Source organism: Dreissena polymorpha, chromosome 12, assembly GCF_020536995.1.
Source record: "Dreissena polymorpha isolate Duluth1 chromosome 12, UMN_Dpol_1.0, whole genome shotgun sequence".
NCBI classification, from domain to species: Eukaryota; Metazoa; Mollusca; class Bivalvia; order Myida; family Dreissenidae; genus Dreissena; species Dreissena polymorpha.
Genome location: NC_068366.1, coordinates 30,968,757 through 31,040,845, shown reverse-complemented (window position 1 = coordinate 31,040,845; position 72,089 = coordinate 30,968,757). Strand labels below are relative to the sequence as shown.

The 72,089-nt window shown below is 36.3% G+C and overlaps 1 protein-coding gene and 1 long non-coding RNA gene across 18 annotated transcripts; one reads left to right on the top strand and one right to left on the bottom strand.

Annotated features, from left to right (window-relative positions):
• Positions 1 to 33,264: 33,264 nt before the first annotated feature.
• On the bottom strand, positions 33,265 to 54,632 carry LOC127853098 (uncharacterized). 17 transcript variants are annotated; one of them, XR_008036458.1, is made up of 8 exons: positions 54,512 to 54,632; positions 54,235 to 54,298; positions 51,923 to 53,067; positions 50,262 to 50,382; positions 48,839 to 48,959; positions 45,872 to 45,992; positions 44,387 to 44,507; positions 33,271 to 36,230 (listed from the first exon to the last, which is right to left on the bottom strand). It is a non-coding gene; the product is annotated as an uncharacterized LOC127853098 (long non-coding RNA). The 17 variants fall into 17 exon arrangements; XR_008036456.1 differs by having other exon boundaries at positions 33,272 to 36,230; positions 51,936 to 53,067; XR_008036459.1 differs by having other exon boundaries at positions 33,272 to 36,230; positions 51,947 to 53,067.
• A 6-nt stretch (positions 54,633 to 54,638) lies between these two features.
• Positions 54,639 to 65,505, top strand: LOC127853096 (uncharacterized). Its single transcript, XM_052387296.1, has 2 exons — positions 54,639 to 54,844; positions 62,242 to 65,505. The coding sequence occupies exons 1-2, from the start codon at positions 54,816 to 54,818 to the stop codon at positions 64,811 to 64,813; spliced, it is 2,601 nt and encodes an 866-aa protein (XP_052243256.1). The 5' UTR covers positions 54,639 to 54,815; the 3' UTR covers positions 64,814 to 65,505.
• The last annotated feature ends 6,584 nt before the right edge of the window (positions 65,506 to 72,089 follow it).

Sequence of the window (72,089 nt, the reverse complement as noted above, 5' to 3'; positions counted from 1 at the left end):
TCACTGAAAAACTGATCGATTTTAGGGACCACTTCAGATCAATTTTTTTTGCGTTTGTGACTTTTGGTATTCCCTCATTATTTTTAGCAATGAAAGTATCCATTAAGTCATCTTCTCTGGAACTAGAAAATATGGCTTTCAAATGACACACGGCCAGTCCATATCCCGCAATGTTTTCAGCTGTTGGTCGCTTTAGAGTTTCTCTATGCAACAGCACGTCTAACAATCTAATGTTCTTTGCCTTTAAGGCTTTTCATGACGTAAACAAACTGAATTATGGATTGCAGTAACAGTAAAGATGTGGGCAATATTGTCAGTAATTTTACATGTTTTAAGCAAAGATCCCAGTGCTTCAACATCATCAGGAGCACTGTGGGCGTTGCAGGTTTCCTGGAGGACACGTTCACTAGATCTTCCTGTTTGTGTGACTGTCCAGGGTACGATTTTTGAAAACCGGCAAAGAGTGAACAAAACTGCTTACACAATTACAAAACGTTTCAAAACAGTGTGTGTTCAGCAATGCACTAACCAAACCCGGAAAATCAAACCTGCGCCCATTATGAGCAACAAAAATGGCCCTGGGAAACTCTGCAAGCCACATCATACAATCATGTAAAGAAGTTTTAATTGATACACTATCAACACTTCCACCATTTTCACGCATTATGCCATGATCATCAACAGAGATGCCAATCACTTTCTGAGCTTCGGAAGAAAATGGCTCTGTTGTCTTCACATATGTCGAGAACTTAAAACCCGTCTTCAAATGCACAGCAGCAATCTGAGTCATATCAGGCATTTCTGTACCTCGAACTGAAATACAAAATTAAATTCACACAATGCTTATTTCATGTATTTTATAATTCCCCTTTAAGTTTCATTCTGACGCCTTATCTGATCTTTGGTAATGAGAAAAATCAATTTTCAGCACAACAAGCACATTACATATTGACAAGTCGTTGAACTCAAATTATCGCTTGTGAAAAGAATTCACCATTTATATGAATAGCTGAGAATTTTAATATACCTATGCTCCTTCATAAGATTTATTACTAAAAGTAATGAATTTATTTTAAAAACTGTAATGTTTGGAATAGCTTTTAATATTTATAATAACAATCACAAATATTTTTAATAATGTGCCTGCCCTGGGGTTCTAACCAAATATCTTTTAAAAAATGAAAATTTACCAAACTATGAACACAGTGGCTCTGGAATAGGAAATAAGAAGACAGTTGATATGAAAAAATACTGAAATTTGGCACCAGGATGGTCAATAACATTGTATTAAAAGTTAGTTTTTACACTTACTCCATTTCTTTCTCATAAGCATCAATGGCAGCCTTGTTAGACGACGCAGTTGAGATTTTCTTGATGGCCTCCCCAGCACGAGCCTCCATCTTCTTTAGATTTCTATTTGCAATAAGCGTTATGTTTGGAGTGGTTAGGAAGTTATTTACCTTCACCGGCCTGCCCAAACTGACTTTCATTGCTGAAAAGAGAATTGAAAATGATAAGAACATGAAATCGAAATAAGGCCGTAGTTACTTAATAATGACGTCACAATGTATTTTTATAGAATCCATTCGTATCATCATTACATTATTAAAAAACATGAATGAGCAATCAATTGGATTTAACAACACAAATGCGAAACTAAATTTGAAAACTGAATATGATTTACAACGGAACGTTTCCTTATATATTACACGATAAACAAATATTCACTGGGAATGACAATTGGAATGTTAAGGGGTCTGAAAATGTGTAAGAAGTCCAAAGATCAATGGCAATTGTACAATGATTAAACATTGATTGAAATGGCAGGTTGAAAAATGAAGACATGCATACCTGTTCCAAGCTTGGTGTTTACGTCAAAGCATGGCACTCACCTGAACTTGAGATGGTGCTGCATTCCATAATAGTCTCATTTATAAGACACGCAAAGAATTTAGATACTTTGTATATGGGCTAAATTCTTTGGAACGTCTCATCGGGGAAAAAACTCAAATGTGTTGGAAACCAGAAAGTTTAAATTTTCATCAATTTGCGTAAAATTGCAAAATAACTTTACCAACTCATTTAGTTTAAGTTCAGAAGTCAATTTTTACCTCAAATATCGTCGAATTGAAGTTAGAAAGGCATAAATTCTTCAGTTAAACTTCTGCTTAAATCGCAAAACAATCACTGACCTGTAGCCATGTCATGAAACTGATTTAAATATGAACCAATCAGAAGAAGGCATTACGGTGTAACGTGTACGGGTACTTTTATTTAACATGAGCTTTTAACCACAGTTGGAAGTAACGTACCCTGGATAGTATATATATATGTATATATATTTATCTATTTTTTTAGGAGCCCAATATATTAAAATAAATATATAAAATCATGTTTAATGAGAAAAAAATTGACAAAGAGCTATGAAAAAAAATCCACACCCTCTGATATTGGAATCATAACAAGGTCATTAACTAGACTTTATTATAGACCTGTCTTCGCGGGCCGCAAAAATGTCAAAAATAGCTTTAATCCAAAGCATCCCTTGATCCTCCTATGGGCAATTGGACAACCTTTCAAAAACAGTTAACTTCAAAAAATTCTGTCCAGCCGTTAACTCACAGTCGGTTGAAAACCGAGCAATATTTCGAGTCCGTTTGTCAACCCGAATAAATCTTGTACAGACTTTCAAACAATATTTTTGAGTTTTCTCCCCTTAATCGATAGCTCGCGTCCTATTCATTTAAAACAACGAGGCGTGTCACATAATGCATGCATATGCAACCACGGATATCAAAAAGCTCATTCAAATCGACTTCATTGCGATCAAATTTCGGTGTTTTTTGTTTGTCTCTCTCCGAGAAATATTAACAGACGCCATTCAGCTGCTGACAGAACCGTGAATACAACGAATGTTTTCATTGGCCAAGACTTTTACCTGACTGGTACCGTTGTTCGCTGGACTTTATATGGTAAGTTGGGGAAAAAGTCGTCCCGCAATATGACCCCAAGTAAACAAGTTTGAGAACTACAAGTATTTAATACGTCGATCAAGATCGCGATTTTGAAACACCAATACTTTCTGCTACACGAATTCAAACTTAAAGTATATCCCCACTACATGATTGTGTTACCTACACTTGTAATTACGAAGAAATACACACAAATCTCGATAGATTATAGACCAGTTGAATGTTATTGTTATACAAGTGTATTTGTTTATTTTTGGTTTTGTGCCCGGCATGGATTTCCCACGCTATCGTATAGCGTGAGGAAAAGTTAAACACTAGGATGAAGCCAGGAGCAAGTTAAATTCCTGTATGACTGACCAATCAGCGGTCTTGTTTCAGAATATTTCATACATACGGATCAAATCCAAGGTACTTCCGAATGTAAAACATATGGCGTCTGTTAATATTTCTCGGAGAGAAACAAACAAAAAACACCGAAATTTGATCGCAATGAAGTCGATTTGAATGAACTTTTTGGTATCCGTGGTTGCATATTCATGCATTATGTGACACGCCTCGTTGTTTTAAATGAATAGGACGCGAGCTATCGATTAAGGGGAGAAAACTCAAAAATATTGTTTGAAAGGCTGTACATGATTTATTCGGGTTGACAAACGGACTCGAAATATTGCTCGGTTTTTGACCGACTGTGAGTTGACGGCTGGACAGATTTTTTTGCAGTTAACTTTTTTTGAAAGGTTGTCCAATTGCCCATAGGAGGATCAAGGGATGCTTTGGATTAAAGCTATTTTTGACATTTTTGCGGCCCGCGAAGACAGGTCTATAATAAAGTCTAGTTAATGACCTCTTTATGATTCCAATATCAGAGGGTGTGGATTTTTTGTTCATGGCTCTTTGTAAAATTTTTTTCTCATTAAACAGGATTTTATATATTTATTTTAATATATTGGGCTCCTAATATATATATATATATATATATATATATATATATATATATATATATATATATATATATATATATATATATATATATATATACTATCCAGGGTACGTTACTTCCACTTGTGCTTTTAACACCGCCTTTTACCTAACTAGATCTAGTATGCTAATCTTTGTCGATTTAATAAGCATATGTTCAAAACAGATATGGTGCAGTTTCTATTCACTATTCTAAGTTTCAGCAAGTTATTTTGCATGTCTATTTCGCACCTGTCCTCTGTCTGTGTTGTTTTATGTACTTACATTCTACGTTACATAGGACGGTATACTGTACGATCTGTATCAATATAATTTAAGTGCAGTATAAAAATATAAGAAGTAATTATTTTCAGAAATTTTTAATTGTCACTTAAAAAAACAGAACAATACTAAATTAATCCAGAAAAGTATAATAACATCGGTTTACTATGTAACGCTCTGCACCACAACAGACGAACGCAAACAATCGTGATACATCGGCTATCTCGGATTCCTCCGTAAGATAGGCCTCGTGGCTAACGGTCGCCATATTGCCTTGTATTACTACTTTACTACCCAAAAGGTTGTCAGTCTATTGTTATGAGGCTGTATACATGCGCGTTGAACTAGCGCCAAACTTTTTACCGAAACTTTGATATTAAGAGCACTATTAACGTTCATTTGTGTTGCATTTTGACCTATTATCCAAGTGATTTTCTTTTCCAGTATTATTTAATCACCCTATCATCCAATTTTTAAGATGAAATTACGGTGTTTACAAAACCAACCAAACCGAAAGTGAAACTGGATGCATCACGTTTCGCGATGTAAACATTAAATATTTGTTCAGTTTGACGAAGCAAATCGATAATAGACGTTGGAATATGTATGCAATACAGACTATCATTGCCGATTGTAGTACTGGCTAAAAAATACCTTTTATGACAGGTCATGTATAGAACGTTAATCAAATAGTGACCATAAATCAATACAAATGTCTGGGTTGTTCATTAAGCCATTTATGCCCAGTGGACTCTCCCATCCTTCTAAATTGGATCAATTTATTTCCAAAAGTAGGGGTGTCTGGTATATTTATTTCTATATTTAGAATATTTCTTACAGAAATTTCTTTAAGCAAACAGCGCAGACCCAGATGAGACGCCGCATTATGCGGCGTCTCATCTGGGTCTACGCTCTTTGCAATGTCCTTTTTTTCAGGACGCTAGGCATGAATGGGTTAATATAATTAATGCACGTTTCGGATCTAATTGCCTGTATCTAGTTGTAATTACCATGATATTGATAAAATTACAACGTTTTTTTCATAAATTAACATTACATGTTTTATTTTTATCATTTAGGGAATATATAATTGTATCATTATCATCATTAAATATTCTGAAAATGATCTAAATTATCATGATTACTTTAAAGTAGAATTTTTAAATTTTACTCATTATTTTTAATGAATTTGCACATTTGCTCGATTCAAAATAAAATGTATTAATAAGGGTTTCAGTTGTTAGTTTTAACCCATTTTTAGTTCGATTAAATTTAAAGTACTAACTACGTACATGTATGTGAAATGCTCTTGAGTTCGTTTCCTGGGCCTAGAACCAGTACTTGGGTGTTTCTTGGAGATTTCTTAAGAATGCTCCCACACTGGGGATCAAACCAGTGACCTCCAGATCATTAGGTGGACACCACATCCATTACACATCAGCGACCTTTAATTAGTAAATTACTTTAGTATTGCAGCATTATATAATGTTATGTTGCTACATATTTTTGGAAAATGATTAATGTGCAGTACTAAATAAATCTAAATGCATACAATTTTAATTGTGAATATTGTGTGATTATTTGTTACAAATTCCCTTTTTACAGGTATACTGGATTATGAAAGACTGATAAACATAAAATTGACAACTCATCTCCCCAACGATACTTTGTGTGGCTCATTCTCAGAACAAACCCATAGTCAGTGAGAAAACTACAGTGTAAAAAGACCACTTGATTGTGACAATTATGGCTGACCATAAAAATGAATTGGATACTGTTTTAAGCTTCACTCTACTTTGTCTGAAAATAAAAGTCCTAAATGATGTAATAGAAAATACATATTTAATTTTTAGTTTGACAAGGATATATATATACATACATATATTATAATATCTTTTTATCGATGGTCAATCAATTTAAGTTTAACTAATATATACATACACATTTTATACATGTGTATGCTTTGATTTTTTCTATTGAAGCCAAATTAATATCCCATTAGATAGATAGATAATATCACAGCAGTATTCCTATCTTGTCTGCAAGTACTGCAGAAATCATGGATTATTATTTTACTGAGTCAGCCTTAATCTTTATATTATAATTGTTAAAACAGATTAAGATGTGCATTATACAATTGAGGATGCATCAATATTAAAAAATGGTACATGTATAAATTAATAAAGAATCAATAACAATCAGAAACTGTGCATTTTTTTCAGTATTGTGTGAAAGGATTTGAAGTAATGATGTGTTTCTGAAATATGATTTATGTGAATTTGAATAAATATATAAAATTTAGTGATTTTCTCAGACAAAAACTGTTTACATACTAAAGTATTCAGAATGTATTATTGTAATATTCATTCGAATTTTTTAGTACAAAAAGCACTTTTCCCTGGCATTTGTATTTATAGTAATTGCATATTTTATAATTCTGACAGCATTTATAAACTGTGTTCATGCAAGCATGAACACGGTTTCATTTTTTGAGTATTTAAACAAGAGGGCCATGATGGCCCTGTATCACTCCACTGCTGAAAAAAGGCTGAAACAAATTTCTCTGCATGTGCAAATACTTAAATATAGGCCCTATTTAAGCACATGTACACTTTTGTGACCTTCTGGGCTGGGTCAAATCTTACCCCAGGGGCATAATTTAAGAAAACTTTGTAGAGGACTACTATATCTCACTACATACAAAATGTGGTAGCCCTAGGTCCTAGAGTTAAGGACAAGAATATTTTTAAAGTTTTCACAAAATAAGCAAGATATAAGCGTATATAATGTTCAATTTTGTGACATGCGGGTCAGGATCAAATTTGACCCAAAGGGCATAATTTGAACAAACTTGGTAGAGGACTATAAGATGTTACTGCATACCAAATTTGGTAGCCATAGTCCAAATGGTTTTCGACAAGAAGATTTTTAAAGATTTCACAAAATAGGCGCTTTAAAAGCGTTTATTCAATTTTGTGACCCCCCGGGGCAGGGTCAAAGTTGACCCCAAAGGCATTATTTGAACAAATTTGGTAGAGGTTTAATAGATGTCACTACATACCAAATTTGGTAGCCTTAGGCCCAATGGTTATGGACAACAAGATTTTTAAAGTTTTCACAAAATAGGCCCCATATAAGCGTATGTTCAGTTTTGTGACCCCGGGCAGGGTCAAATTTAACCAAAGGGGCATAATTTGAACCAACTTGGTAGAGGACTATTAGATGTCACTATTTACCAAATTTGATAGCCCTAGGCCGGATTGTTATTGACAAGAAATTTTTTGAAGTTTTCACAAAATAGGCCTTATATAAGCATATGTTCAATTTTGTGACCCTCGGGGCAGGGTCAAACTTGACCCCAGGGGCATAATTTGAACAAACTTGGTAGAGGACTATAAGATGCCACTACATACCAAATTTGGTAGCCCAATGGTTATGGACGAGAAGATAGGTAAAGTTTTCACAAAATATACCCTATATAAGCATATGTTCAATTTTGTGACCCCCGGGGCAGGGTCAAATTCGACCCCAGGGGTATAATTTGAACAAATTTGGTAGAGGACTATTAGATGTCTCTACATACCAAATTTGATAGCCCTAGGCCCAATGGTTATGGACGGGAGATTTTGAAAGTTTTCACAAAATAGGCCTTACATTGTATTTAAGCAAATTTTCAATTTTGTGACCCCCAGGGCAGAGTCAAATTTGACCCCAGGGGCATAATTTGAACACATTTGAAAGAGGTACACCCCAGGAACATTCCTAAGAAATTTCATCAGAATTGGACCAGTAGTTTAGGAGAAGATGTTTAAAGGAAAAGTTTATGCATGGATGCACGATGGACTCAGGACCTTTGGCCAGTGGAGCTAAAAATCAAATTAAACATTTAGTTTTGATTTAAAATCAGTTTTTATATGCAAGTGTCTATTTCACTTATAAATTAAAACAGCATATTATTCATTATTGAAAAGATTATTCCAAGCTTGATGTCATATTTCAACTTCGCATAGTGTAGTTAATTGAACATTGTATTGAACTGTATGGGCAGCTATATTTTTTAATTTATGTATGTTGTATTATACAAAATGCATTATTTCTACCACAAGTAGACCATATAAAGCCTACTGCTACTAAATAGGCACTGGTATGAATTTGACACTGTTTTTGATGCTCATACAAAACTTTAATTATTACTACACTTTAGTATATTAAATATTTTCAAGTTTTTGTTCAACATTTTTTGCAAAAGAAAAGAGTGTCTTAATGCATTTGAAAATATACTTAAAACAAACTAAAAATGCATTTTAACATACCTTTTTCTTGGTAAAGTGTATTTGGGATGATAAAAAATACACTTGAAGAGTATTAATGCTGGAAAAATGCAGAAAAAATACATTTGTTTCTGTTAGAAGTGTGTCTTGTCTGCATTTTTAAGTGTATTAAATGCACATCAAATGCAGATAAATACAATGCCAATACTGTTACATGTATTGTAATGGACATAAAATGCACTTGTTCTTGTAATTAAATGCTTTAGTGAATTGAAATAACCTTTTATAACGTTTTAACAATTAATAATACCTTTTTATATAAATTTTCTTTTGAAATGTGACACTTAAATGATTTTTGCACCACTAGTAAGAGATATAATTTGTGCTCATAATGCTTTATCATTACACTACATAATATCATTTGTTGTATGAAAATTACCCGTAAAATTCATGTGAAAGCTCAAGAGATCAATAGCAGCGTGCTATACCCTGCTCCTTTTTACATGACTTGATGGTATTTAGTCCCCAATTCTACATGGCTAAGGGAAAATTAATGTGCAGATTTGACAAATAAGTCTTTACTGGGATCCAATAGGCAGACTTTCATATTACTTGTGTTTAATTTAAATCATGATCTGAATTGCTCTTTGGCAAATCTTTGTTGGTCAAAGTATTCAAATGAATTTTGTTCACTTTGTAGTGATTATATTTCCTATATTTATCAGAAAACATCTTTCTTCAAAAGTTTAACATGATTGGTTGGTTAATTTAGAAACAAGATCAATGCATCATAACATAAAATGAAAAAATGTGTAATAGTAAAAATGGCAGCAAAAAAGCACTAGATTATCTGCCTTAAATCTGAGACGATATGTTGATGTATTGGAATTTCTCATAAATAATGTGCTCCATAGTTGTATAATTGTATAGTCGCATGCATGAGTGGTGTCAATGTCACAATACCAATTAAAGCCTATAATTTACTAAAACAATTTGAAGTTTGATGTGAGTGTTTTTCAAGATCTGTTATATATAATTATATATACATGTATATATATATTGTTGAAAAGTTAACATGCAATAAGTTTACTGTAATTAAGTGACAAATAGTTTTACTGATTTGGTTGGATGCATATATGCAGATATATCATGGTTTGTGCAGAGGACAGTAGCAAAATCAAGAGCTGTCTCCGTAGGATGACATACGCCCCCGATAAACGCTTTAATAGAAGTTATGAGCATTTTTCAAAACCTAAAAGCCGACCCTAAGTTCAAGGTCAAAGGGGTCGAAATTTGTGTGTGTATGGGAAGGCCTTGTCCATATACACATGCATACCAAATATGAATGTTACATCTGAAGCGACATAGAAGTTATGAGCATTTTTTCGAAACCTAAATGCAAAGTGTGACGGATAGACAGACGGACAATGCGATCACTATATGCCCTCCTTTGGGTGCATAAAAATGTGTTTCACATTGTTTTGGTAAATTAGTAATGTAGTTAAAAGAACAGAATCATCAATTATAAAGTTATTGATTATAAAGTGTTGCTGGCATATTTTATGCATTCATCTAGCTATAAGAAGGTCCCTGTTTTATCCCCACTGGCACCGAGTGAGGGTTCTCAAAATCTTTAAACAATATGAATAACTACATATAGGGTCGAGAGCCTTGTTGATATGGGGGCTAAACACCTGAAATCAAAGCGACCCAGGTTAAAGACCGAGGCCAAATAAATAAACCAGGGCAGAGGCCGCATGAGCCTGCTATACTCTGAACAAGTATTGTTTCTTCTCAGAAAACTGGCTTAAGTGTCTTACTAAGCTTTAGACTTTGAGTTTCAGTGCATTTATCAATCTAAAATAAATTGGTCAAATTATAGCTAAAGAAACTTCAGCGTACAGTTTATATAGTATTGACAGACCTGTAAAGTCGCGCCAGTCAAAAATCATAAAAAGCGACATTTAAAGTTATGGTAGCCAGAACTAGTCAAATTAAATAATAATTTGTAAAAAATAAACATTCTGCACAAATTCAATTATTTACTTTACTTGTGTGCATGAATCATTTCAGTCTTGATGGTTAGTGAACTATGTCAAAAGCACCATATCCATGAAACACTTGTTTTTTGAATAGTGCAATGTTCCACAGAAATGATGCTGATGATTATTCTACACGATGATGAATTATTAGATATATTTCTAAATTCCATTTCCACCAACAATTCGGTTATTCAACTACCAGTTCACATGCTTCATACACAGTTGAAAATAACACTATTTCACTCAACAACCGTGACACATGTACTCAATTTTTCAACTTTTCGCAATTTAAATTGTCTTCTACTGTTATTGTTGTTGTTGTACTTTTGAAAGTAGTTCGAAACATGGCGACCATTAACCCAGAGATTGATTTATGAAATAAATCGTCTGCTGATCCAGAGTGGAACGCAAACTGTATTTTACGTCGTTTATTCTTCCACATTTAAACCAGATGCTTTACATCGAGGTCGTATTATCGATTTATATCTACACAGCGAGCGAATCAAGAGATATTGCAAAAATTGAATAGTGGTTGGATTTAAATTGCTCAGGCGTGCAAAATTCAAAGTGTCATTCCATAATTTTAATGGAACATTATCGAGAAATGAATTATCTACACAGGTATGTAAATATTATTGCAATCCGTTGATATTAAGTGTCTTATCTCGGGGCTTGAATGTTGCGCACAAAAATCTTTGCGCAACAATATAGACAAAGAAGGAAAAAATTCCACTATAAATCGAATGGTTCAACCGTTCGACGCTCCAAATATTACCAATATAAAAAGTAGCTTAATATTTGAGAGCGTCAACAAGTTGGACTACATTCCATAAGCAACACGTTTGACTTTTCTACAGTCAGGGTTTTCACAAACAACGTACAAATAACCACTGAAGCCATGTTGTAGTTCGCCAACAATGTTATATGTTGTCAAAGGAATGGGACACAGATTACAAAACTGACCATACTGTACTTTTTTAGCAAAACCTCCAGCTCAACGAGTCAATCAATCTTCTTCCATCCCCCCACCCTCTTCAGCTTACTCTTTTCACGCCATTTAGCAAATGCGAAAAGCTTTTACGTGAATCATTTTCACACAAATCGCCATCACAGAGCTCGGTAAATGAATAATTGTTATCGAACACAACGTTGTCGATCGGAGTTTGCTTCTTTTTCGATTTTGCAAATCGCTCGCTTTTATTTCGCACTTTCATTTTGCTAAGAAAATGTCAACAACCGTGACGTCATGAACACAAATATTTTATGAAACGAATAAATTTAACTTATATTGTATTGTATAGTTATTAAATCTTTAAGAGATAAGCAAATTTAACTCTTAAATAAAAAAAATACAAATTTATTTCGTGTATTTAGTATAATTTCCGAACTTTACCGAACTTATAGCCGAAACGCTTTCCGAATACGGCGATATCGACCGATTATTCCCGATCCCACTAGGCACATACTGTTTTAATAAGTGACTGTAGTGTAACGGTTATCAATGTTATAGACGTATTTCAATTGTCGTTGTTGTAAATATATTTATTTCATAAATATATTTATTCTGAATGATATTGAAGTAAATTATGTTTATAAGGAAACTTTGCTCTCATCGTTTAATGATTGGGCAGAGTAGATTTTAACTGTAAATAGGATTAGTAGCGTTCTTTTGTAATGTTTGATTAGTTTTCAGTATGAAGAGACTGAGTAGAAAGTAGAACTCTTTTTACTAACACTTTTTGGCTTGTCACGCATGAGTTTATTCACTCAACCGAATCCGTGTGCATGAATGACTAGTTCAATCGTCATTCTTTGCATACGATTCATGATATTAAGATATATATTTATGATTAACATCGTAAATATAATATATTTAGGTAAAAAAGCATTTTATATATCTTTTCTATTCATGTCTGTCAGTTGTATTATTGTATTTATTTTGTTTTAATAGTTGTATTTGTGTATTTGTGTATTAATTCAGTTGGTATCTTACCGTCGGAACACATCATTTTACATATAATTGAAATGTATACTTATTATAAGAGAGTCATTCTTTGCATACGAGTCATGATATTAAGATGTATATTTATGATTAACATCGTAAATATAATACATTTAGAAACCCAAACGTGTTGGTTGAAGAAAGAACCCTAGACGCCCATACGGCAACATCCTTCAAGCAATAAACCGTGTAATCGCTGTCGTCTTGTAAAATTGAAGAAAATACGCGTTAACCAAAACTCGAAAAGCAAAAGTCTGCGCTATTGTTAGAAAAACCACAAAATAAATATATTTTGATTATGTTTTGTTTTTATACAAAACCAGAAAGTTTCGCGTATTTGCCCATTCCCTATTATTTAAAACAATTAGCTTTGCATTATTGGCAATAAATGTTTTAATAAATGTAATAGGCACAAATGCAGTACTTATTTACACTAATTTACACAAAAAATCACCACTATGCAAGATATTCTTAAACAAATATATACATTGATCCGTAAAATAACTTCTCCTGCCATTAGCGAAAAAAACGCATTACATACTAATCGCCGCAATCCAGTGCGAAGCCAATAATTATAATATTTTATTTAAAACTATTTAAAACTACATTGATTTATTAAAAATAAAAATGTTATTAACCTGCAGAAATAATGTCTTGCCCTCCATATATGATGTTACAACTTAGAACTCATAATTACACATGTCCAGAAATGTCCCGAAAATTCCATTATATTTCATTAATTATTGTGCTAACAAATAAGACATTATTTTGTCTTACCTTGCTCGATATATATTTTTCTCTATGAAAATGACACTAAAATATTGACACAACGTTTATAAATGTTATTTTCTTATATGTGTCAATAATCCCGTTTGTATACTCATGGGAACATTGTATATAATATTACTCAATACGCTCAATTTAATATCTACAAAAGTTAAGAAAGCAAAGTAAAACGGATGTGCACAATATCGTGTTCATACGGTGGCATAGTGCTGACAATCACTCCTCTTTTTAAAAATTACACTCCTCGTTATTTCTACCTCGTTCCAACAACACATTAACGACTTATTTACGCTTGGGAACGACAAAGAAAAAGGAGGATTGCAAAACTAAATAAAACAGGAGTGCAATGAAAAAAGAGCGGTCCAGTAAATAAAGGAGGGCGGCATTACAAAACAGGAGATTATTTTAGCTCACTTGATGACACGATTTACTAAGTCGAAGGAACGAGACAGAAACAAGACGAGTGCAAAAATAAATTAAAAAGCCGAAGTGTAAATTATTTCGTTTTCTCGACTTTAATATTTTGTTTTCTATACTTAAATATTTTGTTTTCTATACTTAAATATTTTTTGTTTTCTCGACTTTTATATTGTGCTTTCTCCTCTTTTATAATTCAGATGAACGGAGAATGCAAATATTCAAGTATTTGGAGAAAAAATCTTCAAATCCCATAGGTCGACCAATCAGATTCTTGGTAGTTTTGCCATTCTCTTTTATTCTATCTCGTTCGCTCGACTTCATAAGTCGCTCCCGCAACATAGCTAAATCGTTCTCTCCTCTTTTGTTTAATGAAGTCCTCCTTTATTAACTGCGCCTCTATTTATTTCATTGCACTCGTATTTGTTTAAGTTGTGCACAGCTCTTGTTCCACCTGCTTCCTCAACTGAGTAAGTCGTTCCTACCATAAGCTAACTCGTTCCCACGAATAGGTAAGTCGTTCCCTCGATTCTGTATGTCGTGTAATCAAGATAGAAATAAGAGGAGTGAATGTCACCTCTATGCCACCGTATGTTTATATCCCAACAGCACTTTCATATTTTTTTATAAAATATATAACTTTCGATTATTATGTAAATATTCTTCCGTTCTTAGAAGCTGTGAAAAGGAACAACTGAAGCGGTAAAGATAATTTATAACATACAATGACATTTAGCGACACTCAACACAATCTATCCGCATTCATAACATTGCTTTAGGTTTTCAGATAACACATCATTTTTTGCAGCAATTGTTCACAATATTTCATGACAGGTTAAGTTAAATATTAGGAAAAGAAAAAAGAAAAAGTACCGTTCTCGAGGACATCCTATTCACTGATTATAATGTTGTTTATATAAACGTTTTCACGCCATGTTGTATTTACCGTACTTGACTCTAGATAAATATGAGATGCAATATTTTATTTTATGCTTTCCGATGGTTTATAGAGAAATATCAGTGAAATAAAATTGGTTTTCCACTGTTTTAAACAATGAAAAATAACAGTGAAAAATATCGATATTTTTCACTGTTTTACTGTGAAATGACGTCATTTTTTCGACGAAATGACGTCATTAATCCAGCGAAAAAAGCCTAAAATAAAAGGAAAATTTGTTGGATTCGATGGAATATCGATGGAATATCGATTTTATTTCACTCGTGATCATAGAAATTTTATAAGAAGCGGCATGATTCGGCGGATCGATGCCGAGGCAGAAACAGACGCGGCGTCACTCCGTGAATTATGGCCAAGTGCCTCGGCAATATGTCAAGTGAATACTCCTGGCAGAAACATTGAACACAAAAGAATCTTTGTTGGTATCGCATAAGTAGTTAAATGTAACTGGGTAGATATATAATAATCTTTGTTGTTATCGCGTGAGCAGTTAACTCTGTAACTGGGTATATATATTAATCTTGATTTGCCAGAGTGTCACACCTAAATTTGTCTATGTCACAGCTCAGTCTTTGGAAAGGCTTTCTTTATTTACTATCTCTTTCAGTTTACAAACTATACATACTACAAAATGTTTTGAATGGTTATGTTGAGAGTAAATAAATATCCTGCAAATCATGTTGTTTTAAAGGAATTTATTGACGTGTTGTTACACTGAACATCTGTTGGTATTGAATAATGAATATTCTTTACTGTAATATATTTATATGATGTTAAGCGTTTAAAGCCACACACCTTAAAATGAAATACATGGCATAGTAAATTTAAGTATAAATAAGAAACATATTGTATCTATGCCAATTAGAATGTATCTGGTGGTTGCAAGGTAGAAATCCGTCTTTGTTTGCGCTTTAAAACTTAAAAATAATTGCGTTTGTCGAAATTGACGTATACGTCTAGAAATCTTACTTTCGGTTTTAAAAGCGGTAAAGTTTGAAAAATAACAAATAACTTGCTAAGTAGGCTATAGATTTAATTTCATCGATGCCAATTAGAATATATCTGGTGGTTGCATGATAGAAATTCATCTTTTTTGAGCTTTGAAACTTAAAAATATTCGCGTTTGTTGAAATCGACGTAAATGTATAGAAATCCTATTTTCGGTTTTAAAATTAAAAATTAAATAAATTACTTGCTAACTAGGCTATACATTTAATGACAATTTTGCACACTTTCAAATTGCATCTATATGTATTGATTAGCATGTATTTCATTTCAAGGTGTGTGGCTTTAAAGGGGCCTTTTCACAGATTTTGGCATTTTTTGAAGTTTGTCATTAAATACTTTATATTGATAAATGTAAACATTGGATCTTAAAAGCTCCAGTAAAAAATCAAGAATAAAGTTAAAAAAAGGGAAAAAAAGTAGCCGGTACCAGGGCTCGAACCAGTGACCCCCGGAGTCCTGGACATAGTCTGAAGAAAAAACGCATTAGCCCTCTCGGCTGTTCCGCCGGTTATACACAGTGTAAGTATTTTATACCTTATATAAGCAATCTTCGTAGTTTCGTAAATTTAAACGACAACAACAGAACTCTCCAAATTATTCAATCGTTTCGCGTTGCAACGCTTTATAATTTTTAGGTTTTCAAATCGTCAAAAGATACATATAATGGCTATATTGGACTATGGTAAATGGTCAGTAATACTGTTTCACAAATATCATAACTAAAACGAAAATTTGAGAATCTGAAACAACGTTTTTCAATTTTGTCAATTTACCAAACCGTGAAAAGATCCCTTTAATAGATGAAAACAACATATTTAAAAAACAGGTTATTTATCATACAAAGTAAACGGATATTCCCATGGTAAGTTGACAATCTGAACGCATCGGACAGTGGGCTACACCACACCGTCTCTCTGATGTATGTAGGCGGCCGTCATATTGGATTTGGAACTACTTTAGAAAACAAGATGGCGGCCCCCTCTTAAAGAGGAAAAATTTAAACATGTGTTTTAGCTCGTCTTTTTCAAGATAACATTCTTTAAGTAATAATTTAATGTAGATCTGTGAATTCCCACAACGTACTTAAAAACTTGTTAAAATTTAAAGATGCCATTACTGACATACGTGTAACTGATAGGGAGTACACAATTTTAAATTTACTCGATGTCAATACTATAAGTTATAGTATTGACATCGAGTAAATATAAAAATTAAATCGACTGTTTTCGTTATATTTTGTGAGATACGAGGATTGCTTACATAAACTTGATAAAGTATGAAACACATCACTCATTGTATTAGCATGGATGGCCGAGTGTAGTTGCAATAATCCAACTCCCAGCTATTGACCCTCCGGGTACGTATGTACTCATAAAAAGCTCAGATCATTTAAGAAGAACTAGGCCGAGTGGTCCAAACGGTAGACTTTTACTCCACGGGGTCAATGGTTCGAGCCCATTTGAGGGTTACTTTTGCTCGATTGGTCATTGTCGGCTCGGGTACTACTTACATGTACCCCGGGTACTCTTAAGTATACTTACATGTACCCCAGGTACGGTTAATATACTTAATCGTACCCGGTCGATTTTAGACTGAACCCGAGTTATATTTCGCCCTAAATCCGATGTCGTAAAACGCGCTACCGATTATCTTAAACAAATTTCTCTTTTAACAAAACTGCACTAACATGCTTTTTGAATATGAGTTTCGATAATAATTTTAATATAGAGGCCATCTTACAAAGACCGATTTAGCGTTACATTTCCCGGGTACGTTTTAGTATATTTACCATACCCGGGGTACATGTAAGTATACTTAAGAGTACCCGGGGTACATGTAAGTAGTACCCGAGCCAACAATTACCAATCAAGCGTTACTTTTTTTTTTTTATTCAATTTTATTCTTTTATTCTTTTTTTTTTATTGCAGCTTTTTAGATCCAATGTTTGCATTTATCAATATAGCATAGAGTCTATAATGAAAAAGATAATTTTGGGAGTTCTTATGTTATTGTTAGATTTTGTGACATTTAAAGGATTGCTTATATAAAGTATAAAATAAACCACTTACTATATGGGAGCACTGATGGCCCATAAGTTTAAGCTTTTACTCCAAGGGTCAGTGGATCGAGCCCAGTTAAGGAAGACTTCCTTTCTTTTGTTTTCTTTTTTATTATTTTTTATTGGAGTATTTTGCTCAAATGTTTACTTATCAATTTAAAGTATTTTATAACAAACTTCAATACATGTCTAATCTGTGAGTGTGAAAACATCCCTTTGATATTGCTAGTTTTCCTCTTACATGCCCTTGTATTTTAAGATAGAATACTTTCCTCTCCAAAGGAAAGAGGTATGGGTTTGAATCCCATCGGGGGCTTCAGAGGATGATTCATTTTGAGACAAATGTTAATATTTGCTTTAGTGTATCCCAGAATTAGCCTTATATTAAATATATAACTGTGAAAGATAATTCAAAATAATGTTTGTTTCCATATACATTGTGATCCATGGACATGAACATTCAATTATGCACGAAACATGTATGATTTGAGGGAAGAATACGACAGCAAACTTAGAATGGACATTCATTTAAGATTGTTAAGTAACCAAAACTATAAATGTTGTAAAGCTTAAAATTGTGTATGACGTCCTTGCTTCTGGACAGCAAAACAGTTTAGGCATAAATGATTACTCTTTTTCTTTAGAATCAACATTGATGCATTATTACTTAAGCAAAGTTGAACTTTTTAAAAACTCGATGAATTGGGAACTGAATTTTTCATGTTCGTTACCAGTACTGAACATAATGTTACTGGTGAACAAATGCCTTCTCTCTTTACACTCTACAGGGAGATGGTGTTTTTCATAAATATCCAGGTTAATTTGTATAAATACCGGGTAAGACCTCGTATCATATTTATATACATGTAAGCTATACATTTATGATGACATTTTGTGTTTCGCTGTAAATTTACAGAGAAAATATACGACAGCTGCATGTCCAGGGTTTTTTTGGCCCGATTTTATAGCCGAAATTCGGCTATGTTCCCAATCCCAAAAAGTATACTTTTTTCCAAAAATGTGGCAAAAAATTCCCAATTTCCCCCCCAAAAAAAAATAAATTTGTTTTTGTTTTTAGAAAGAAGTCTCATGCGTATTTTATCTCAATTTCAATTCAATTACATCTAACAAAGTATTATATGATTTTATTCTTTTAATTTGAATAATTATAAAGAGTTATATCAAATTTAGTATTTCCCTAATCAGTGGACTTTTCATGTGGAAAAAAAGGCTAATGAATTTATTTTCCCAATTTCATGAAAATGCCGATAAAATTCCCAATTCCAAAGCCATGGGCTATCTTCCCAAAAAGTGGAAAAAAAAACCTGATGTCACCAGAGTTGTAAAAAGAGCATTTAGACAGTATTGTCCCTGACTTTTGCCCATTTTGACATATTCTTATAAACAAGAGGGCCACGATGGCCCTGTATCGCTCCACTGCTGAAAAAAAGGCTGAAACAAATATTCTTGGCATGTGCAAATACTTAAGTATAGGCCCTATTTAAGAACATGTACACTTTTGTGACCCCCTGGGCTGGGTCAAAAAACCCAGGAGCATAATTTGAGCAAACTTTGTAAAGGACTTCTATACATCACTACATACAAAATGTGGTAGACCTAGGTCCTAGAGTTAAGGATAAGAATATGTTAACAGTTTTCATAAAATAAGCAAGATATAAGCGTATAATATAATGTTAAATTTTGTGACCCGCGGGTCAGGGTCAATTTGACCCAAAGGGCATAATTTGAACAAACTTGGTAGAGGACTTTAAGATGTTACTGCATACCAAATTTGGTAGCCGTAGTCCGAATGGTTTTCAACAAGAAGATGTTTAAAGATTTCACAAAATAGGCGCTTTATAAGCGTTTATTCAATTTTGTGACCCCCGGGGCAGGGTCAAACTTGACCCCAGAGGCATTATTTGTACAAATTTGGTAGAGGTTTATTAGATGCCACTACATACAAAATTTGGTAGCCCTAGGCCCAATGGTTATGAACAAAAAGATTTTTAAAGTTTTCACAAAATAGGCCCCATATAAGCGTATCTTCAGTTTTGTGAACCCCTGGGCAGGGTCAAACTTGACCCCAGAGGCATTATTTGTACAAATTTGGTAGAGGTTTATTAGATGCCACTACATACACAATTTTGTAGCCCTAGGCCCAAGGGTTATGAACAAAAAGATTTAAAAAGTTTTCACAAAATAGGCCCCATATAAGCGTATGTTCAGTTTTGTGAACCCCTGGGCAGGGTCAAACTTGACCCCAGAGGCATTATTTGTACAAATTTGGTAGAGGTTTATTAGATGCCACTACATACACAATTTTGTAGCCCTAGGCCCAAGGGTTATGAACAAAAAGATTTTAAAAGTTTTCACAAAATAGGCCCCATATAAGTGTATGTTCAGTTTTGTGAACCCCCTGGCAGGATCAAATTTGACCAAAGGGGCATAATTTGAACAAACTTGGTAGAAAACTATTAGATGTCACTACATACCAAATTTGGTAGCCCTATGCCTTATGGTTAAGGACAAGAAGATATTTAAAGTTTTCACAAAATAGGCACTATATTAGCATATAATCGATTTTGTGGCCCCCAGAGCAGGGTCAAATTTGACCCCAGGGATAAAATCTGAACAAATTTGGTAGAGGACTATTAGATGTCACTACATACCAAATTTGATAGCCCTAGGCCGGATGGTTATGGACAAGAATATATTTGAAGTTTTCACAAAATAGGCCTTATATAAGCAGATGTTCAATTTTGTGACCCCCCCGGGGCAGGGTCAAATTTGACCCCAGGGATAAAATTTGAACATATTAGGTAGAGAACTATAAGATGTCACTACATACCAAATTTGGTAGCCCTAGGCCCAATGTTTATGGACAAGAAGTTTTTTAAGTTTTCACAAAAAAGGCTCCATATAAGCGTATTTTCAATTTTGTGACCTCCAGGGCAGGGTCAAATTTGACCCCAGGGGCATAATTTGAACAAACTTGGTAGAGAACTATAAGATGTCACTACATACCAAATTTGGTAGCCTTAGGCCCAATGGTTATGGACAAGAAGGTTTTAAAATTTCACAAAAAATTAGCCCTTTATAAGCATACATTCAATTTTGTGACCCCCGGGGCAGTTTCAAATTTGACCCCAGGGGCATAATGTGCACAAACTAAACTATTACATGTCACTACATACCAAATGGTAGCCCTATGCCATACAGTTATGGACAAGAAGTTTTCACAAAATAGGCCTTATATAAGCATATGTTCAATGTTGTGACCCTCGGCGCAGGGTCAAACTTGACTCAAGGGGCATAATTTGAACAAATTTGGTAGAGGATTATAAGATGTCATTACATACCAAATTTGGTAGCCCTAGGTCCAATGGCTATGGACAAGAATATATTTGAAGTTTTCACAAAATAAGCACTTTATAAGCATATATTCAATTTTGTGGCCCCCGGGGCAGTTTCAAATTTGACCCAGGGGAATTCTTTGAACAAATTAAGAAGAGAACTATTACATGTCACTTCATACTAAATTTGGTAGCCCTGTGCCATACAGTTATGGACAAGAAGTTTTAAAGTTTTCACAAAATAGGCCTTATATAAGCATATGTTCAATTTTGTGAAACTCGGGACAGAGTCAAACTTGACCCCAGGGGCATAATTTGAACAAACTTTGTAGAGGACTATAAGATGTCACTACATACCAAATTTGGTAGCCGTAGGCCCAATGGATATGGACAAAAGATTTTTAAAGTTTTCACAAAATAAGCACTTTATAATCATACAGTGTATATTCAATTTTGTGAACCCCGGAACAGGGTCAAACTTGACCCCAGGGGCATAATTTAAACAAACTTGGTAGAGGACTTTATATGCCACTACATACCAAATTTGGTAGCCCTAGGCCCAATGGATATGGACAAGAAATTTTTTAAGTTTTTACAAAATAGGCCTTATATAAGCATATGTGCAATGTTGTGACCCTCGGGGCAGGGTCAAACTTGACCCTAGGGGCATAATTTGGACAAACTTGGTAGAGGACTATAAGATGCCACTACATACCAAATTTGGTAGCCCTAGGCCCAATGGTTATGGACAAGAAGTTTTTAAAGTTTTCAGAAAATAGGCCTTATATACGCATATGTTCAATTTTGTGACCCCGGGGCAGGGTTAAATTTTACCCAGGGGCATAATTTGAACAAATTTGGCCAGTGGAGCTAAAAACTGATTCTTTGTTTAGCGTGCAAAGGGGATGGAGGAACATTTGTTGGTGCCTTTTTAAAAAGTTGTTTCATTGTGTGGAAAATTGAGTTTAAAAATGTATACACAATGCCTAATATGTGGCAAATTCCAACAATGTCTGTGGTTTTTCATGTAAAAATAAGAGATGTGTTTGTCAGAAACATAATGCCCCCTATTGCGCTGCTTTGAAGCCATATATTTGACCTTTAAGGATGACCTTGACCTTTCAGAACTCAAAATGTGCAGCTCCATGAGATACACATGTATACCAAATACGAAGTTGCTACTTTCAATATTGCAAAAGTTATAGGAAATGTTTAAGTTTTCGGACAGACAGTTCGCACATATAAGTTGGTTTTACAAATTCACTGAGTGTTAACATTGGGCACTTATATTGCTCAAAGTGACCGGGAAACAAATTCTTGTGTTCTGATTTACATACATGTATTTACACTTGAAAAATTCAAAGTTAAGAATGGTAATTGTTTTCTTATTGCCAACAACTGCATAAATCTTAACATTGTAAACTGGTTGTTTTGTCTTTATTACTACTTTTGTACTTTTTTTTCGTATTGCCCTCTTTATATTAACTTTCAACATATATATATTATATCCAGTAATTGTAGATATCAGATGTTTTGTTATGTAAATGTGTAGGGTTCTTGTTACTTGTCACACCCATTTCCATTTCATAATGCCTTAACACTGATATAGCATATTAGTGATTTTTGATTATTGTATTTATGTAAACTTATTCTATATGCTGATAAAAGTGTCATCCTTTATTTTTACAAAGATCCTAGTATCATCAGTAGTGATTTTTGTAAAGAACTTGAAAATTGTATTAAATGGTTAGTTGATAACAACACTGTCTTTACACCTTGGAAAAACTGAATGTATAGTGTTTGGTTCCAAAAGGAAATTATCTAAACTTCATAATTTTACTGTAAAATGTAATGATCACACTATTGTTTCTCAATCATCTGTTGAACACCTTGGTTCAATATTCGACACTGATCTTTCTGCTACATCCATTGTTAATAATATTATTAAAAAGGTGAACTCAAGAATAAGATTCTTCAGGGGCATAGCTAGCATTTTTTGAGCTGTAGGCCCGAATATGTTACATGAAAACATACATCTAAATGTGATAACAAGATAATAGTATAACCAGTGCTCTCTAATAATATATGCTATTTACTATTTGATCTCAAATTTAAATGAATGATATGTTTATGTGTAATAATGCCACCATTTGTGTACATTTGCCACCCATATATAGGACCCTATTGGAAATAAGTTGCAAAACTTTCATGGGACATCCTGTGGTATATATATATCATGTCTTGATTTCAACATCTTGTAACTACTTGTTATTTCAGATCTCTGCTAAATACACTGACTAGTTACTTGTAACTGAATTTAACTGATTAACTTTGACTGTGATATTCAAAATGTGATCTATCACTGCATTGTGATCCAAAACCTGTGATAATTGTTTTCCAATTGTTAAATGTTGTAAATTGACTGTATTGTATGATCTGTACTTGTATGACATATATATACATATGTATGAATAAATCAATATTTAGAAAAGTGTGACTGACACTGTTTCCAGACATATTACAGTTAAATTACTTCATGTCAGTAATGGCAGTCAGGGATGGAAAATATCTTTTTACAATTGTTGCCTGCACTGTCGACCATATTTAGTGTTTTTGTTTCCCATCTTAAGAGTACCGACCCAAAACCATGGGCATGCCTGTGATATGTTTCTTAAAGTTTCTTAAAAGATAAATAATATAAATTTTAACAACACCACTGCTCAGTTTTAACATTTCCAATACAGTATGTCTTATTTTGAGGGGCCATTCTGAATTGAATTCATTTTCAAGGGCAAAGTTATGCTTTAATATATTAATATTACCAAACTGAACATTGTTACACTGTCCCTAATTTTAATGGCACTGGATTATTTAAGGCTTTGAAAAGCTAGTTGCCTGGCCGGGATAACAACATCTGGAATTAAAATGCCTAGGATAAAATATAAACAATATCTGCAAGAAGTACTGTAGGGTTACCATCATCAAATGCACAGAAAGAATCGTTTTTCAAATTCAATCAAGCCCCAGACATTCCATTCCATGAAATCTTTCAGGTTTTTAAATACTGATAATAGCCCCACTGAGGGCTGTATGGCTATGGTCCATATACAGTTTGTGACTGCCTGGCTGGTCACTATAATGCCATTGGGACCAATGTGGAGTTTACTATTTCTCTTATTACACCGAAGAGTTTTCTCTGTAACACTGTCCAGTGTTGTACGATTGTTAATGGTATAGAACATAAACATATTGATTAAATCTCAAAGTTTGTCGCCTGCAGCCGAACATCAGCAATGTTGCAATGAATATAATTTAAGAAATACTGATTCTTTTAAGTTTGAATAATGTTGTTGTTTTCACTTCAATAAACAACTAATTGGCTTTCTTAAAATTTATTAAAATTTGAATATTTTGCATGCAATAATATCTAATTTTAAACAATAACATTAATAAATTTACTATTATATTACTCCTTAAAGATATTAGTCCTTATATATCTATATTATCGGTTGATTTAGTGCAAATTTGTTTGTGTGTAACCCGAACTATATTTTCGGTGTAATATCTTCCGCCTAGAGGCGTTAGACATATCCTTCCACCAAATACACCCGAGAGACGATCGCCGTTATGGCGGAATTGTCCGAGGAGTCCCGATTGGGTAAGTTGATTCACATTAATTATGATGATAATAGCAACCTTTTTAATATCAGTAATTATAAAACAGCGGATTTTTTAAAGTATTTACCAGTTCATGCATAATTTTATCAAATAGAAAACCATTCGGAACATGATACTTTAACCAGGAGTGGTTATACAGTTTATATGGCTCAAACCAACTGAAGCATGGTTATGCTGATGCTTCTTATTAATGGATTTTTTTAGGTGGAATATATTATTGATGATTGCTTTTTATGATTGAGTTGAGGTGTTCAGTAGCCAAGTAGACGCCATGCATATAATTAAAGTTACGAAACCACCTTAAAATGTCTCATTTTAAATATCCATTATACTTAACCACAACTTACATCTTCTATAAATGCCCTAGGTTGGTTTGACTTTATTAATCGGATATATCAGGGCATTAATCATCCAACGGGTTAGCTCTTGGCTGCTGGTGAGAAAAGATCAAAACATTTTATAATTCCCATCTCCCTTTATCTTGTATTATGTATTTATTTGGTATGCTAATTTCTCTACGTGAAACTTCCAAAGACTTATAAAGCATTAACTTATTGGTATCCGTAGAAAATGACTTAAAAATCAGTTGGCTGACAGAAGCTGTAAATAAAGGACTCGCACTAAATAACAATGTTTGTTTAACAAGAGACTTGGGATACATTATAATCAGTTGTTATACAGGCCTTTTCCGCCCTATGCCACGGGTCTGGATATAGGCCCCATTCCCAATACAAATCTGGGTGGTTTTTTTCCCAATTGAAAAAAAAATGCCCAATTCCAACTTCCAACGATTGCAAAGTATTATACATAATTAAATTGAAATGCCTCTATGTGAAAGCCTTGTGAATTGTACTGAAATTTCTGTAATTACAATGTATCAAATGACTGCGTGACTAGCAATTCCCTTTTCTCCAAATTTTTTCTTAATCATTTGGCGACGCTGTAAATACAGTTTCCTTATTAAAGGGGTAAACCGAGGTTAATAAAATGTTGGAACAAATATCTTACAGCTCAGGAACAGTTGGTGACATTTTCAATATTTTTAAACCTATTTAACAAAACATAAGTGTTTTTTGTATTTACAATTTTATTTGTTTGTACATAATACAGAGAAAAGACTCCATAAAACTCCTAAACAACAAACACAAGCACACAGTGCTCTAAAAATGTTTAACAAGGAATTATTGCCCTGTAGAGACGGCGTCCTTCTGTGTGTCAGTCAGTTGGTTTGTCTGTAGAATATGTTCTATGTCTTTGAAGCGAACTATTAAGTGAAGATGTAAATGACACAATTTTCAATCGCAGTAATATAAATGTTCCTGAATTATGTGCACATGAACTTAGCCATGGCAGGTTTGCAAAGCCTTGACAAAGCATTGAATGGTATACATGGGTAATGTTTTTGACAAATCTATCTTTTTTTTATTTGAGACAGCTTTAGAAACAATGATATAGCTGTCGAAATGGTTGAGTGTATGAATGTGTATTTGTGTGCCTGTTATTGTATGTGTGTGTGTTCTGGTTTGTACATACAGTTAATCATTCAGCATGTAATTTTAAAATAAATAATTACAAAAGACCATCATTACGAGATGGTGTTTAACATGTAACACCTGTCTACCTTACTTAAAGGTCAAGGACACACAGGTTGAAGGTCAAATTTGTCCAAATTGTTACTTTGTCATTAATGGAGCAATAACTGGCAATAGATGTTCACCATTTTACATGTAAGACCCATGTCCTGGGCTCAAAGTCAGACTTAGAGGTCAACGGTTAATCCAAACTGATACTTCAATATAAATCATGAACTTCTTAATAAAAATTCCAAATATGTTTAACTTGTAGAAACCTCTTTAATGTTCGCTCAAAGGTAAAGGTAACACATAGATGTCAGTTGTCATTTTTGAGCATAATACAGATTGGTGAAACTTAAAAATGGTCACGCATAAGGCATGTTCCCCTAATATTAATTACAGTGTATTGTTTTCAGGTTTGCAGAAATGATCTATTTAGATGTCAGATAGATCTGTCTTATTGTGACTATATGTTGATGTCCGAAAGATCTTGGTTATTAAGACTTTAAACAAGTCCTTTCAACATGCAGTTACAGCTAAGTAACTAGTTTATGTGATTTGCATTTTAAAAATAATAACGTGTTCATGTCAACTTGTTGTTATAGCCATCAGCGTTATAATTTATTGTACATGTATAGCATATTCCCTTTTATTAACTTGCTTGAGAAATGGCTGAAAAAAGAAAAGCAAAGTTGTCCACCATAAATGGACTTAATAAACTTGGCAGTAATAAAAAGCTTGATGGGCCAATTTGTCTTCAAACAAAGATGGTGGTACTGTCAAATCACAAAGATGGCTTGGTACAGCTCTGGTTTGTTTACTTTCCTTTTAAGTAGGGATGGGACCGAATATCTAAATATTCGAATATTTGAAAATCGGCCGAATATTCGAATCTAAAATTCGTATTTGAATATTCTACTTTTATGCAAAGATACTTCCAAAAAATTGTTAAGTACATGTACAAAGTCGCAGTAATGGTTTTTATTATAAGTCATGTATAAGTCATTGCTTTAATAACAGCTTCCATCAATGAATGATATGATAATTGGCAGAGGGGATGGTATAAGGAGAGGGACAAGTTGTCGATTTACTATAAATTCATAGTTATGCAATACGTACAAATTATTTTCTGAACATCAGTCGAAAATGAAATTAAAATTATATAAAACATTTACGTATATTGATAAACATTAAACAATTGTGTTTTGACAGGTTTGTTTTACCTCATCGGTCAATTGTATAAACAGTGGTTAATATTAACTTTAGTAACTTGATTAACGCAGTTTTTTACATGGTTATGTTACCTCAAGATAATTGCATTTGTATAAACGATGGTTACTTTGTTGTAACCTAACCATTGAAATTTGTTAACTTACCGCAGTAAAATTACCAACAATGCAACCCTGAAAATCACGTCTGTTTTTCGCAATTTGTCAGACGAACATTGTCCAATAATATTATGGCCTCTGACTCTGTCTCAAAAGAAATAAGCGAAAACGGGCCGAACACTTTAGTGAAAGAGAGGTGGACGTTTTTAAGAACTTAATGAAAGAAAATCTTCATAATCTCAAATCAAACCAAAGCGGCCACTCGTTACCTAATAAGTAATATACACCATTTTTGCTGTAGTTATAAACTATAGTAGTTATAAACTATTGGTATTCTACCATGGTTCATGGTACAATGTATTATTTAAAGCCCCATTAACACTCAAAATCAAAGAATATTTCGTAAAATATTTCATAAAATAAAGTTAACACATACACAGTCATTGTTCCTTAAAGCAATAGCCGAAAATGTTAACGCTAGATGTGGTCTGGTAACATAGATTTAAAATTAAAAGATACATTGTTACCAGGCCACATCTAGCGCTGAAATTATGGATATTATATACGGAACACTGATTGTGTATGGGTTAACTTAATTTTTACAAAATAATTAGCGAAATATTCGTTTATTTTGAGTATTAATTGTGCTTTAAATGGATCTGTCTGGTTATGATGTCAATGCATTGAATCGCAAAACTCATTAAAATATCGTGATGATATAACTAGTGTGGTTCGTCTAAATTAGCAATACAGTAATTCACATGGATCGAGGTAGGGTGCAACGAAGCAATACAGCAAAACAAACACATAATTTTTAAAATATGTTGTCAAAAGATGTATATCGAATCCCGGGTGAATACAGTTTCATGCTTTTGTACATAATTTCACGAAACTTATGATCGAATCATGCCTGTATAAAGTTTGAAGCAATAAAAGTGTGCGTTTTGCAACACTGCGTTTTGCAAGATAGAATCTATATTTGAAAAATGAAATCAGTAAAAAAGACATAAAATCATTCTTTGGAACAAAATCACTTGCATTGAGTATCAATTTAATTGAAGTTTGTATTTAAATAGGATATATATATTTAATGTTCATGCCATTAAGCATTATATATGGGGGACTTGAAATGATATCTTCTCTCGTTTCATGTTACCGAATTAATATATGTAACATCACTAAAATTATGTTTCAAGTAAGCTTTATTTAATTTAATTTTTACATAGTTGATACGTCTACTTATTGCTTTGATCACTTAGCTTACTGTATCTTATACGTATTGAAGAGTACAGAAAATAGATCATTGTTTAAGCTTTGAAAATGTTGATTTTTTTTTTGCCATTGGTTAACCTTAAATATTAAATGCAGTCTAACAGAGCTGTCTACGCCTTATATACCGGTAATATTGCACTCGAAAAGTAGAAGTTGGTTGTCAATAGGGGAAATAAAGGGATTAGCGATGGTAATGTTTAGCCAGACAGAGATTGAATAGTGAATTTTATTGTGAATTTATGGAACTTATTAATGAATATCTGAACAAATTGTCTCATATCGGGACGCCGGAACAATCACCAAACTGGCGGCACTGTCCCGTCGAGATCTGGCATGTATGTTTTAATTCCGTTATCCATATATCGAATCAATGATTATCTAATCAGAATTTAGTTTCTCAAATCTAAACAAATTAAATCGTTCTTAAATGGTTCTTTATTCTAGAAAAAATTAGCGAAACCTAAAGCATAAATATTATCGATGGAAAGTATTCCAGATCACTTATAAGTATTGAAATAAATTAAAATTAAGGTAAGGTGTTTCCCTAAAATAGCTTACATCTAATAAAACTAAACCGCATTTATTTAAAAAAAGAGTATAAACATCAATGATCATAAACAAAAAATACTCTAACCTGTTTTTCAAAGCCGCACATAAGATACGATTTATAGTTGCATTTGTGGCAATCAGGAATAGTAATTTGCTCTGGACGGTCATAAATTTGGACATTTTAATATAAGGTTGATAATTCGAATATGGTTTCCAGTATTAGTTCCCATTCGTACTTGTAAGGGTTCAAGTCCTGTATGCAAAGTAATAATTACTCTATCTTATTATTGAACATATCTTTATAAAGGAATTTAGGGGTTTTATCCTTTATATAACACTTGTTTTTTATGTCCCCTTTCGAAGAAAAGGGGGCATATAGTGATCGGACTGTCCGTCTGTCTGTCCGTCTTTCCGTCACACTTTGCGTTTAGGTTTCGAAAAATGCTCATAACTTCTATGTCCCTTGAGATATAACCTTCATATTTGGTATGCATGTGTATATGGACAAGGCCTTTCCAAATGCACACACATTTTACCCCTGTGACCTTGACCTTAGGGTCCGCGTTAAGGTTTGAAACTCTGCGTTTAGTTTTCAAAAAATGCTCAAAACTTCTAAGTCCCTTGAGATATAACCTTCATATTTGGTATGCATGTGTATATGGACAAGGCCTTTCCATACGCAAAAAAATCTTAACCCCTTTGACCTTGACCTTAGGGTCCGCGTTTAGGTTTCGAAATCTGCGTTTAGGTTTCGAAAAATGCTCATAACTTCTATGTCCCTTGAGATATAACCTTCATATTTGGTATGCATGTGTATATGGACAAGGCCTTTCCATACGCACAAAAATTTTTACCCCTGTTACTTTGACCTTGAAGTAAGGGTTCGCGTTTAGGTTTCGAAATCTGCGTTTAGGTTTCAAAAAATGCTCATAACTTCTATGTCCCTTTAGATATAACCTTCATATTTGGTAAGCATGTGTATATGGACAAGGCCTTTCCATACACACACAAATTTTGACCCCTGTGACCTTGAACTTAGGGTCCGCGTTTAGGTTTTGAAATCTGCGTATAGGTTTCGAAAAAAGCTCATAACTTCTATCAAGCGTTTATAGGGGGCATAAGTCATCCTATGGTGACAGCTCTTGTTTTGTTCTTAATATTGTCTTATGCATTTCATTTTCATTCTATGCGATTCAATTGATAGATGGAATTTACAAATTGCAAAGCAGGGTATCTATCATACAAAGAAACATGATAATCCCGTGGTAACTTAATTTACATTTATAATAATATACACATTTAACATTGTGTAACCATATATAATCTCTTTTCAGCCGAATATAAACTTAACTGCCATGTCATGTGGTGCATTAAAAATATGTTATAGCATTTGTTGGTGTTAATATGATATAATTTGCAACGTCTGTAATATAACTTTTATATCACATACCTCATTAATTATGTTAATTTGTTTTGGATAGGTGGGTTTATTTCAGAGAGATAGCATATTTTATGTTTGCGTTTTATTGCTCTCAGGTGTTCAGTAGCCAGGTAGGCGCCTTGCATATCATTAAAAACAGGTGGCATCTTAAAATGTCACATACAAATGAAATATCAAATTTCACATAGTTTATTATCACCATGAACATGTTTGTCTATATTCGTGTATTTGGTATTGCAGGGTATGTTTGTATCACATGTACATAGTGATAGCTCTATTATGTTTACTTTGTATTACACAAAACGATCTTTAGTGAGAAAAGACAGCATAGATATGTATTATTTCTGTAATACCGTTCTATAATGGACAAAACAATATTGATAATACTCTTAATTATGCCCCCTTTCGAGGAAAAGGGGGCATATAGTGATAGGACTGTCCGTCTGTCTGTCTGTATTTCCGTCACACTTTGCGTTTAGGATTCGAAAAAATGCTCATAACTTCTAAGTCCCTTGAGATATAACCTTCATATTTGGCTATGGTGACAGCTCTTGTTTATATTAAATCAATCAAGTAATGATATGGATATTTTTCGAGTTCCATGAGGTTAGCGAGGCCTATGCTAAGGTGGGTGTCTCAGCTGGCCTATATTATGTATGTTATACAAACTATATAACAACCCACGAGTCTCATTCTATGTGTTGCTTTTGAACATACTTCAATGTACACACTCCAGGTGACACCTGAGGCGAGAGCGTCAGAGGGGGTGGCTGGGGGCGCACCCACGACTACTACTGCAGCCACTCCTGCCGCCACTAGTGCCCAACTCCTGGGATGGTGTTAAACAGACTGCCCAGAGTTAGGAGACGGCCACTGCCACTACTGCTGCCACTACTGTCAGCCCCAGCAGCCTCACTACCGACTCTCCCATCGAGCAGAAGGTAACCTCAACACTTAAGAATACATCTTCTGCAATGCATATATTTTTCTATATCGATACTTATACATTTTATATTTCATTACACATGTTCTGTTCTATTTCTGCAAGGAGTGCAACCCAGAGCCGGTAATTCCTGGGCACCTAGGAGTAACCCTGGGCTGTCATTGCAACTCCGCCGATCCGTTGACTATAGACCAGCAGTGGGAGGAGATGGAGGCTATTGAACTATTCAACTATTGAACGACTGACCGCACAACTGACTGACTTGTTGGAGGCGGGTCTCGCACCGATATGATTTTCCACAGAATTGTATATCCCCTATCGGGTCAGTTACTAACCAAGTAATGATTATATCACACCAACTACTTTCCATCTCATCTAATTAACAAGGACAAACATTGTTTTTTAATAACCAGTATTATTGAAAAAAAAATACATTCAAAAATATTATATAACAATAACAAAACTTAAGGAAAAAGATTTGAATGTTTCTACTGCCCAATATATGCCCAAAATAGTCTACTGACACCATATAGTCTGCTGACACCATATAGAATATCTACTGACACCATATAGAATATATGGGGTAAGCATATAGTCTAATGTCAACATATAGAATATCAACTGACAACACAAAGAATATATGGGGTCGGCATGTGATGTCAAACAGCCAATGAGAGGAGAGTATTTTGTAGATGGCGTGATATTATTAGTTACACCGTTAGTTACTGACGGTGTACGGGATATACGCCCTCAGTAATGTCATACCATACGAGAGCTTTGCTGTATATCCCATACACCGTCAGTGACTAACATTGTAACGATTATACCTCAACCGACTACTCGATCACTCGGGTAGTATGAAAATTACTCCTGGGCGTATGGAAAATACTCCATGGGCACGTGACCGCTCCAAGCCAATCGGATTAGGTCATAACACCCGAGTAATTGAGTAGTCGGTTGAGATATACAAGAGTCTTTTATGTTTGTAAACTTTGATACATCAATATAACACATATTGTAAAAGCCATTTATGCAAAAATATTCGAGAGGATTAAAAAAATGTTTTTAAAATAGTGTTGATTTAAGTGCAAAACAAATAAGTTTTGTTCTGCTTGTGATGATGTATGCACAGATAAAAATGTACACATAAAATATATTTCTTTGGACTTAGTAAAATGCCAAAATTTATCAGATCATTCCAGAAGAGTGAAATAGTTGCCCTTTCTTTTTATACTGACTAATAATATTATGATTAAATTAGACTTTCAGTATCTGTTCTTAAAAAAACTGGGTCTAAAGAGTTGTCAAGACACAACACTGTGTAATATCATATAAAATATGCATATGTTCATGTACATAAAGTTAAAAAGATATTAACATACTTTTCAGACAAAGACAGTTAGCAGTGAGCAACATTCATATGCTGAAAAGAAAACACGGCATGCAGTGCAGCCCTAAAAAATGACAGTTGTGTAATATTGTGACATTTTATTGTGTAAGAGTTTTGTTTTAAAGATGCTGAATCTTTTAGGTCTTGTTAAGATTTTTTTTATATCTCTCAATCATTTTAAAATATGTTGGTGTTGTTTCACAATCCACTAAATATGAATAAATCCATATTGACAATATTGACATGATGAATGAATGTTGAAGAATAAGCTTGAAGGAAAAAAGACACCTGCATTTTTGGTGTTGTTTATTATCCCCTGCCAAATGCGGATGGGTTTAGAATTGGCTTTTTCTGTCTGTTACAAACGTTTCAGGGCTATATCTATGACACCATATATGATATAAACGACACCATATAAGATAATGATATAAACATGAAACTTCATGTTTGTATAGATATTGATTGGGAAAAGTTCCATGTACAAGAACCATAACCCTTCACTTTCTTAAATAAGAGTCATTGCCCTGTGTTTTTGTAAGATGTTACCTTTTTAAAGCTATATCTCAGATGTCATACAGGATTTCAACATGAAACGTCATGGGTGTATAGTTATTAATGAGGAGCATTGCCTTGCAGAAGAACGATAACCCTACAATTTCTCAAATCAGTTATTGCCCTTCGTTGTTTTTGTATCAGTATACTTTAAAGGGCTATATCTCAGATACATGTAGCTGCAAGATCATAAAAAAATACCATACACTTACCGGGTAATTATTTGTGTTGGAATATTTCTGTATATCAAGTGATTTGAATCCATCCAAAATCAAACATTTCTTGGGGTGTGGGATATCAACATGAAAATATTATAATATATGTGTTGCGGGTTACTGTTTTAAAGGGTTTATGTTAGTCTTAACTTAAAAAATAAAGACACTTTTAGTCAGATTAAATATTTGCGGTGAACACTATGCATTGGGAAATGCCATTTAAATACATAAAATAAGGACGGTTGGGATTATTTGTAAATTTGTTTGTTAATATGCATTTTGGTGTTCCAATTCAGTCCGTGTATAGGTAAATATTTATCACAGCAGTCATGACTATTTTTGCAATTTTAATACATTATTAAACAACAATGAATCATGAATTTAGCACTCCCTTGCAGAATCCAAGATGTTTATCAACGGAATCGTTTTAAATCGATAGCATTCACGATTAATTTCAGGGCGTTTTTAGATGTTGATGTTGGATAGCTTTCTCATGCATTAATACTTTTATTTTAATTAAACACATTTTAACACATTTTATAGTTTATACATGCAAAAATATATGAATCTTATTTATACTGTGTTAGAATGTAAAACACAAATATCTACATTTATGTGTCGCGTCAAAAGAAAATGGGACTTATGCCATATTCGGCCAAGGTAGCTCCAGTCCAGCCAGCGTATCCGTACAGTGTGGTCTGGAACCACCGGTTCTCTGTCCGCGTATGAGACAATGAAACCTTGTGCAAATTTGAAGCAGATAGCGTAACTCCTGACCAATCTGTGCGATTCTGCATGCATGTCTGGAGCTTGTGGCATATGGCATGAGATCCATTTTCGCATGACGCCAGTCGTATAGTCTAAAGAACACAGAAACAATCACCTACACTGAAGACTATCTTTGGGGTGGCAGGTTAGGCCCTTTCGGAGGCACTAGGAATCCCTTACCAGGTTTTTTATAATTAAAAATCTGACTATGACGTACCATTTGGGTCAACAAGACCTACTAGGTAAAATGAGAAATGTACGTCGACGTGCAATATGTACGTCAACGTACATTTTTTTGTACGTCGACGTACAAAATTGTACGTCAACGTACAATTTTTACTGACCCTTGAGTGTTGGCCAATCAGAAGACGCCTTACATCTGTTGCTTTGATCCGCAAGTTAAAGGTTACAATAAACTAAATACTATTTGAAGACACAATTCTGTTTACGGGCACTTGCTATGACTTTATTTTTGAATATTTCTGTGTCCATGTGGTAGGAAAAACATTGTTGTATACTACAAATTCACTGTTTGGCTTTTAGGTTGGAGACTGCATGAGACTTTGACAGTTGGTGGGAAAGGGGGCAGGGGATATATTTTTGACCAAATTTCGAGTTCCGAAAGGCCGCAAACAGTCAAATCCATTTCATCTAAACAGAAAGTGACACAAGAAAGCCTTTTTGTGTCAGTGTCATAACATAGGCAATATACATTGAAAATACAACCAAAGACAAGGCTGGCTTCTTCACTTGTGAAACTATGGCCCTTGATATTTCCCCACACCCACCTCATTTTTAATGAAAAATTGAGAAATTTGACCCATTTCATGGCATGCACAGAACATTCAAACAATGCAATCCTAGTTTTGGCTACATCACTCATTAATTTCATCCCTGTGCTTTGTTTATTTACCTAGAAAAGTGTCTCCCATACGTTTAGATTTTTCACAATTTACCTTCAAAGTTTTGTTCCGTTTCTGCAGCGTGAAATATTAACTTCCGCCAAAAGTGAAAACCTCCTTTTTGAAGATTCAAAATTGTCTCGCAAGGGAGCTGTGGCTAGTTTTAATGTTTTTTCCCAAAAAATTGAGACATTCTTTCTACAACCTAACACAAGAAATACATCTTATAAATACCTAATTGATTTTTAAAGACCATAGGTAACCCCTACCCTAAAGATATCTAATTTTCATGGACCCCCCGTTCACTGATATATCCCCTGCCACAGTCATGTGCCCTGTGTAGAGAAACAAGTTCAAGATTCTATTCCGTTGAATTCAGACCCTGACCTGGAAAGTGTCGTGCGCTTGGATGATTCTGTGGCTAACGATGTCTTGAATGCGTGTAACCGTTCTCGGGGTCCACTCGTTCTCCCTTTTGAACTGCGACCACGTCAAACAGTACCACAGTCTGAAAATCAAAGTGCTACAATTGGAAACAGTGGGCAAATATATCTGACTATGGGAACATCATTGTAAACAAGACACAGCTTGGAAACATTTTTAAGTGCATAGGGAACCTTCATGAGCACATGTTTTTCTGTTGTTAATGCTTTGAAGCTCATAACTTAAGTGCTTGATGTTGACACATGCATTTTTGATGACATGGCATGTTTATTTTCAAGATAATATAGTGCACGGTGAGCTTTAAGCCTTAGCCTTTTGCAGCGGAAACTACACCGCAGAACACCATAGCCACTTGGAGTGCACGCCTCCTTCAAGATGTGGCATTCATTTATTATTTTGTATTTATTATCAAATAAATGCGTCAATCTAAGTCTTTCTTCATCTGTTAGGTGTCACTTGAAGAAATATGTTGCCATAATGACTTCAAATAAGAAAAATGAATTTATATTTGCGGCATGTTACAAACCACTTTTTTGCATAATTTTCCTATTTTTACCAACTTTTTCTACAAAACTGCAGACGTATCTTGTTTATTTTAGTATTCAAGCTCAGAAAATGTGCAAATGTAGATGCTAGTACACAAATATGAGTTTAAACATTGTTGTCCAGTGCGAAACCAGCACACGTGAAATTTTCCTAAAATTAGCAATGGTTTTAACATTATTACCTTCCTTTGTTTTCCATAATCTAAACCATAGCAGTTAAAGGATATATGCAAATTTATGTTTGATTTGTTACCGCAACACATTTGTGGAATACATGTATCAATTTTTGTATGATATACACAATTTTAAAATTTTGCGTTTTGCTATTAAGTTTTTTAATATATGCATAATAAAACAAACAAGAGCACCGCCTTGCGGGTGCAGACCGCTCATCTATTTTCTTTTTAAAGGTGAAGGGACTCTCATTTTCAATCACAAAGGAGGGAGGGGTGGAGTGAAGAGCGGTGCATTGTGTGGGGGTGTGGACATTTATTACATTTTCTTCCAAAAATGCGAAAAAAAGGAAAGAAAAAAATCGGGGGTGGGGGGGTGGGGGGGGGTGGGGGGAGGTGGGGGGGATTCTTGGGTGTGATGGTTGGACGGTATTTCAAACATAAAATAATAAAAATAAATATTTGTGTTTTTTAACCGTTTCATAAAAAAAAATTGGGGGGGGGTGAGGTGGGGGGGTATAGTGTGAGGGTGTGGTGGTAATTTGTGAGATGATCTTAAAAAAAAAAAAAAAAAAAAATGGGGGGGGGGGGATTCGGGTGGGGGGAGGGGGGGTGGGGGGGGGATTCTTGGGTGCGATGGTTGGACGGTATTTCAAACATAAAATAATCAAAATAAATCGTTTTGTTTTTTAACCGTTTAAAAAAAAAATTGGGGAGGGGGTGGGTTGGGGGGGGGGGGGTATAGTGTGAGGGTGTGGTGGTCATTTGTGAGATGATCTTAAAAAAAAAAAAAAAAAAAAAAAAAAAAAAAAAAATAGGGGGGGGGGGGGTTGGGGGGGGGGGGGCACGGGCGATGGTTTGGGTGGAGTCTATTGTGGTATGTCAGGTAAGAGTAGTTTTGTCAAAGTATCAATCAAATCTAATCATAAATAAAGAAGTTATGGCAATTTTAGAGAAATTTAATAATTTGACCTTGAGAGTCAAGGTCATTCAAAGGTCAAGGTAAAATTCAACTTGCCAGGTACAGTAACCTCATGATAGCATGAAAGTATTTGAAGTTTGAAAGCAATAGCCTTGATACTTAAGAAGTAAAGTGGATCGAAACACAAAATTTAACCATATATTCAAAGTAACTAAGTCAAAAAAGGGCCATAATTCCGTAAAAATGACATCCAGAGTTATGCAACTTGTCCTTTTACTGTACCCTTATGATAGTTTGCGAGTGTTCCAAGTATGAAAGCAATATCTATGATACTTTAGGGGTAAAGTGGACCAAAACACAAAACTTAACCAAACTTTCAATTTTCTAAGTATAAAGGGCCCATAATTCCGTCCAAATGCCAGTCAGAGTTACATAACTTTGCCTGCACAGTCCCCTTACGGTAGTTAGTAAGTGATGCAAGTATGAAAGCAATAGCTTTGATACTTAAGGAATAAAATGGACCTTAACACAAAACTTAACCAAAATTTTCAATTTTCTAAGTATAAAAAGGGCACATAATTCTGTCAAAATGCACGCCAGAGTTATCTAACTTTGCCTGCCCAGTCCCCTCATGATAGTAAGTAAGTGTACCAAGTTTGAATGCAATAGCATTGATACTTTCTGAAAAAAGTGGACCTAAACGCAAAACTTAACCAAAATTTTCAATTTTCTAAGTATAAAAAGGGCACATAATTCAGTCAAAATGCACGCCAGAGTTATCTAACTTTGCCTGCCCAGTCCCCTCATGATAGTAAGTAAGTGTACCAAGTTTGAATGCAATAGCATTGATACTTTCTGAGAAAAGTGGACCTAAACGCAAAACTTAACCGGACGCCAACGCCAAGGTGATGACAATAGCTCATATTTTTTTTTCAAAAAATAGATGAGCTAAAAAGCTTTTGTTATATTGAAATATAATGTTTAATGAATTAAATGCAACATTTCTGAACTGTATCCTGTGTTTTGTTTGAATTTTATGGTACTTCCAAAATTTCACACAATTCAAGGGGAACAACCAGAACAGAAATAATAAAAAAAATAGTGTTCCTATTCAAAACATTGGACTCTATTTGGTAGAGAAGCACAAGTTATATGTCAAATGTTTAAAATGATTATTGACAATATCAATCAGTCTTACAGATGTATATTCCCAAATGATAACATAATACATGCACCAAATATTGATATTCATTCATTAAAATACCATTCAAAATGAGATCACTCCATAAGAAATCACAGCACAGTTATAAAAACAATCGCGCTATGAAAAACAAAGGTTCACTTTTCAAAAAAGGAGTATTTCCAAACTATAAAGTTTCTGCAGTCATGTGCCCTGTGTAGAGAAACAAGTTCAAGATTCTATTCCGTTGAATTCAGACCCTGACCTGGAAAGTGTCATGCGCTTGGATGATTCTGTGGCTAACGATGTCTTGAATGCGTGTAACCGTTCTCGGGGTCCACTCGTTCTCCCTTTTGAACTGCGACCACGTCAAACAGTACCACAGTCTGAAAATCAAAGTGCTACAATTGGAAACAGTGGGCAAATATATCTGACTATGAGAACATCATTGTAAACAAGACACAGCTTGTAAACATTTTCAAGTGCATAGGAACCTTCATGAGCACGTGTTTTTCTGTTGTTAATGCTTTGAAGCTCATAACTTAAGTGCTTGATGTTGACACAAAGTTTACTGTGGCATAAATGCGACACAGGCATTTTTAATGACATGGCATGTTTATTTTCAAGATAATATAGTGCACGGTGAGCTTTAATCCTTAGCCTTTTGCCGCTGAAACTACACCGCAGAACACCATAGCCACTTGGAGTGCACGCCCCCTTCAAGATGTGGCATTCATTTATTATTTTGTATTTATTATCAAATGAATGCTTCAATCTAAGTCTTTCCTTTTCTTTAGGTATCACTTGAAGAAATATTTTGCCATAATGACTTCAAATAAGAAGAAAAATGAATTTATGTTTGCGGCATGTTACAAACCACTTTTTTGCATAATTTTCCTATTTTTACCAACTTTTTCTACAAAACTGCAGACTTATCTTGTTTATTTTAGTATTCAAGCTCAGAAAATGTGCAAATGTAGATGCTAGTACACAAATATGAGTTTAAACATTGCTGTCCAGTGCGAAACCAGCACACGTGAAATTTTCCTAAAATTAGCAATGGTTTTAACATTATTACCTCCCTTTGTTTTCCATAATCTAAACCATAGCGGTTAAAGGATATATGCAAAATTATGTTGGATTTGTTACCGCAACACATTTGTGGAATACATGTATCAATTTTTGTATGATATACACAATTTAAAAATTTTGCGTTTTGCTATTAAGTTTTTTAATATATGCATAATAAAACAAAAAAGCTTTTGTTATATTGAAATATAATGTTTAATGAATTAAATGCAACATTTCTGAACTGTATCCTGTGCTTTGTTTGAATTTTATAGTATTTCCAAAATTTCACACAATTCAAGGGGAACAACCAGAACAGAAATAATAAAAAAAATAGTGTTCCTATTCACAACATTGGACTCTATTTGGTAGAGAAGCACAAGTTATATGTCAAATGTTTAAAATGATTATTGACAATATCAATCAGTCTTACAGATGTATATACCCATATGATAACATAATACATGCACCAAATATTGATATTCATTCATTAAAATACCATTCAAAATGAGATCACTCCATAAGAAATCACAGCACAGTTATAAAAACAATCGCGCTATGAAAAACAAAGGTTCACTTTTTAAAAAAGGAGTATTTCCAAACTATAAAGTTTCTGCAGTCATGTGCCCTGTGTAGAGAAACAAGTTCAAGATTCTATTCCGTTGAATTCAGACCCTGACCTGGAAAGTGTCGTGGGCTTGGATGATTCTGTGGCTAACGATGTCTTGAATGCGTGTAACCGTTCTCGGGGTCCACTCGTTCTCCCTTTTGAACTGCGACCACGTCAAACAGTTGCAAAGTCTGAAAATCAAAGTGCTACAATTGGAAACAGTGGGCAAATATATCTGACTATGAGAACATCATTGTAAACAAGATACAGCTTGGAAACATTTTCAAGTGCATAGGGAACCTTCATGAGCACATGTTTTTCTGTTGTTAATGCTTTGAAGCTCATAACTTAAGTGCTTGGTGTTGACACAAAGTTTACTGTGGCATAAACGCGACACATGCATTTTTAATGACATGGCATGTTTATTTTCAAGATAATATAGTGCACAGTGAGCTTTAAGCCTTAGCCTTTTGCCGCTGAAACTACACCGCAGAACACCATAGCCACTTGGAGTGCACGCCTCCTTCAAGATGTGGCATTCATTTATTATTTTGTATTTATTATCAAATAAATGCTTCAATCTAAGTCTTTCTTCATCTGTTAGGTGTCACTTGAAGAAATATGTTGCCATAATGACTTCAAATAAGAAGAAAAATGAATTTATGTTAGCGGCATGTTACAAACCACTTTTTTGCATAATTTTCCTATTTTACCAACTTTTTCTACAAAACTGCAGACTTATCTTGTTTATTTTAGTATTCAAGCTCAGAAAATGTGCAAATGCACTGGGGGCTGACGAGGTCAAAGCGTAGTCCGTTTCGCTACGACGTCGGGTATATGTTTTACTACGAAAACATGGTGTAAATACACTACTTTCATAGGCGAGTTTCATATTTTCTGGTGTTTATGGATTAGAGAACGGAACATCCAGTAATGGTAGGTACTTATTTTCAATAACAAACTAATAACAAATGCGCGTAGTTGCAACCTTTAAGTTTATTTTGAGCTAAAATCAAATTATTTTGATTTGAAGCAATGCATAAGATGGTTATTCTGTTAAAATAGCCAATTACGGTAACTTAAATTAAATAAAACTACATTTTACTTTGATTCAGTGTACATTACACATTTTAAAGTACAAAACAGGTTACGAACATATATTTTATTTATTCAAATGCTTTGTTTCGAAGGAAATTACAAGTCGCTTTATGTAAAGGTTTCGCACTGAGTATGTATTGGTTGCGCAACGAAGTACAAATATAATGCATAGGTTGCTCAACGAAGTTTCTGTATCCATTTCAGGACATATCACATGCAGTTTGCAGTTACTGCAGACTGCCATTTCCCAGTGCAAAAGATGCCGTGCTTCACTGTGCGCATGAACATCCAAACGAAAAGGTTGAACCCGGTGAAAGCCTGCAGAGTCCCGGCAGAGCCCCGGTAAACCGTCACTACGCCGGCACTCACCGGGGTTATACCGGCATCAGACCCCGGCAGAGCTGCGGCAACGCCCCGGTTTAACCGGGGACAACCGGTTCATCCCGGAGGTATTAAACATTTTAATACTTTCCCGGTGGAGCCCCGGTCGTCCACGGTTCATCCCGGTGGAGCACCGGTTCATCCCGGTAGGGCCCCGGCTCATCCCGGTAGATGCCTGATCACGCACTGGGGCTCCGCCGGCATCATAGTGAGACTGGGCCTTAACCGCATTGTAACACGAGGTAAATTTACCGGCCGTCTCATGTACGCAGTTAACAATAACCTGTGACAGAAACCCACTGCCACACCTTTACAACAGTATATTGATTATGCAATTGCGGATTTGTGCCATTGGGGTCCTACTTTCCACACCTTACGGCTGTTACAGGTGTGGATTTTACAGGTACAATCATGTATACAAACATGAAATTCACCTCAAAATTAGTTACGATAACCGATTTTCAAGAAAATCGCTTTGATATATACAATGTAAAAATCAAAATCCGTATGAGATAAATAATGATCGAAGTTGGGACATGGGATTTACTTTGACATAAGCAGAGTTTCGAGATAAGCGAGTTGGGGATAACGAGAATCGAATGTTATTTGATAAAGAGTACCGTATGCTGAAAACCTATCGTCGGTCTCTATCAAAATAAACGTATAAGGGATTGTCACGAGGAGAAGACGAGTCATTTTTATTGAGACCGACGACATTAGGTACTCGACTCTCAACTGTCATCTTATATATGGATTTTCGATTTTAATCGTTTCCTTTGGCCTAGACGTGAATGTAATTATATCATAATAATGTGCATTACCATGTCGACTGTGCGCTTCGGATCATGATGTGCCGTTGTTACTACCTCTGTCTCAAAGGAAATATCCAGCCACTCCATGACTCTATTAAAATTTTTTTTTCTTTATTTTGCCTTTGAGAGATAACCAATACGTCTTCTGTGAGAAACGCATGCACGCTAAAGCGTTGTCGTAGCGAGGCATATACGTATACTGTCAGAGACATGATCATGCCTTATAATAATATTTAGCCTTTATTTATGATAACTGGGTCACCCTACACATTTCTAAACACACCAGTGGCTTAACAATACATAGATCAATATGGAAATTGTAAAATTGTGTCAATTATGCACAGTTGTAAACCTTAATTGCATTTTTTAAAGTGAAACTTGACTTCGGTTTGATAAATCAGCGGTATATTTCATGTTTAACCGCATAAACCAGACACATCTTGGATTATAATTTGATGTAACCGACCTATGAAATGACATTGTGCTTAAATTCAGAGTTTTGTTATTACAAAATCATAATCTTACATGTTTTAAACATAATGTTCGACTAATCCGTTCTCGATGTCATGTGTATTTAAACAATGTTTTCGTAGTAAAACATATACTCGACGTCGTAGCGAAACGGACTACGCTTTGACCTCGTCAGCCCCCAGTGAAATGTAGATGCAAGTACACAAATATGAGTTTAAACATTGCTGTCCAGTGCGAAACCAGCACACGTGAAATTTTCCTAAAATTAGCAATGGTTTTAACATTATTACCTCCCTTTGTTTTCCATAATCTAAACCATAGCGGTTAAAGGATAAATGCAAAATTATGTTGGATTTGTTACCGCAACACATTTGTGGAATACATGTATCAATTTTTGTATGATATACACAATTTAAAAATTTTGCGTTTTGCTATTAAGTTTTTTAATATATGCATAATAAAACAAAAAAGCTTTTGTTATATTGAAATATAATGTTTAATGAATTAAATGCAACATTTCTGAACTGTATCCTGTGTTTTGTTTGAATTTTATAGTAATTCCAAAATTTCACACAATTCAAGGGGAACAACCAGAACAGAAATAATCAAAAAAATAGTGTTCCTATTCACAACATTGGACTCTATTTGGTAGAGAAGCACAAGTTATATGTCAAATGTTTAAAATGATTATTGACAATATCAATCAGTCTTACAGATGTATATTCCCATATGATAACATAATACATGCACCAAATATTGATATTCATTCATTAAAATACCATTCAAAATGAGATCACTAAATAAGAAATCACAGCACAGTTATAAAAACAATCGCGCTATGAAAAACAAAGGTTCACTTTTCAAAAAAGGAGTATTTCCAAACTATAAAGTTTCTGCAGTCATGTGCCCTGTGTAGAGAAACAAGTTCAAGATTCTATTCCGTTGAATTCAGACCCTGACCTGGAAAGTGTCGTGCGCTTGGATGATTCTGTGGCTAACGATGTCTTGAATGCGTGTAACCGTTCTCGGGGTCCACTCGTCCTCCCTTTTGAACTGCGACCACGTCAAACAGTACCACAGTCTGAAAATCAAAGTGCTACAATTGGAAACAGTGGGCAAATATATCTGACTATGAGAACATCATTGTAAACAAGATACAGCTTGGAAACATTTTCAAGTGCAAAGGAAACCTTCATGAGCACATGTTTTTCTGTTGTTAATGCTTTGAAGCTCATAACTTAAGTGCTTGGTGTTGACACAAAGTTTACTGTGGCATAAATGCGACACATGCATTTTTAATGACATGGCATGTTTATTTTCAAGATAATATAGTGCACAGTGAGCTTTAAGCCTTAGCCTTTTGCCGCTGAAACTACACCGCAGAACACCATAGCCACTTGGAGTGCACGCCTCCTTCAAGATGTGGCATTCATTTATTATTTTGTATTTATTATCAAATAAATGCTTCAATCTAAGTCTTTCTTCATCTGTTAGGTGTCACTTGAAGAAATATGTTGCCATAATGACTTCAAATAAGAAGAAAAATGAATTTATGTTAGCGGCATGTTACAAACCACTTTTTTGCATAATTTTCCTATTTTTACCAACTTTTTCTACAAAACTGCAGACTTATCTTGTTTATTTTAGTATTCAAGCTCAGAAAATGTGCAAATGTAGATGCTAGTACACAAATATGAGTTTAAACATTGCTGTCCAGTGCGAAACCAGCACACGTGAAATTTTCCTAAAATTAGCAATGGTTTTAACATTATTACCTCCCTTTGTTTTCCATAATCTAAACCATAGCGGTTAAAGGATATATGCAAAATTATGTTGGATTTGTTACCGCAACACATTTGTGGAATACATGTATCAATTTTTGTATGATATACACAATTTAAAAATTTTGCGTTTTGCTATTAAGTTTTTTAATATATGCATAATAAAACAAAAAAGCTTTTGTTATATTGAAATATAATGTTTAATGAATTAAATGCAACATTTCTGAACTGTATCCTGTGTTTTGTTTGAATTTTATAGTAATTCCAAAATTTCACACAATTCAAGGGGAACAACCAGAACAGAAATAATCAAAAAAATAGTGTTCCTATTCACAACATTGGACTCTATTTGGTAGAGAAGCACAAGTTATATGTCAAATGTTTAAAATGATTATTGACAATATCAATCAGTCTTACAGATGTATATTCCCATATGATAACATAATACATGCACCAAATATTGATATTCATTCATTAAAATACCATTCAAAATGAGATCACTCCATAAGAAATCACAGCACAGTTATAAAAACAATCGCGCTATGAAAAACAAAGGTTCACTTTTCAAAAAAGGAGTATTTCCAAACTATAAAGTTTCTGCAGTCATGTGCCCTGTGTAGAGAAACAAGTTCAAGATTCTATTCCGTTGAATTCAGACCCTGACCTGGAAAGTGTCGTGCGCTTGGATGATTCTGTGGCTAACGATGTCTTGAATGCGTGTAACCGTTCTCGGGGTCCACTCGTCCTCCCATTTGAACTGCGACCACATCAAACAGTACCACAGTCTGAAAATCAAAGTGCTACAATTGGAAACAGTGGGCAAATATATCTGACTATGGGAACATCATTGTAAACAAGACACAGCTTGGAAACATTTTCAAGTGCATAGGGAACCTTCATGAGCACATGTTTTCTGTTGTTAATGCTTTGAAGCTCATAACTTAAGTGCTTGATGTTGACACAAAGTTTACTGTGGCACAAATGCGACACATGCATTTTTGATGACATGGCATGTTTATTTTCAAGATAATATAGTGCACGATGAGCTTTAAGCCTTAGCCTTTTGCCGCGGAAACTACACCGTAGAACACCATAGCCACTTGGAGTGCACGCCTCCTTCAAGATGTGGCATTCATTTATTATTTTGTATTTATTATCAAATAAATGCTTCAATCTAAGTCTTTCTTCATCTGTTAGGTGTCACTTGAAAAAATATATTGCCATAATGACGTCAAATAAGAAGAAAAATGAATTTATGTTTGCGGCATGTTACAAACCACTTTTTTGCATAATTTTCCTATTTTTACCAACTTTTTCTACAAAACTGCAGACTTATCTTGTTTATTTTAGTATTCAAGCTCAGAAAATGTGCAAATGTAGATGCTAGTACACAAATATGAGTTTAAACATTGCTGTCCAGTGCGAAACCAGCACACGTGAAATTTTCCTAAAATTAGCAATGGTTTTAACATTATTACCTCCCTTTGTTTTCCATAATCTAAACCATAGCGGTTAAAGGATATATGCAAAATTATGTTGGATTTGTTACCGCAACACATTTGTGGATACATGTATCAATTTTTGTATGATAAACACAATTTTAAAATTTTGCGTTTTGCTATTAAGTTTTTTAATAAATGCATAATAAAACAAAAAAGCTTTTGTTCTATTGAAATATAATGTTTAATGAATTAAATGCAACATTTCTGAACTGTATCCTGTGTTTTGTTTGAATTTTATAGTAATTCCAAAATTGCACACAATTCAAGGGGAACAACCAGAACAGAAATAATAAAAAAATAGTGTTCCTATTCACAACATTGGACTCTATTTGGTAGAGAAGCACAAGTTATATGTCAAATGTTTAAAATGATTATTGACAATATCAATCAGTCTTACATATGTATATTCCCATATGATAACATAATACATGCACCAAATATTGATATTCATTCATTAAAATAACATTCAAAATGAGATCACTCCATAAGAAATCACAGCACAGTAATAAAAACAATCTCGCTATGAAAAACAAAGGTTCACTTTTCAAAAAAGGATTATTTCCAAACTATAAAGTTTCTGCAGTCATGTGCCCTGTGTAGAGAAACAAGTTCAAGATTCTATGCCGTTGAATTCAGACCCTGACCTGGAAAGTGTCGTGCGCTTGGATGATTCTGTGGCTTACGATGTCTTGAATGCGTGTAACCGTTCTCGGGGTCCACTCGTTCTCCTTTTTGAACTGCAACCACGTCAAACAGTACCACAGTCTGAAAATCAAAGTGCTACAATTGGAAACAGTGGGCAAATATATCTGACTACGAGAACATCATTGTAAACAAGACACAGCTTGGAAACATTTTCAAGTGCATAGGGAACCTTCATGAGCACATGTTTTTCTGTTGTTAATGCTTTGAAGCTCATAACTTAAATGCTTGATGTTGACACAAAGTTTACTGTGGCATAAATGCAACACATGCATTTTTAATGACATGGCATGTTTATTTTCAAGATAATATAGTGCACGGTGAGCTTTAAACCTTAGCCTTTTGCCGCTGAAACTACACCGCAGAACACCATAGCCACTTGGAGTGCACGCCCCCTTCAAGATGTGGCATTCATTTATTATTTTGTATTTATTATCAAATGAATGCTTCAATCTAAGTCTTTCTTCATCTGTTAGGTATCACTTGAAGAAATATGTTGCCATAATGACTTCAAATAAGAAGAAAAATGAATTTATGTTTGCGGCATGTTACAAACCACTTTTTTGCATAATTTTCCTATTTTTACCAACTTTTTCTACAAAACTGCAGACTTATCTTGTTTATTTTAGTATTCAAGCTCAGAAAATATGTAAATGTAGATGCTAGTACACAAATATGAGTTTAAACATTGTTGTCCAGTGCGAAACCAGCACACGTGAAATTTTCCTAAAATTAGCAATGGTTTTAACATTATTACCTCCCTTTGTTTTCCATAATCTAAACCATAGCGGTTTAAGGATATATGCAAAATTATGTTTGATTTGTTACCGCAACACATTTGTGGAATACATGTATCAATTTTTGTATGATATACACAATTTTAAAATTTTGCGTTTTGCTATTAAGTTTTTTAATATATGCATAATAAAACAAAAAAGCTTTTGTTATATTGAAATATAATGTTCAATGAATTAAATGCAACATTTCTGAACTGTATCCTGTGTTTTGTTTGAATTTTATAGTAATTCCAAAATTTCACACAATTCAAGGGGAACAACCAGAACAGAAATAATAAAAAAAATAGTGTTCCTATTCAAAACATTGGACTCTATTTGGTATTGAAGCACAAGTTATATGTCAAATGTTTAAAATGATTATTGACAATATCAATCAGTCTTACAGATGTATATTCCCATATGATAACATAATACATGCACCAAATATTGATATTCATTCATTAAAATAGCATTCAAAATGAGATCACTCCATAAGAAATCACAGCACAGTTATAAAAACAATCGCGCTATGAAAAACAAAGGTTCACTTTTCAAAAAAGGAGTATTTCCAAACTATAAAGTTTCTGCAGTCATGTGCCCTGTGTAGAGAAACAAGTTCAAGATTCTATTCCGTTGAATTCAGACCCTGACCTGGAAAGTGTCGTGCGCTTGGATGATTCTGTGGCTAACGATGTCTTGAATGCGTGTAACCGTTCTCGGGGTCCACTCGTTCTCCCTTTTGAACTGCGACCACGTCAAACAGTACCACAGTCTGAAAATCAAAGTGCTACAATTGGAAACAGTGGGCAAATATATCTGACTATGAGAACATCATTGTAAACAAGACACAGCTTGGAAACATTTTCAAGTGCATAGGGAACCTTCATGAGCACATGTTTTTCTGTTGTTAATGCTTTGAAGCTCATAACTTAAGTGCTTGATGTTGACACAAAGTTTACGGTGGCATAAATGCGACACATGCATTTTTAATGACATGGCATGTTAATTTTCAAGATAATATAGTGCACAGTGAGCTTTAAGCCTTAGCCTTTTGCTGCAGAAACTACACCACAGAACACCATAGCCACTTGGAGTGCACGCCCCCTTCAAGATGTGGCATTCATTTATTATTTTGTATTTATTATCAAATGAATGCTTCAATCTAAGTCTTTCTTCATCTGTTAGGTGTCACTTGAAGAAATATGTTGCCATAATGACTTCAAATAAGAAGAAAAATAAATTTATGTTTGCGGCATGTTACAAACCACTTTTTTGCATAATTTTCCTATTTTTACCAACTTTTTCTACAAAACTGCAGACTTATCTTGTTTATTTTAGTATTCAAGCTCAGAAAATGTGCAAATGTAGATGCTAGTACACAAATATGAGTTTAAACATTGTTGTCCAGTGCGAAACCAGCACACGTGAAATTTTCCTAAAATAAGCAATGGTTTTAACATTATTACCTCCCTTTGTTTTCCATAATCTAAACCATAGCGGTTAAAGGATATATGCAAAATTATGTTGGATTTGTTACCGCAACACATTTGTGGAATACATGTATCAATTTTTGTATGATATACACAATTTTAAAATTTTGCGTTTTGCTATTAAGTTATTTAATATATGCATAATAAAACAAAAAAGCTTTTGTTATATTAAAATATAATGTTTAATGAATTAAATGCAACATTTCTGAACTGTATCCTGTGTTTTGTTTGAATTTTATAGTACTTCCAAAATTGCACACAATTCAAGGGGAACAACCAGAACAGAAATAATCAAAAAAATAGTGTTCCTATTCACAACATTGGACTCTATTTGGTAGAGAAGCACAAGTTATATGTCAAATGTTTAAAATGATTATTGACAATATCAATCAGTCTTACAGATGTATATTCCCATATGATAACATAATACATGCACCAAATATTGATATTCATTCATTAAAATACCATTCAAAATGAGATCACTCCATAAGAAAGGAGTATTTCCAAACTATAGTTTCTGCAGTCATGTGCCCTGTGTAGAGAAACAAGTTCAAGATTCTATTCCGTTGAATTTAGACCCTGACCTGGAAAGTGTCGTGCGCTTGGATGATTCTGTGGCTAACGATGTCTTGAATGCGTGTAACCGTTCTCGGGGTCCACTCGTTCTCCCTTTTGAACTGCGACCACGTCAAACAGTACCACAGTCTGAAAATCAAAGTGCTACAATTGGAAACAGTGGGCAAATGTATCTGACTATGAGAACATCATTGTAAACAAGACACAGCTTGGAAACATTTTCAAGTGCATAGGGAACCTTCATGAGCACATGTTTTTTTGTTGTTAATGCTTTGAAGCTCATAACTTAAGTGCTTGGTGTTGACACAAAGTTTACTGTGGCATAAATGCGACACATGCATTTTTAATGACATGGCATGTTTATTTTCAAGATAATATAGTGCACGGTGAGCTTTAAGCCTTAGCCTTTTGCCGCGGAAACTACACCGCAGAACACCATAGCCACTTGGAGTGCACGCCCCCTTCAAGATGTGGCATTCATTTATTATTTTGTATTTATTATCAAATGAATGCTTCAATCCAAGTCTTTCTTCATCTGTTAGGTGTCACTTGAAGAAATATGTTGCCCTTACAAAAAAGGATGCTTTTTTCAGTGTTTCTAGTGTGTTATATTTAATAATACTCTAACACTTTGTTCTACAGTGGTGTATGTTTCAGCTGGTAACGGTTGATTTATGAAGAAAATAAGGACTTTCGTCGCCCAAGAAAAAAGTGGTTTTTAAGGTAAAAATATGTGATTATTTACTCTTTTGGAAAGATTTCATCAGAACTGGTTCATGTATCACTGAAGTATATGCTATTTTTATTGTGCATATTGTTCCAAACTTTATATAGAATGCTTATATAAGGAATTATTCTTAAACATTACCCCCACCCACTTCTGGCCATTTCAGAAAGTGATATGTCCTTAAATCATTGCGGCTTGGAATGATCTTTAAGAAAAGGTATGGTTATGCCGATGTCTACGCCCAAAAAATTGACTTTAGTTTATTTTTTGTTAAAGTCATTGCTTTTACATTGAATTTGTGTAGGAAATCTTTTAGTACGCTAACTTTTAGGTACAAATGAAATATCATCTGCAAGTGCAAAATATGACTGGGAAAGCTGATGTTTGGTCATTTCTAAGCAAAAGAGAAAATAAGTGCATTAAATGCATGAATTCAAATTATTTGACCTGGAATAGTTGTTTTTCAAGTTGACCCCCCCACTCTTATATAGCTGAATAAGAGCTAAATTGCTTTCCGACTTAAATTCAACGGCATATTAGTTGACCGTGTAGCGTTAATGTGCTACATAGTGAGAATTCAACGCCAGGGATTTTATGATCCATTAACGCAACAATAGCTTGTGCGAAAAGCATGAACATTCAAACAGAGCCCCATTTCACCGACATGGAATGGCAAGCATTTTTACAGTATGGACAGTGCAGCAGATGCTCAACTGACCCAGCCTTCATATTTAGTACAAAATCACGAATTTAACAAGCTTTATCACTTCATATTATTCATAAAAATACATAACCCTTACAGAAATCTAAGGCCTCTGGCTACCTATAGCGGCTACTCAGCTGCAACCTAGCGGCTACTCAGCCGCTACCTGTAGCGGCTGAGTAGCGGCTAGGTAGTATTTCTTATGCAAATTAGTTTTCCGGCTACTTAGTAGCGGCTACCTTTTCTGGCTACCTTTCGGCTACCTGTTCTGGCTACGTAGCTGCTACCTTTTCTGGCTACCTAGCAGCGGCCACCTTTTCTTGCTACCTTCCTGCTACCTAGTAGCGGCTACATTTTTTTGTCTATAAATAGATCTACCTAGAGTACATGATAACAATAATAGCAACTGGGGTAATTCAAAATTGTAAACAGATTTTTCAAATTAAACAAATTTTTAATTCCAAATATAAGGCAAAAATGGTATAACACAGCCTTATCAATAGAAATAAGTGTTCCAGCAAATGCTTAAATTCAAACACCAAAACAAGGGCTGTTTGTAAAACATGCATGCCCCCCATATGGGCTGTCAGTTGTAGTGGCAGCCATTGTGTGAATACGTGTTTTGTAATTGTGACCTTGACCTTTGACCTAGTGACCTGAAAATCAATAGGGGTCATCTGCCAGTCATGATCAATGTACCTATGAAGTTTCATGATCCTAGGCCTAATTATTCTTGAGTTATCATCAGGAAACCATTTTACTGTTTCGAGTCACTGTGGTTTTGACCTTGTGACCTGAAAATCAATAGAGGTCATTTGCCAGTCATGATCAATGTACCTATGAAGTTTCATGATCCTAGGCGTAAGCATTCTTGAGTTATCACACGGAAACCATTTTACTATTTCGAGTCACTGTGACCTTGACCTTTGACCTAGTGACCTGAAAATCAATAGGGGTCATCTGCCAGTCATGATCAATGTACCGATGAAGTTTCATGATCAATACACAATTGATTATTCTGCCACTAGAATGGTTTAAAACTGATTTAAAAGCACTTAAAAGTATGTATTTCTGATGTGTCCAAATCAGAAAAAAATAAAACTGCTATCCTGAATTAAACGTCTGAAGTGGTTGAATCCTGGTCTAATGTTTGCTAGCACTAAAACAATGTCAACAGCTGTTTCAGGAACACAACCCGCTCCTTTACACCGACTCTCTGCAGACTCGACTAGTCAACGAACCCGTTGGGCGCCATTTGAAACTCTACGTGTTTTTCCAAACAACAACGACCGTTCAGGTTTTAACGGGGGGTTCTTTAATGTTGAGTTACAATAGTATGATCAACTCCAAAACAATCTGTGTGATGGATAGCCTTTAAAGGTATCTGAAATAAACAAAATTAATATACTAAACATAATATAAATCACATAAACTCTGAAATAAGAGAATACATATTAATCACATTTACAATACTAAATGGACAATAGTTTCCATTGACATTCTAGTGGCAAACGCTTATAATTTACCTAACAAAGCATCAAAACGTAATACAAACATATAAAACAAGGTAAGACATACACAATGACATTGCATGAACATTGTTCACATACAATACATTAGCTAAAGAAACTTCAGCGTACCGTTTATATAGTATTGACATACCTGTACGCTGAAGCCAACCCCGTATCGAAAGTCAACCAGAGTCGTAACATATTTATGTCACGCTATAAATCAAAGAAAGCTCATTTTGTTGGATACATTTCCACATATATTGGTGAATGAATATAAATTACTGCATCGTGGAATATTTTAAGGTTCAAATGCATCTTACAATAGATGAAAATAACTCTCATCAGTCTGAAATTCACAATTTTGACGCCATTGTCGCTTTGTCACGTGACATGTTTTCATTTGGATACTTTCGGATCGACCTTAACATTTTTTGCTGAAATTGTAAACATTACTTTCGTTTTCTGAAATCTATTATTTGTGATTAACAACTTACGTCTGGTGGATTATAAGACTGATTTCAGTGTGAACCAGGTAGTTTTAAATATTATTTACTTCGAGTTTGTATTTACACTACAATTTGTTTACAAAACAAGCCAGAATAATCTAAAATACCGGGAAATGTCATTCTGAATTTGAAAACACTTGAGCACATAGTATGTTACTAAAAATAGAAATAACGTCATTTGACCGTGAAATCTCGGGAGATTCGCATTTCAAGAAAGTCTGTCACATCGCTGTTTTTCTCGATATGTAAGAGCAGAATTGATAAATTTTAAATGTTTAAGATGAATTTTGTGAAAGAATATATCAGTTAAATGTGAAAAATGTCAATCTTTCCGATCAAGTGGTTGATTTGGGCCAATAACTGCATTTAAAAGCTGTTTTGGACCGGTCTTTGTGAACTGTCAACTTTTCGGGAATTTCTGGTTGACTTTCCTAATGGGGTTGGTCCATATCTATAAAGTCCCACCAGTCAAAAATCATAAAAAGCGACATTTTAAGTTATGGTAGCCAGAACTAACAATGCATTATACATTACCGATTTAGGGAATCGAACACCTCTTCCTTCAATCCTCTCACTTACACATCTACATGTGCGGCTGCTGTAAATTAATTACATGCAAACATTAGTTAGTGCCATTTAGTTCAACTGGTTTAAAAATAAAGATAAGAAGTAAGAACCATTGAGCCGCTATTTATGCAGTCGCGAAAACATGTTATCTAAATTAGAAACGCGTGAAATCATTCCAGAAATACAAAACAATATTAATGCAGTTCACTACAAACATCAATAGACAAAGAACTACAATGTATACCTTATAATCAACGCATCTTATTTCAAACCAATGTAAGAAACAACGACAAAACAAAGACTAAAAACGTCTTTAAACATTCAAACTTTTCTTGTAACTGACCACCTGATCAAGTCGTGTGTACTATGGTAAAATTGACCGGATTGTCAGTGGACCATCCCGACCGTTTTGCCCTATTGCCCTCTTTACCGAAGAACGCGCGAATGACGTAATCATGACGATAGTGTGTGCAGTAAACAACCCTCTTGACAGGACGTTCCTTTATATCTTGCGGAGAGTATTTCTGCGCTTGTACACACTGTAGACGATGGAATCTACCCCAAGCAACTTGCTTAGGTAAGTTCTATAGTGTTTTATAGCATAAGTACTATAATTGGCGCTGCGAGCACCAAACTTGCAGTATTTTCACTTATAAACAATCGGCTATTTTTAACCGTCAGCGTTCAAAGTCAGCCATCTTGAAAATAAATAAAGTTTCATTTAAATTTAAGTTTCTTATCGTTGTTTTGTTCACTTTTAGTGAATAAAATATTTCTTTAATATACTTAAAGTACTTTTCATCAAACTAAACCGATTTCGTCGGTTTTTGTCAGCTTATTGCCTAAATTTTAGGTTTAACTATTTACGTCATATTGCGGTTCGCTGAACCGTTTAACAGCTCATCTGTGACGTCTATTTTTAGGTTGTTTATGTTTAATGTGTTGAATTGTGAATTCTATTTAAATCATCACACGTTTATATTTAGAGCAGTGTTTATTTACATTGCTCTGTCGCATCTGTAACTTGTTTCGGCTCCATATAAGCCATCTATATTAAGCTGGCTGTACATCTGAATTGTGATTGTTTTGTCTATTGTCTATCGTCAGGCGAATCGCCACATTTTTAGGTAATCAGCATAACGTTTCAGTAGAGTATTTCTACTACTCAATTTAATTCTGATAATTTCATATTTTCATCATTAATAATTCCGCTATAAGTGATGATGGATTTGAGTGTTCTTCGTATTGAATTTGATTGTTTCATTGAATTTGTTTGTGTAACTGTATTGTAGTGAAAACAATTCACTATTTATCAAGTATTAATTGGTGAATTTCTAGCTTTTTCTCTTTGGGTGTATTTATATACTCAAATAGATATCAGTAAAATTTGATTTGTTATTTTATCACAATTTCACTATAGTTATCGAGTAATAACTGGTGAATTTCTGACTTGTTCTCTTTGGGTGTATCTATATACTCAAATAGATATTTTATCAGCAAACATTAGAAACATTCATTTGTGACTTAATTACAATTTCACTAGTTATAAGGTAATAACTAGTGAATTTCTTACATTTTTCTTGAGTAGTGATATACTCATACAGATATTTTATCATTAAAAATTATTATGCATCGATTTGTGATTAAATCACATTTTTACAAGTTATAAATTAATAACTTGTGAATTTTTTGCTTTTCTTGTTGGGTATAATTGAAACATAATTTCACTACATGTGAGATTCAATACTTGTTACTTTTATTGAAATTCGTGCTTTGATTATTAAATTGTATGACATCATTGTGTTTGTGTGTTTTTCAAATGCAATGTCATTTCAAGTTTACGGGGTATTTGAATGTGTAATATTCCCGTGATTGTTTTTGTCTGCTTGCACATTTCAATTTGTGTGACCTATATTTCATTAAAATATACGTGCATTGTGTGTGCTGTTTACCCGTAAAATTAAAATCGGCGTTGCAATATTTGTCCGCTATTTCTTTCACACATTATTTTAATTACATAAATAAAAAAAATAAAAATGAATCGTGTTCAACTAGTGGATATTGACACGGCGCCGGTAACGGAACTACAAACGGTTCCAGGTATCGGCACCAGGGTGGCCCAATCAATTGTATCGTACCGGGAATTTCACGGTAGCATTACACCGGATGCTTTGGTCAAACTCCCGTATATACGACCATCAAGTCAAATGTGGAATATGATAAGATTCAGCAAATCTGAGTCAGGGACCGTGAATGAGTTGGAAATTGTGAATGAGGGTGAGGATGAAGGTGAGGGGTTAGAGGCAGCTAGTGAGCTAGTCGTTGTGCCGGACACCAATTTGGGTTTGGGAGTAATAGAAAGGGTGACGGCAGCGATTGATAGTGCGTCCCTTAGTGGACCTCCTGCATCATATATCAAATCATCTGATGCTAAGAAGGGGGATCAGGGGGCAAGGTCAAAAGTGATACAGGAAAGGACGGAGGTAGGGTTTAATCAGGGGTCAGTGGAACAGTCTGTACAATATCTGACTGTGACACCATCGCCAATGCCAATGGAGCCTAAGTCTGTTCACTACCAGGCCGCAACTCAGCCCAGTGCGGCAATAGGGTGTCAGCAGAGGTCATTAGAGCAACCTGTACAGTATAGGTCTGTGACTTCGACACAATATATTCCGATGAGCCATAGTGTGCAGTCTGGTTCATACCAGGCTATGGCTCAAATGCCCCAGGCACATGGGACGTACCCTGTTCAGTTCCATGCCATGGGGCATGGGGCACAGCCTGGTCAGTATCAGATCATGACACGTGTGCCGGTATCACAAGCGGGTCAGCTGCAATATGTGTTGGTTGGATCTCAGGGTCAATTAATTGACCCTGTAGACCAACCACATATGACATATATGACCTCGCCTGTACAGTCAGGGTATGTTGCCGCGCCACAGGTGGTACCTACACCGCAGGTGTGCAGGAGCGTAGCAACCCCACGTTGTGTTTCGCGACATGCTTCACATGCGGTGCGCGGTGCTACCAATAACACGGTTGCAACACCTGTTGGCCAGAGAGCTATGCTTTTAGGTCAACAGAAATCTAGAATCCAGTCCTTACGTAAAGCACTGGTCTATGATGGTCGGGGAAGCTGGCATGCTTTCCTGACCAAATTTGAAAAATACGCGGGTATTTTCGAATGGGATGACTTTGAGAAGCGGGATTTCTTGTGTCTCTGTCTCACCGATAAGGCAAGTGAGTACTATGCCTTAGTGATGGACAGGGAGGTGGAGCTGGGCTACATAGAGGTAGTTGACAAGCTCGAGAGGAGGTTTGGTTACCGGGAATTGCCGGAAACGGCAAGGGTAACCTTTTCGGGTGCGCGACAGGGAGAGGAGGAGTCTGTGGATGACTGGGCGGACAGGGTTTTGACCCTTGCTGGTAAAGCCTTTAGGGGTTTGCCAGAGGAGTATATGGTGCAGGAAGCGATCTTGAAATTCTGCATGGGAGCTAAGGAGAGAGAGGCTGGGGAACAAGTTATAAATCAGCGGCCTGTGTCAATAGAACAGGCAATTGACAAACTAAAATGGGCTATCCATACTCACGGGTTAATGTATGGAAGACCAAAGTTGGTGCGAAAAGTGGAATGTGAGGGGCAGGTAGAGGTTGCTGAGGTGAAGGTGGCCTCTCAGAATAGACTGGTTGAAAGGGTGGTCAAGTTGGAGGAGAAAATGGACATCCTGATGGGTAAACTTGACCAACTGTTGGCAAGACCCACCAGAAGCCAATCTCCATCCCCAGCCAGACGCCAATGTTTTAATTGCAACGAGGCAGGGCATTTCAAAAGGGACTGTCCTAAACTTAGGAGCAGGACACCGTCCCCGGCTAGGGGTGACCGCTGTTACCGTTGTAACGAGCTTGGTCACATGGCCAGAGATTGTCCCAAACAGGCAAGTGATAAAGTCGGTGATACCCCTAGAGAAGGTAGGAAGGTGTCTTTTGCCGATTTAAACGGCAAGGGGTCAGTGTAGAGGGTCCAGACCTGATCCACAATGATAGGGGCCCACCGGTCATAATCAGACAGATAAGGTCTGATTCGATGTTCCGGGTTAAAGTGAGGCTGAACGGCCTTGCAGTACAGGCTGTAGTAGATACGGCGGCTGAGGTTACCTTGGTTTCGGACCGGGTAGTGGCTCAGTTGTCGGAAAAGGTTCCGGTGTTGGAACATGTGTACATGAAGACTGCAGGGAGAGGTCTGCAGATGAATGGTTCCATTGTGGGACCAGTAACCATCCAACTGGGTGATATGGTTTTTCAAGAGAGGGTTTATGTAGCCCCTATTGAAGATTGCATGTTGCTCGGGCTGGATTTCTTGAAAAAGCATGGAGCCACTATCGATATCGTAGGGGCCACCATGTGTTTAAATGGCCAGGTAGTTCCCATGGCTCAAGAAGGAGAGTTAGTGGAGGCAAGAGTGGCAAATGTGACTGTCGCTCGAACTGTTGTCATACCACCCAACTCGGTCGCCATGGTAAAGTGCTCTTTGGGAAAACCAATCGGCACCTTTGCAGTGGAGGCTGAGTGTGGTGATGTGATAGTGCCTATGTCGGTCCATGTTAGTGAGGCTGTGCTACGGCTACCAATGGTGAACATGTCGGGTCACCATGTAAGGCTGAAGCAAGGGAAATTGGTTGGAAAGGCAGAAGAGGTACGTTTAGTGAGACCATTGCCCGAGGAACTGACCTCAGTAAAGGTGGTACGAGAGGCGGCAAAATGTGATAAAGATATCACGGTGCCAGACCATCTCAGAGACCTTTATGAACGTTCGAAATTAAACTTGAGCGATGAAGAACAGGTGCAGGTGGCTGGGTTCTTACGTGAGTTTGAGGATGTATTCGCTAAAAACGAGTATGATCTTGGCAATTTTACTGCTGTTGAGCATTGCATAGACACGGGGGAAGCCAAACCCATTAGGCAGAAAATGCGTAGGACCCCTGTCGCCTTTGTAACGGAGGAAGAGAACCATCTTAAAAAGATGTTAGAGGCGGGGGTGATCCAGCCGTCTAACTCAGAATGGTGCTCCGCGCCTGTGTTAGTTAGAAAGCGTGATGGGTCCGTTAGGTGGTGTGTAGATTACAGGGGGTTGAACTCAGTCACGGTGAAGGACGTGTATCCTTTGCCCCTGATTGAAGACTGTATAGACATGTTAGCTGGCCAGAAGTGGTTTCGAAGCTGGATGCTAATTCTGCTTATTGGCAGATTAAGATCAAGGAGTCAGACAGAAAGAAAACTGCTTTCACAACTAAGTATGGGCTATTTGAGTTTGTCCGGATGGCATTCGGTCTATGTAATGCACCGGCGACATTTTCTCGGGTTGTAGGCTTAGTACTGCAGGGTTTGAACTGGAACAGTGTTCTAGCCTTTCTTGACGACATCCTTGCTATGAACAAGACATTCGCTGAACATATGCTTACAATACGGGGGGTATTTGTCAGATTACGCCAATACCAACTGAAATTAAAACCCGCGAAGTGTGAGCTGTTTCAGCATAAGGTGGAGTTCTTGGGGCGTACTGTAGGACCAGAGGGTTTGGGGTTGTCCTCAAATGACGTTAGGGTGGTGGTAGACTGGCCAGTGCCAACCTGCTCTAAAGATGTAGAACGTTTCTTGGGATTGGTAAATTACCACCGAATGTTCATATCGGATTATGCCGGACGGTCGAGGGCGCTGTATGAAATAGTTAAAGACTATCAGTGGGGGGATGACCAAGATACGGCCTTCCTTGATTTGAAGGAGGCCCTAATGTCCGCCCCGGTTTTAGGACTTCCTAATCGGAATGACCCTTTTGTACTTGACACCGATGCTTCTGATAAAGCAATTGGTGCGGTTCTCAGTCAAATACAGGCAGGGGCTCCTAGGGTTGTTTGTTATGGGTCATATGCGCTGACTAAAGAACAGAGGCGGTATTGTACCACGCGGAAAGAATTGCTAGCGGTAGTGAGGTTTACTCGACAGTTCCGCCACTACTTGCTGGGCAAACGTTTCACGGTTCGCACGGACCACAGTAGCCTTACTTGGTTATTGAATTTCAAGGAGCCACAAGGGCAGATAGCTCGCTGGATGGAGGAGTTGAGCCAGTATGATATGGACATAGTCCACCGTGCTGGCAAGAAACATGCAAATGCTGATGCATTGTCACGATTGCTGGTTGATGGAGGAGACCATTATGAGCATGGTGTAACCCTTGAGGTTTTGCCATGTGGTGGTTGTCCGAAATGTACTAGGGCAGAAGAACAATGGGGTGGGTTTATTCGCGAGGTGGATGACGTTGTTTCTCTAGCACCGGTCATAATCCAGGAGGTAAGAACCGGAGAAGACTCTGGTGTCGAGAGTACTGATAGAGCCGCTCCAGTCCAGGACCGGGACGCTCTACTTAAAGAACATCAGTGGGCGGATGACGACTTCCGGTTTATCCGGAAGTGGTTATTGCATGGTACCGAGCCTCCTGATGGAGAGTTGTTTCTAGCAAACGCAGCCTCCAAGTTTTATTGGATTAATCGCCAATGTTTTAAATTGGAGGCGGATCTGCTTTGGCGAATCGACCCAAAGTCAGATCGTCAGCAGTTATTGGTTCCACGGGAATTGCGCCATGAGATCCTGGTGCTGAACCATGATATTCCTCTGTCAGGACATCAGGGCGAACAGCGTACTATTGAAAGGGTTAAGGCCAAGTATTTCTGGTACCGCATGTCAAAGGACATAATCAAGTACGTATCCAGTTGCCCGCGTTGCTCTGTAAGCAAAAAACCTAACCGTAAGGCTAAGGGCGAGATGATAAAGTTTCATTCTGGACTCCCAATGGAGAGGGTGCACATTGACTTTCTAGGTCCTTTGCCCTTCACGAAAAAGGGAAACCGGTATGTGATGATGGTGGTGGATCAGTTCACTAAATGGGTAGAATGTATACCGTTGCCTTCGCAGACCGCTGAGGTTACTGCAGAGGCAGTGGTAAATCAAGTGTTCTGTAGGTATGGGGTACCTATGGAAATAATGACTGATCGGGGTACCAACTTTGAGAGCATTCTGTTCACGCAAATGTGTAAATTATTGCACATTCATAAGACGCGAACAACTGCCTATCGACCAAGCACCAATGGTCAAGTGGAAAGGTACAATCGCACACTCATGGATGCAGTCCGTTGCTATGTAGGTTCCCGAGAAAATACTTGGGACGAAAATCTACCGCAAATCGCGGCGGCAATGCGTTCATCAGTGTGTAGGAGTACTGGTTTCACCGCTAACCGTATGATGCTAGGGAGAGAGGTTTATACTCCTGCTGAGTTGGTTTACCCATTACCACCTCATGAGGCACAGCCTGTGACTGAGTATGTCCACAATCTAGAACAAAGTATGGTGTCAGTCCATGAAACCGCTCGCAAGTGTTTAAGCGGATATCAGGCTCACATGAAGCGGGATCATGATGTGAGGTTATGTCAAAACTCCTACCGGGTTGGTGACATGGTATATGTGCTTAATGTGTCGGGAAAGAAAGGCAAAGCTAAGAAGTTGTCGCCGCAATGGACTGGGCCGGGGGTTGTAGTGAAAAAATTCACCGATTTCCTTTACCAGGTCCGATTACGAGGGAAGAGGGTTAATGTGAATCATGACCGATTGAAAAGTTGTAAATTGAACAACCTTCCTGCCTGGGTGGTTCGAGAGCGAGAGAGTTGCGGTCTTGCGAAAGATGTGCAAGATGAGCAAGTATACTGTATGTGTAGGGGGATTGATGATGGTTCCTTTATGATTGCTTGCGATGTGTGTGAGGAGTGGTACCACGGAAAGTGTGTGGGTGTCACGGAGGAACAGGGTGAAGAAATAGATCTGTATACATGTCTAAGTTGTAGGACAGGTTAGGTCTATACTTATCGTATATGCCGGTAGCTTGTGAAGCTCAGGCACATTATATTATAAATATGTGGTGTTTTGCAGAACGCCACGTGTGGTTTGTCGCATGGATGGGCGTGACATATTTATTGAGGTCGAGGAGGCCAGCGGTCGGGGTACGCTTTGGAGTTCGGGGCGGGACCTCGTCATTGAGCTGGGGACGATGTTGCCCTTGGACCATGGTAGGGTAGAAAGGGCGGTGGAAGGCCAAGTAAGTTTGGCCAGGAGGAGAGGGCGCCTAGGGTTTGTATCCGAGGTCAGGAAGTACGGCCATCAAATTCTTAGTGATTCGTTCATTAAGAGGGTGTTGGCCGGTCCTGAAAAACAACGGAGGACCCCTGGGGCTTCACTGAGCGGGAGGCCCCGGGGTACTGTAGAGTTGTCCAGATCGAGACCAAAGCCGGCTCCGATCCTGACAGCGCTGGACTTCCCTGCGTTGCCAGCACAGTTGGGATCGGAGGGGGTCAAGGTTGAACCTGGGGTAGAGTCACTCGTGCCCAATCCTTCCTCGCTGGACACACTTGTGTTGCCAGTAGGGTCGGAGTGTGGGAGGGTGAAGGTCGAACCTGAGGAGGAGGCATTTGTCTCCGATTCGACATCGCTGGTTGTCCCTGAGTCGCCAGTGAGGTTGGTGGAGGTCAAGGCCGAGCCTGAAGGGGAGGCCTTCATGGCCTCGCAGCCATCAGCACTGGACTTCCTTGTGTCGCCAGTGAGGTTGGTGGAGGCTGCGTGCAAGGTTGGCCCCGAAGAAGGGGTCATCATCATCTCTGATGAGGAAGACATGGAGGTTGATGCTCCTTTGGCGGCTAACCTTGACCAGGAAATTGTGGGGGAACCTGGTTTTGCACGGCCTATAGATGAAATGGCAGAGCCCGCAGGGGCAATGTCACTTCAAGGTAGGATGATAAGAGGTATGGACCGGTGTGAGAGACGGTCCAGGCCTCTTGATAGAGGGGCAGAGTTTAATGGAGGGGTTGGGACCAGGGATAGATCCCGGTCCCAGCAGGATGATGTGGGTTTTAAGAGGAAAAAGACCCAGGGTTGTCCCGTGTGTGGATTAAGGGCAAGATCGATAAGACACCATGTTGAGGCCCGGCATTTTCCGCCTGTGTTTCGTCGGGAGGCATGGGAGAATCCGGAAAAGGACCATGTGCGGTTTAGAGGGGTAATATGCGTCATCAATAGTCTGGGTCTCCAGAGCTTTGATGAGGCTATGCTTTTCGTGGGCCGCCAGAGGTTATCAATTTCGGAGCAGTCCTGCCTGAACGACAAGGACCAGGTCTGGTTAGAAAGGGTCTCTCGCAGGTTTATGTTTTACATTCCCCCTATATTCCACGTTGCACGGGTAAACTCGCGAGCGCTCCTCTTCCACTGGAGAGTGTTGGCCGCGTTGCTGAAGCTATGCAGTCAAGAGGTAAGAGACGATTTCTTTGCCCAAAGGTTTGTCAGGCGGCGCGGCGTGGTCCAGGTGACTGGGTCGACTCAGGCAACTGAGTTGATGCAGAGATCCGGACCAGATTGTTGTGTGGCGGCCCAGGCTACTGGGTCGACTCAGGCAACTGAGTTGGTGCAGGGAGCTGGATCAGATCGGAGTGTGGTCATGGAGGCTCAGGCGACTGTGTCGAGTCCAGAGATGGATTTGATTCAGAGACCCGAGCCAGTCACTTGTGTAGAAAAAGGGGCCCAGGTGATGGCGTTGACTCAAGTGGCAGAGTCGGTCCCAGAGCCCGGGTCTCTAGGGAATGAGTGTGAATTGGGTGATGACTTTGAAATTGCACCTGTGGTTCAAGAGTGGATTTCGGTTAGGAATGCTGAACTCACCGCGTTCGACAGCCACTTTCACTTGGACCGCAGTTATAAGACGACCAAGGTTGGTTCTATTGAGGCGTTGGTGGGGCATACCGTGGGGCCAATGCCTGAGGTACCAGTGCGGGTAAATGGGGGAGTTGCAGTTTTCTGCGATCCACCCAACTACCCAAGGGAATATCCCAGTGTCACTGGTTTCGGGTCGGCTGTCGGGGTACATCCTAAGGCGCCTCTAAGGGACGTTAAAGGGGTGGTAGGACAGGTGGAGAGAGAGTTGAGGAAGGATGGGGTGGTAGCGCTTGGAGAGATCGGTTTAGACAGAACCGTGCCTGAAAGAGAGTGGGGTAGGCAGGAGGAGATGTTTGTAGGGCTGTTGGAGCTGGCTTGCCCTAGGCGACCAGTTATTTTGCATATTCGGGGGCAGGACACGTACTCTTGTGAGGCTAGTGCCCTTGCCCTCCGACTCATGCAGAAGAACGTTAGTCCGACTCAGCGGATACACCTCCACTGCTTCACGGGAACTCTCGATCAGGTTCTGAGTTGGTCCGCTGCATTTCCCCGTTGCTACTTTAGCATCTCAGGTCTGGCTGCGCGTTTTGATGAGGTGCAAAAGTCAGCTGTGCGAGGGATTCCGGCCGACCGACTCCTAGTTGAGACCGATTCTCCTTACTTGCGAGTCCGAAGTAAGAAAGACAATACTCCGGCGTACGTGGGTGAAGTTGCAAATACGGTGGCCCAGATCCGAAAGGAGACCCTCAGGGAGATATTGCGCACTACTGCTGAGAACGGCAGGCGTCTTTATAACCTGTAGGGTTCGGATACTGGAAATAGTCTGTTGGCGAGTTGGGGATCGAACCATATGAGGGTGACGCGGTTGCGCGCGCCCTTTAACTAGTGATTGAGGCGGTCGGATGTCTGTTAAACACTGGCCAAGGGGCGTCGATAATAGAATGTGTCAGGATTCAGTGATGTGGTCTATGCTTAAGGAAACGGTTGGTCAAATTATCAAATGAGTGCTCTGGGTTTAAAAATAAATAAATAAAATACAAAGGTCACATGGTGATAAATAAATAAAATACAAAGGTCACATGGTGAGTGGGTAATGCAAAGGAAAAAACTAGCCAGGAATGTTTCTGTAAGTATGAGATCATATTGTGTGGTCTTGGAACGTGGTATAGGGGTGTGGCAGACTGTCTTGGTGGGGTGAAGAGGAGGGCTATAAAATGGGGAGGAATATGGTAAAATTGACCGGATTGTCAGTGGACCATCCCGACCGTTTTGCCCTATTGCCCTCTTTACCGAAGAACGCGCGAATGACGTAATCATGACGATAGTGTGTGCAGTAAACAACCCTCTTGACAGGACGTTCCTTTATATCTTGCGGAGAGTATTTCTGCGCTTGTACACACTGTAGACGATGGAATCTACCCCAAGCAACTTGCTTAGGTAAGTTCTATAGTGTTTTATAGCATAAGTACTATAGTACCACAAAAGTAAAATAAAGAACAAGAGAAAGGTTACACCTCACTATTAAAAAACGTAAATATTGACGGGGCTACATATGTCCCTTGACATATTGCTTTCATATTCTGCATACTTCTTTACCAATATGACCCCAATCTATAAACAAGAGCAGACAACTGTAACAAGCATTTTGTAAGAAATATGGCCCCTTTTCACTTAGAATATGCATATTATTGATAAATCTATGTTAAAATTTGCGTACCACCTCAAATATTTTCTATGTCCCTTGACATATTGCTTTCATATTTTGCATACTTCTTTACCAACATGACCCCCAACACATAAACAAGAGCAGACAACTGTATCAAGCATTTTGTAAGAATTATGGCCCTTTTTCACTTAGAATATGCATATTATTGATAAATCTATGTTAAAGTTTGCGCACCACCTCAAATATTTTCAATGTCCCTTGACATATTGCTTTATATTTTGCATACTTCTTTACCAATATGACCCCAATCTATAAACAAGAGCAGACAACTGTAACAAGCATTTTGTAAGAATTATGGCCCTTTTTTCACTTACAATATGCATATTATTGGTAGATCTATGTTAAAGTTTGCGTACCACCTCAAATATTTTCTATGTACCTTGTCATATTGCTTTTATATTTTGCATACTTCTTTACCAATATGACCCCAATCTATAAACAAGAGCAGACAACTGTAACAAGCGTTTTGTAAGAATTATGTTCCCTTTTTATACTTAATAAATTGAAAATTTGGTTAAGTTTTGTGTTTAGGTCCACTTTATTCCTAAAGTATCAAAGCTATTGCGTTCATACTGGCAACACTTACTAACTATCATAAGGGGACTGTGCAGGCAAAGTTATGTAGCTCTGACTGGCATTTTGACAGAATTATGGTCCCTTTAATACTTTACAACTTCTTTAAAACCTAAGCGATCGATGTAATTCAATTATGATCCTCTCCCACTTAGAATATGCCTATATTACCTTGACCTTATTGAATATGAACAATTTCCCCATGATGGCTTACGTTATACTATCAAGCACTCGAATAGTCGAGCGCGCTGTCCTCTGACAGCTCTTGTTCTGTTCGGTTCACAACTCTTTCATTCATCAAGGGATTTTGAATATTTTTTGGAACAAATTCCACCATAATGAGAGAACATGCCATGCGAAACACCCGGACCCATATCTTACAGGTCAAGGTCACATTTGGATGGCAGATATAAATCGCACTGTGTTAATTGCTACTTTTTAACTACAGTTGCCACCAGTGTCTGACACTTTGTTCATTTAATATAAGTGATTTTACACAAGTTTGATTTTCGGCTACTTTTTGGCTACAGTTTCCGTTAGCGGCTGACAATTTGTTCATTTAATATAGGTTATTGTACCAAAGTTTTGTTTTTGGCTACTTTTTTGGCTTCAGTTGCCGATAGCGGCTGACAATTTGTCAAATTAATGGAAATATTTCGCAGTGTTCTGTTTCTGGCTACTTTTTGGCTACAGTAGCCGCTATAGCGGCTATGGTAGCCGCTAGCGGCTATAGGTTTTGGCTACTCAGCCGCAACCTAGCCGCTTCTGGCTGACTTTCGCTACCTCCAGGATACCCGTTTCGGCTACCTTTTTAGGTAGCGGCTAGCGGCTAAGTAGCCGCTACCTAGCGGCTAGTCAGCCGCTACCTTTCCATTTCTGTAAGGGAAATGCATGTTTTTGTGTCATTTTATATCTTTTTCTATTGGGTATTTTGACTTTTCATGTTAGGGGAATGTATGCGACTAAGACGAGGGCCACTGGATAAGGGTTGTTGATGGCAAAACAGGTAATAATATTAATTTATTATTATGTACACAAGCAAATAAGCATATTTATGCTGCGTAAGGTGTGAAAGACTGCCATAATCAGGTTTGTGGTCACTCAAACCCTTGCCGTTGTGTAATTCCCAGTGCAGTTTGTATCGATAGTTCCCGGTCCTGACACGTCAAGCTCGTTCTTTGTTGGCAGCTGAAGTTGGCACTTAACAGGTTTATCCTTGTTCCTGAGCATGTATGTAGTGCAGCTGAGTTGATTTGCTACTTGAAAACCCTTCAATTAGATTGTTTTTGGTATTGTTTTCTCACAATATGCCTTACAGTCATGGTTCGGACTGTCGCGCCCGACTTAAACATAGGATTGTTGTAGCAAGTGTCCACTTCATCATTTACATTAGAGGGATCTTTTTGACAAAATTTGGCACTTTCAGCAACTTGTTTTGTTTTTTTAGTTGGTACATGCTTCTCTCATTCAGTGATTTAAGGGCAGTATTGACCTTATTCGCTTGTCTTTGCATAGAAAGGTGACATGAATCATTGATATTTGTTGTGTTGAGAATTCTGCAGTAAGCTGTGTCCCCAAAAGAAGTACTAGAAACCCCTTTCAGGATGCCTGCCTGGATCTGAACTGCCTTTCTACCCCTGTTACTACATGGAACCTCATTGCTAAGCTTATAATGCTTGCCTACATATGTATATTTAGTTCATTTTAACTTTTCCTTCCAGCCTAAACCCCCCAAATAAGCATTTCTTTCTCTTGGTTACAAACCCCCATTTTGACCAAATTGCCACCATAAAAAATGGCCAAAAGTACTTATTTTGTGCCCAAAAAATGAAATTTTGTATTCTCTTGAACCTCTAAATAAGAGCTGGCAATGCATATTGACCATCTTCTGCAGTTTCAAGGCACCCATGACATTATATGCTAGAATTTATCATTGGCGGCTGGTAAATAAATGGGCACCGATCGACAAGGCGCTTTCAAGATTTCACACTTTTATTGGTGTGAAATAACAAGTTATTGGAAGCTTATTGATTTCTACACTTCAAAGTATCTTTGATCTCTCATTTTGACTAATTTGTTCATTGTCTTGGATGAAATTGGATTTTTTTTGCTTTGAAATTGACATTTTTGGGATGATTAAAAAAAAGAAGACATTATCAAAATTGCTAAGAGTGAAAATATCTAACAAATTAATTCTTTCCCCACCACGCATAAGCCCCACGTGCATGTCTATTTGGTTTGTTTTGGTATTTTGTTGCAGATATTGAACACAACAGCTTTAAATCTAAAAGGGGCATTTAAGCTTTTACAGGCCTTATATCGCTTTCTTCGGACCGAAAACACCCGCGTGTGATAATATGAAACAGAATGGCCAAATGGACAGCTAATCCAGCCAAACTTAATATATTGGTGCAATATGCATGGGTTACAAAAGTGATTTAAATTATGCCCCTGGGGTCAAAAATGGTCCCGCCCCTGGGTCACTGATTCTCTTACATAGACTTATATATTGGCAAAACTTTAAAATCTTCTTGTCAGAAACTATAAGTCCCAGAGCTTAAATATTTGGTATCGTATTCAGACTAGTGGTCCTCTACAAAAGTGATATAAATAATGCCACTGGGGTCAGAAAAGGCCCCGCCCCGGGGTCACTGATTGAGTGATTCTCTTACATAGACTTATATAGAATAAACTTTAAAAATATTTTTTTCAGAAACTAAAAGTCCCAGAGCTTAGATAGTTGGTATTGTTTTGTCTAGTGGTCCTCTACAAAAGTGATATAAATAATGCCCCTGGGGTCAAAATAGGCCCTGCCCCATGATCACTGATTGTTTTACAAAGAATTATGTAGGAAAAACTTAAAAAATATGCTTTTTCAGTGAAAAATGTCCATAATTTCACTTTAAGTATAGTATTATATTTAATGTTTCAAAAACATAATGATAATAATAATAATAATTAATGATTAAAAAACCCATATTCACCTAAAATTATAATATAATTATATATGAGCAGCACACTGCTCAAGAATAAATAAATAAATAAATATTGCTGAAGTGCTTATATATAATGGTAAACATTAAATTGTATGAGCTCAACTTTATCAGTTAATAATTCATGTATATAATTGAGTAAGAAAGTGGGTATTGTATGTATTAAGCATCTTTGTGTCTAAATTACTATTTGTTTCCTTTGATGCTAAAATTAAAATAGAATGGTAGAAAAATCTTTTTTTGGATACATTGGTATGAAGGGGAACCTTTTAACAATTCATGTTTTTTGTGTGATAATATGCATGGAATAATGGGTAGTGTCAGAATTTGAAGGCACCAATTATCAATATAATAAGGGAAATGTTAACAAATGTTCAAAAATGATTATGCCATGTGTTGCTTTAATACATGGATTATAAATTGTAAATGCTTATATGCTTTTGAAGATTTTTTAAATAATATTTACTGTTAAGTTCAAAGATTTCTCTTTGACCGGACCTTGTATTAGCACGTTTGAAATGTGCCAGGTTATTAGCAAAAAGGGGACTTCCAAAAAGGAAATGTTTTGATAACATGAGTTTGTGTTTTGTGTAAACACTTTCACTTTTAATAACTACCCGCTGTATTTCAATGAATCGAATCGGCTGAAGTATTGCTTAAATTATTTTGTGTGAAAGGGAAAGGTCACTCAAACAGAAAACTGAAGTAAGTTTTTATCATTAATATTTTTTGTTTCAATTTCCGCACTACTAATCGCACAACTTTTTGTCTGAGGAGAGGAAACTTTGATTTAATATGTATATATTTTCTTTCATGATCTATAGAATAAATATCAGACAAATTTTAGGGATCTTAGCTATGAATTACATAATTTATTCATATAAAACATCTATATTATAAATTGTTGGAAAATGATTGTATAGTAATAATAATACATATACTTTCCAGTCATATATGTGCTGATGGTTTCCTTTAAAAAAGTTAAATAAATTCTTTCAGGCTAGATTCACATATATTCAACAATTACAGGATGGTTCTGTCATACGTTTTTACATTAAATGATTACAGGTTTTTGATTTAGTGGGTCCATTTGCCAAAATTGCTGCTAAATACCCTTTAAGTGACAGCCCATGTTTTAAACTTGATCACATTTTATTTCTGATACAGTTATTAAAAGTTTACTTCTTACATTTTAATTGATGTTAATGTATTTAAAGATATAATATTCTAGGTAGCTCATAAATGTATATTTTGTTTATCTACTTTTGTGTAAAAGTGACTGCAGCAAAATTTCACAACCCCTTTGTTTAATCGTTATAATATAACAGGGCTTAGATCTATATAAAAAACAAGCATATTTGCATTATTACGCAATTAAAATAACCAAAAACGTATTTAAATTCAAAATAAAGCGTACAAAAACGCAAATACAAATTTAATAACGTAATTCCCGTAAAAAAACCTACTTTGCATACTTCTTTACCAACATGACCCCAATCTATAAACAAGAGCAGACAACTGTACAAGCATTTGGTAAGAATTATGGCCCTTTTTTTACTTAGAATATGCATATTATTGATAAATCTATGTTAAAGTTTGAGTACCACCTCAAATATTTTCTTTTTCCCTTGACATATTGCTTCATATTTTGCATTCTTCTTTACCAATATGACCCCAATCTACAAACAAGAGTAGACAGCTGTATCAAGCATTTGTAGCTCACCTGAGCACAACGTGCTCATGGTGAGCTTTTGTGATCACCTTTTGTCCGTCGTCCGCTGTGCGGCGTCAACATTTGCCTTGTTAACTCTCTAGAGGGTAACATTTATTGTCCAATCTTCATGGAATTTGGTCAGAAGATTGGTCTCAATGTTATCTTGGATGAGTTCGAAAATGGTTACGTTTGCTTGTAAAACATGGCTGCCAAAGGGCAGGGCATTTTTCCTTATATGGCCATAGTAAAATCGTGTTAACACACTAGAGGCCACATTAATTGTCTGATCTTCATGACACTTGGTAAGAAGATTCATCCCAATAATATCTCGGATGAGTTCAAAAATGATTCTGGTTGGTTAAAAAACATAGCTGCCAGGGAGCGGGGCATTTTTCCTTATACGGCTATAGTAAAACCTTGTTAACACTCTAGAGGCCACATTTATTTTCCGATCTTCATGAAACTTGCTCAGAAGATTTGTCCCAATGTTATCTTGGATGAGTTTAAAGATGGTAACCTTTGCTTGAAAAACATGGCTGCCAAGGGGCAGGGTATTTTTCCTTATATGGCTATATATGGCTATAGTAAAATCTTGTTAACACTCTAGAGGCCACATTTATTGTCCAATCTTCATGAAACTTAGTCAGAAGATTCATCCCAATAATATCTTGGACGAGTTCGAAAATGATGCCGGTTGGTTGAAAAACATGGCCGTCAGGGAGCGGGGCATTTTTCCTAATATGGCTATAGTAAAACCTTGTTAACACCCTAGAGACCACATTTATTGTTCAATCTTTATGAAATTTGGTCAGAAAATCTGTCTTATTGGTATTTTGGAAGAGTTCCAAAATGGTTACGTTTGATTGAAAAACATGACTGCCAAGGGGCGGGGCATTTTTCCCTCGACCCTAACCATCCCCCCACGCCCCACTCAAGAATTCCCCCCCTCCTAATTTTTTTACCCTTTTTTGTATTATTTTGTCTTATTTTTGAAAGATCACCTAATGACCACGTGACCCCCACATTATATTCCACTCCCACCCCACACAAAAAGATTTTTTTTAAACATGGA

What these genes read in the sequence shown, in the direction of transcription:
- LOC127853096 (XM_052387296.1), top strand. Translation starts at nt 54,816, where the DNA reads ATGGAATCTACCCCAAGCAACTTGCTTAG. An exon ending in ACCCCAAGCAACTTGCTTAG is followed by an intron (nt 54,845 to 62,241) that starts GTAAGTTCTATA and finishes GGTGTTTTGCAG; the next exon opens with AACGCCACGTGTGGTTTGTC.